This window comes from Arachis hypogaea, chromosome 3 (genome assembly GCF_003086295.3).
Source record: "Arachis hypogaea cultivar Tifrunner chromosome 3, arahy.Tifrunner.gnm2.J5K5, whole genome shotgun sequence".
In the NCBI taxonomy this organism is placed as follows: domain Eukaryota; kingdom Viridiplantae; phylum Streptophyta; class Magnoliopsida; order Fabales; family Fabaceae; genus Arachis; species Arachis hypogaea.
The window spans coordinates 136,116,521-136,185,306 of record NC_092038.1 but is presented as its reverse complement, the minus strand read 5'-3'; the positions used below and the strand labels follow the sequence as shown (position 1 = coordinate 136,185,306).

General features: G+C 36.1%; 10 protein-coding genes across 11 annotated transcripts; 5 read left to right on the top strand and 5 right to left on the bottom strand.

Moving 5' to 3' along the window:
* The first annotated feature begins 11,064 nt into the window (after positions 1–11,064).
* LOC112734190 (uncharacterized) lies at positions 11,065–12,821 on the top strand. Its single transcript, XM_025783415.3, has one exon. It carries the CDS (start codon positions 11,330–11,332, stop codon positions 12,167–12,169), a length of 840 nt encoding a protein of 279 aa, XP_025639200.1. The 5' UTR covers positions 11,065–11,329; the 3' UTR covers positions 12,170–12,821.
* Positions 12,822–15,175: 2,354 nt separating this feature from the next.
* Positions 15,176–20,437, bottom strand: LOC112734189 (microtubule-associated protein 70-2). The gene is made up of 11 exons (XM_025783414.3): positions 19,658–20,437; positions 19,466–19,551; positions 18,758–18,823; positions 18,493–18,663; positions 18,212–18,382; positions 17,913–18,068; positions 17,654–17,800; positions 17,444–17,515; positions 16,826–17,359; positions 16,508–16,701; positions 15,176–15,712 (listed from the first exon to the last, which is right to left on the bottom strand). Exons 1-11 carry the CDS (start codon positions 19,869–19,871, stop codon positions 15,673–15,675), a joined length of 1,851 nt encoding a protein of 616 aa, XP_025639199.1. The 5' UTR covers positions 19,872–20,437; the 3' UTR covers positions 15,176–15,672.
* A 2,342-nt stretch (positions 20,438–22,779) lies between these two features.
* LOC112734188 (uncharacterized) lies at positions 22,780–24,436 on the bottom strand. The gene is made up of 2 exons (XM_025783413.2): positions 23,431–24,436; positions 22,780–23,129 (listed from the first exon to the last, which is right to left on the bottom strand). Exons 1-2 carry the CDS (start codon positions 24,091–24,093, stop codon positions 22,971–22,973), a joined length of 822 nt encoding a protein of 273 aa, XP_025639198.1. The 5' UTR covers positions 24,094–24,436; the 3' UTR covers positions 22,780–22,970.
* Positions 24,437–28,025: 3,589 nt separating this feature from the next.
* LOC112734185 (nuclear pore complex protein NUP155) lies at positions 28,026–35,597 on the top strand. The gene is made up of 13 exons (XM_025783409.3): positions 28,026–28,466; positions 28,902–29,071; positions 29,186–29,312; positions 29,646–29,908; positions 30,110–31,760; positions 31,842–32,054; positions 32,205–32,452; positions 32,567–32,981; positions 33,181–33,371; positions 34,138–34,495; positions 34,662–34,880; positions 34,963–35,288; positions 35,397–35,597. The coding sequence occupies exons 1-13, from the start codon at positions 28,308–28,310 to the stop codon at positions 35,512–35,514; spliced, it is 4,458 nt and encodes a 1,485-aa protein (XP_025639194.1). The 5' UTR covers positions 28,026–28,307; the 3' UTR covers positions 35,515–35,597.
* Positions 35,598–36,476: 879 nt separating this feature from the next.
* On the top strand, positions 36,477–43,803 carry LOC112734186 (protein VAC14 homolog). The gene is made up of 20 exons (XM_025783411.3): positions 36,477–37,127; positions 37,246–37,359; positions 37,497–37,562; positions 37,913–38,002; positions 38,082–38,201; positions 38,410–38,438; positions 38,893–39,035; positions 39,138–39,232; positions 39,522–39,608; positions 39,764–39,871; positions 40,024–40,115; positions 40,337–40,418; positions 40,731–40,796; positions 41,142–41,257; positions 41,376–41,496; positions 41,890–42,051; positions 42,218–42,346; positions 42,584–42,652; positions 42,967–43,260; positions 43,352–43,803. Exons 1-20 carry the CDS (start codon positions 37,047–37,049, stop codon positions 43,454–43,456), a joined length of 2,169 nt encoding a protein of 722 aa, XP_025639196.1. The 5' UTR covers positions 36,477–37,046; the 3' UTR covers positions 43,457–43,803.
* A 565-nt stretch (positions 43,804–44,368) lies between these two features.
* Positions 44,369–47,467, bottom strand: LOC112734187 (ankyrin repeat-containing protein At2g01680). The gene is made up of 3 exons (XM_025783412.3): positions 46,683–47,467; positions 45,999–46,408; positions 44,369–45,504 (listed from the first exon to the last, which is right to left on the bottom strand). The coding sequence occupies exons 1-3, from the start codon at positions 47,014–47,016 to the stop codon at positions 44,632–44,634; spliced, it is 1,617 nt and encodes a 538-aa protein (XP_025639197.1). The 5' UTR covers positions 47,017–47,467; the 3' UTR covers positions 44,369–44,631.
* Positions 47,468–48,489: 1,022 nt separating this feature from the next.
* On the bottom strand, positions 48,490–52,076 carry LOC112734184 (uncharacterized). Its single transcript, XM_025783408.3, has 10 exons — positions 51,854–52,076; positions 51,568–51,621; positions 51,295–51,372; positions 51,071–51,095; positions 50,936–50,968; positions 50,711–50,832; positions 50,460–50,590; positions 49,620–49,843; positions 48,979–49,229; positions 48,490–48,871 (listed from the first exon to the last, which is right to left on the bottom strand). The coding sequence occupies exons 2-10, from the start codon at positions 51,568–51,570 to the stop codon at positions 48,782–48,784; spliced, it is 957 nt and encodes a 318-aa protein (XP_025639193.1). The 5' UTR covers positions 51,571–51,621; positions 51,854–52,076; the 3' UTR covers positions 48,490–48,781.
* A 72-nt stretch (positions 52,077–52,148) lies between these two features.
* On the top strand, positions 52,149–55,546 carry LOC112735580 (NADH dehydrogenase [ubiquinone] iron-sulfur protein 8, mitochondrial). 2 transcript variants are annotated; one of them, XM_072228203.1, is made up of 9 exons: positions 52,149–52,294; positions 52,594–52,674; positions 53,119–53,197; positions 53,655–53,708; positions 53,804–53,895; positions 53,973–54,086; positions 54,880–54,947; positions 55,028–55,139; positions 55,246–55,546. In XM_072228203.1, exons 2-9 carry the CDS (start codon positions 52,621–52,623, stop codon positions 55,312–55,314), a joined length of 642 nt encoding a protein of 213 aa, XP_072084304.1. In that variant the 5' UTR covers positions 52,149–52,294; positions 52,594–52,620; the 3' UTR covers positions 55,315–55,546. The 2 variants fall into 2 exon arrangements, with proteins under 2 accessions (XP_072084304.1, XP_029147113.1); XM_029291280.2 differs by having other exon boundaries at positions 52,159–52,294; positions 52,591–52,674.
* Positions 55,547–59,650: 4,104 nt separating this feature from the next.
* Positions 59,651–60,364, bottom strand: LOC140183643 (uncharacterized). Its single transcript, XM_072232107.1, has one exon. It carries the CDS (start codon positions 60,362–60,364, stop codon positions 59,651–59,653), a length of 714 nt encoding a protein of 237 aa, XP_072088208.1.
* Positions 60,365–65,693: 5,329 nt separating this feature from the next.
* LOC112734182 (probable calcium-binding protein CML25) lies at positions 65,694–66,656 on the top strand. Its single transcript, XM_025783406.3, has one exon. It carries the CDS (start codon positions 65,762–65,764, stop codon positions 66,482–66,484), a length of 723 nt encoding a protein of 240 aa, XP_025639191.1. The 5' UTR covers positions 65,694–65,761; the 3' UTR covers positions 66,485–66,656.
* Positions 66,657–68,786: the final 2,130 nt, after the last annotated feature.

Below are 68,786 nucleotides of genomic sequence, written 5' to 3'. Positions count from 1 at the left end.
AGATATCTTAGAGTTCCTTTGTTTATCTATGTTGTGTTTCATGATTCTGTGGGAATCCCCTTGTGAGTTGGGTTAGCACTTTACAGTTTGTAATCAGGTTGATTATAGTGAAATTCCATCATTGTTGTGATGGAGACTGGATGTAGGCTGCACTGCACTTAGCAGCTGAACCAGGATATATCTGGGTGTAATCTTTCTTCTCTTCTACTCCATTTCTGTTTTCTACTACACAGGAGCAAAAACTAAAAATGTCTCGTGTAAAGTGACGAGACAAAACAAAAAGTCTCGTGACTAGGGACGAGATAAAAGAAAAAGTCTCGTGTCTAGAGACGAGCCAAAACAGAAAAGTCTCCTCTGAATTCAGCAAGTGTTAGCAACAAAAAGGGGGCTAAGATTCAACCCCCCCTTCTCTTAGCCACTGAAACCATCAATTGGTATCAGAGCTTGGTCTCAAAGAGATCAAGCTTTGCAGCTTGGAGTTAAGATCCTCATGGCAGAAAACAGTGGCTCAAATGTGGTGTCCTATAATCTGACTGAAGGTCAATCAAGTAACAGACCACCTCTTTTCAATGGGAAAAATTATACCTATTGGAAGGAGATGATGAAGATATTTGTACAAGCAGTGGATTACAGACTTTGGAAAATCATCTTGGAAGGACCTCAATATCCAACTGTTACAAGTGCTGAAGGAGTAGTCTCTCTCAAACCTGAAGCAAGATGGACTGAGGAAGATAGAAAGAAGATAGAATTAAATGCCAAGGCAGTTAATCTGCTCAACTGTGCTATCAGCTTCGAGGAGTACCGACGGGTATCAAGATGCACAACGGCAAAGGAAATCTGGGACAAATTGCAAATCACCCATGAAGGAACCTCCATTGTAAAGAAGACTCGGACAGACATGTTGAATAGAGAGTATGAAATGTTTGCAATGAAGGAAGGAGAGCCCATTGATGAACTGTTCGAATGGTTCAATGCCATCATTGTTGGCTTAGATGCTCTGGGAATTATACATTCTGAATCTGTGCTAGTGAGAAGAGTGTTGAGATGTCTCACAAAAGAGTGGAAAACAAAAGCTTTAATTATTTCTGAGAGCAATAGCTTAGATTCCATGACAGTTGATGATTTGAGAGGAAATCTTCTTGCTTTTGAAAACACCTATTTGAAAAAAGATTCAAAAAGGAAAGGAATTACTTTTTCTTCTATGACTAACCCTCTAGATGAAGAGTCCAGTGATAACTCCTCTGAACATGAATTTGTGTTGTTTGCCAAAAAATTCAGGAAAATGATGAAGCTTAAAGGCAAAGGCAGCAGCTCAAGGAGAGTGAAGAAAGACCTTAGCAAAGTTACTTGTTACAACTGCAAGGAAATGGGGCATTTCAAATATGATTGTCCCAAGTTAAAAAAGGAGGAAAAGCCAAAAAGAGGAAAGAAGAAGGGACTGATGGCCTCATGGGAAGATTTGGAAAATGACTCGGATGATGATGATGAGGAATCCGAAACCAAGTCACAACCTTGTCTCATGGCAGATCACATAGATCAGGTAGTCTTTCATAATCCTAACACTGAAGATCTTCATCTTATGATAGACCACCTTTCTGAAAAAATAAGATGTTTTCTGCTGGAAAATCAAGAACTTGAACAACAAATCACCATTCTTAAGGCTGAAAACGGTTTTTTAAAAGAAAAAGTAAGAGAGGCCGAAACTGCTTGTGACCTTGTTGAAGAGAGTAAGCAGTTAAGAGCCCAAGTTAGAAGCTGTGAAAGTAACCATTCTGTTCTTGCATATGTAGATTATTTTAAGCAAAATGAAGAGTTGCTTAAAGAGGTTAAAAGACTTAAGGAAGACTTAGCCAAGTTCACCCAAAGTTCTGAAAATCTGAATCACATCTTGGCTAGTCAAAAACCTCTTTATGATAAGGCTGGGTTGGGGTTCCATAAATCTGAAAAATCTCACTTTGAAAATATTGCTTCATCTTCTAATGATACAAGATTTCAAGATCCCACCTACTTTAACAAAACAGCAACTCCAAGATTTTGTAGACTATGCAATCGGAATGGACACTTTCCCATTCAATGCTTTTTTGGTGAAAGAATGGTCGGTGATAAGGTTTATAAAATTGTTTTTGATTACAATGGCTTAGGACATAGAAGATGGTTTAACGTAAAAGGATCCAAAAAGATTTGGATACCTAAGGTTACTTAAGCTTGTTTTTGTAGGTGTGCCTAGCATCCAAAAGGAATGAAAATATGTGGTATATGGATAGCGGATGCTTTAGGCATATGACCGGAAAGACAACCTTCTTCATAAAGCTTGATGAATATGATGGAGGGCTTGTCACTTTCGGTGATGATGCAAAAGGAAAAATTTTGGCTGTTGAAAAAGTGGGTAAAAATTTCTCATCTTGTATAAATGATGTTCTCCTTGTACATGGCTTGAAACATAATTTACTTAGTGTTAGTCAACTATGTGATTTGGGGTTTGAAGTTATCTTTAAAAAGTTTGTTTGTTTAGTTGTTTGTGAGAAAACTGGGAATGTTCTTCTTGAAGCTAAAAGATGCAACAATGTGTATGGATTAACTCTTGAGGATTTAAAGGAACAAAATGTAACATGCTTTACATCTTTTGAATCTGAAAAATGGCTTTGGCATAGAAAGTTGGGACATGCTAGCATGTATCAAATTTCTAAGCTAGTCAAAAGAAATTTGGTTAGAGAAATTCCAAACATCAAGTTTGATAAGGATCTTACTTGTGACGCTTGTCAATTGGGCAAACAAGTAAAATCATCTTTTAAATCAAAAGATAGAATTTCAACCAAACGGCCATTGGAAATGTTACATATTGATCTTTTTGGTCCTACTAGAACTCAAAGTTTAGGAGGCAAACACTATGATCTTGTGGTGGTAGATGATTACTCTATATTTGGTTGGGTACTTTTCCTTGCTCATAAGAATGATGCCTTTCATGCTTTTTCCACCCTTTGTAAGAAAATTCAAAATGAAAAGGATTTGAAAATTGCCCATTTGAGAAGTGATCATGGAAGAGAATTTGAAAATCAAGATTTTGAAAAATTCTGTGATGACTTAGGGATTTCTCATAACTTTTCATGCCCTAGAACCCCCCCACAAAATGGGGTGGTTGAAAGAAGGAATAGAAGCCTTCAAGAGATGACTAGGTATGCTATGTGAGAATGAAATTCCTAAATTTATGTGGGCTGAAGTTGTGAACACAGCATGTTATATTTTGAATAGAACAATCATTAGAAAAGGGTTAAAGAAAACCCCTTATGAGCTATGGAAAAGAACTCCTCCAAATCTTAAGTACTTTCATGTTTTTGGATGCAAATGTTTTGTGCTTAATAATAAAGAAAATCTTGGAAAGTTTGATCCAAAATCCTATGAAGGAATGTTTGTTGGATATTCCACCACAAGCAAGGCCTATAGAGTTTATCTCAAAGAGCATAGAACCATAGAGGAATCCATACATGTTACTTTTTGTGATTCTAACTTAATTCCCAGTATTATGAAGGATATTGATTTAGATTGTGAAGAGGCTGGAACAAATAAAGAAAATCTCAAATCTGTGCAAAACGAAGAATCTGTCAGCCCAGTTTTATCTCGTCAGATTGGAGGAGACACTTCCATTTTGTCTCCTGAGCAGGCACGAGCAACTGAAACAGTGAGACTACCAGAAGTTCATCAAAGCTCCACACCTGTCCGAAAGCCTAGAGAATGGAAGTCTATGAGGGGATATCCTCATGACTTCATCATTGGTGATCCCTCTCATGGTGTAACAACAAGATCCTCCACCAAAAGGCAAATCGAACCTAGCAACTTTGCTTTCTTGTCACAAATGGAGCCCAACAATGTCAAACAAGCTCTTGAAGATCCATCATGGGTCAAGGCCATGCAAGAGGAGCTAGCTCAATTTGACAAGAATGAGGTTTGGACATTAGTACCTCATCCGGATGGTAAGAAGGTAACGAGTACTAAGTGGGTATTTAAAAATAAACTTGGTGAGGATGGACAAGTTGTTCGTAACAAGGCTAGATTAGTGGCCCAAGGTTATGATCAAGAAGAGGGTATAGATTTTGATGAGTCTTTTGCTCCGGTAGCTAGAATGGAAGCAATTAGATTGCTTCTTGCCTATGTCACCCATAAAGGTTTCAAAATGTTTCAAATGGATGTTAAGTGTGCTTTCCTTAACGGCTTTATTGATAGAGAGGTGTATGTGGCACAACCCCCCAGTTTTGAACAAAAAGAGTTTCCAAATCACGTTTTCAAACTAACTAAGGCTCTTTATGGTCTTAGACAAGCTCCAAGAGCTTGGTATGAAAGGTTTAGTGCCTTCTTATTGGAAAATCAATTTCAAAGGGGTACCACCGACACTACTTTATTTATTAAAGCATCTAATGATGACATACTCATTGTTCAAGTTTATGTTGATGACATTGTATTTGGATCGGCCAACATTTCCTTGTGTGAAGAGTTTGGAAAACTTATGACTAGTGAGTTTGAAATGAGTTTAATGGGAGAACTTACTTTCTTTCTTGGCCTCCAAATTCAACAAACTCCTAGTGGCACTTTTATTTACCAAGGAAAGTATGCAAAAGAGCTTATCAAAAGGTTTGGCCTAGAAAATTCCAAATCAATGGGGACTCCAATGCATCCCAACACAAAACTTGAAAAGGATGATGATGGTCAAGATGTGGATGAAACAAGGTATAGGGGAATGATAGGTTCACTCATGTATCTTACCTCCTCTAGACCAGATATTGTCCAAAGTGTGGGTGTATGTTCAAGGTTCCAATGTCACCCAAAAGAATCCCATCTCACGGCTGTTAAGCGCATCATTAGATATATTAAGAGAACTTGTGATTATGGACTATGGTATCCTAAATCTGATGACTTTTATGCAGTAGGGTTTTGTGATGCAGATTATGCGGGAGATAGAGTGGATAGAAGAAGCACGTCCGGCATGTGTTGCTTCCTTAGAAGCTCACTCAACATGTGGTCAAGTAAGAAACAAGCCACAGTGGCTTTATCCACCGCTGAAGCAGAATACATTTCCGCATCTGCATGTTACACTCAATTAATTTGGTTAAAAACACAATTAGAAGATTACAAATTAAAAATCCATAGTATACCCTTATTTTGTGATAATATGAGTGCTATAAACATTTCAAAAAATCCTGTTTTGCACTCAAGAACAAAGCACATTGAGATAAAATACCACTTTATTAGGGAACATGTGCAAAAGGGTACTATTGATATTCAATTTGTAAAATTTGAAGACCAAATTGCTGATATTTTTACAAAATCCCTCTGTGAAGACAGATTCTGTAGCTTAAGAAAAAGTTTGGGAATGTTTGATTTAAGTTTCATTGAAAATTTGTGAATTTTTTTAACACTGTCCAGTTTTGTCTCGTAGGTTTGGACGAGATAAAAATGCAAGCTTGTTGGAGGCGCTATGATCAAGGGGGAGGCAACGCTGAAGTTCAAATTTTATGGGCCCCACCAAAACCTCTTGACCCCACCTTAACAGTTATGGCAGTTATCTCTCTACAAATAAGAATCTCCTTCTTGTGTCATCAAATCTTTTTGGAAGTGGTTATTGTCAAATCAAAATTCTTCTCTCCATCTAATCCCTTGATTTAAGGCAACAACTTTTCAGTTTTAGATTTCAAAAGTTAAAAGGGAAATCATTCTTTTTGGGTAATAACCACCCATGATGGTCATTAACCGCCCACTAATGGTCATTACTCTCTTCATATTCTCTCTCCAAACCTCATTTAATTCGTCTCTCACCTTGCTTCTCTCTCCCACTCAATTCGGTTATCTCCCTAACCTTTCATATTTCATTCTTCCATCACCATGAAAAAGAAAATCGCGCCAAGAAAAAGTGAAAGGCTTCTATTCTCTCAAAAACAGTCTACTCCACAATCACACACACACATTCACATCTATTCTACATCATCTTCATCACCCTCACCCCCATCAAAACGCACAGACACAATGAGAAGAAAGGTCATTGCCACAAAAACTTCCTCAAGGAAGAAGAAAAGTGTTTCTGTGACAGAAGAAGAGGAGTCTCATACTTCTCCCATTCCTTCCCCTCCACAATCACCACCAAAGAGATCAACTCCCCATGCGTCCGGGAAGAGTACTCAGAAGACGAAGGGTTTTGCTCTTCACGACACCACCGAACCTTCAAACTTGGAATCCCTGGAATTCAGAAACAAGTATGGCAAGACTCACTCCCACTTTGATCCTAGCAGATTCAACTCTTGCACTTCTTTTGAGTTTCACAATGAAGTTATGGAAAAACGTGATCTATGTACAACCTACCTTGTGAATCTCGACACTCTCACCAACAAGGGCATCAACATCTCCTCTCTGTTTGAACTCCTCAACTGGAAGCCCCTTCTTCTCATTCAGAAACCAGTCTATCCTGGCCTTGTCAGAGAGTTCTACGCCAATATGCGACTCATTGATGGTACTCTTCATTCCTATGTTAAAAGGGTTCAAATAGCCCTTGATTCTGAAACCATTGGAGCGGCCCTGGGCTTCAAGGATGAAGGACCACGAGCGTATATGGTAGACAAATGGGATACACAAGTAGGCGTTTCATACAAAGCAGTTCTTTAGCACATTTGCGAGAACCTTTCTGGCTTGCATGGAACGATTCCAACCCACAAAACTCTAGGACCAGTCAACTCTCTGCTTCACCGAATCATCACCCATATTTTGACTCCCCAAAGCGGCTCACACAACTGAGTAATATTTTCTGACTGTCTCATATTATTTGCCTTGGTTACCTCTACTCCTATATCTTTTGGCTATATTATGATTAGGCATATGTGGGATTCTGTTAGAAGCACCAAAAAGGCTAATCTGCCTTATGGTATGTTTTTAACAAGAATTTTTGAATACTTTTAAAGTTGATCTATTGAATGAGGCAGTGGAAAACAAAGTATCCTCCATTAGAGGATGAGGAGCAACTAAGGGAACCAAAGGAGGCAAATCTGTGGCTTCAGACAGTGACAATGAGACTCGGCCAGAGTCTTCCAAAACAGTCAAATCCATCAAAGAAATTTTGGGTGAATTCTCAAACATGGCAGACATGATGATTCAATCTCACAAAGAAGCTCGCAAGCAAGCCTCTGAGAGCGAGAAAGCTTGGAAAAATTGCAAAGAAAGGGTCGGCCTGATGTTAGCAACCCTTAAGGAGGATCTGGGCGATAACAGTGAAGAAGGCGCTGAGGATTCTGCTTTTCATCTATCAGATGACTGATGACTGTTATTTTATGTTATTTGATATTGGCTCCATTAGGCTCAATCTGTTTTTTGTAGGAGCATGACTTGATACTCACTGCTCTAGGATAATCTCTAGGATACTGTGATATACTTCTGCTACTTTATCTTGAATATTTTGTTGTGTTGATCATATTTTTGTGCAGGTGCCCCCGTGATGACAAAAGGGGGAGGAAATTAAGTTTCCAAAATTGAAATTGGAACAAACTGGAACAGGGGATAAGAACAGGGGATGAAATTTTCAAATTAAAAATTCATGATCACCCTTGTTCAAAGAATGCATGTGTTATTGCATTTGTTTTACCATGGTCACTGTTGCTTGAACTGCATATGGCATCTGCTTGCATATGGCATGGTTTATGATGATGTTTGATTTTGATGCCTGGCTGTTGATTCATCATTGATAAACTTGTTGGATTGAAAACTTATTTTTGGCAGTTCCTTTAAATTATATAAAGTATAAAAACTGCCTTGTTTTGATCATGTGTACTTCAAATATTCTTCCATCATTTTGTTTGCTCTGATATACTAACAGGAAAATGTTTGAAAATATTTGAATACTGTTTTGATCATATGTGCTTCAAATATTTTTTCTTACCATATTAATGCTCTGATAGCTTGCTTAGAAAAATATTTGAATAAACTTTATTGTTGATTGGTAAGTGTAAATGTTTGAGCAGAAAATCAGTTTATGATATCAAATGAGATTTGATTATCAATTAAAACTACTCATAAATCAAGCATTTAGCATCATAAAATATGCTAAATAACATTGTTACTTGAAGCTTGATTCAAATGTTACAGATTAGTGCTTCTCTTGGTAAAATAAGCATACATCAAGGGGGAGCAATGTGACATTTAGAAAGGGGGAAAAATTCAAATTCAAAGGGAGTATTCCTTACTCAATCTCTAAATTTCTTTCCATTTCAATTTTAATAATGTTTGTCATCAAGGGGGAGATTGATGAGTTTGGAAAACTCTTATTTAATTTTGATGATGAACAAACATTATTAAAATATTTAATTACAAAATTATTAATTTGATCTTAATTCATATTTGCTTAATTAATAATTTTGTTGTGCAGATTTTATGTTGGGCCAAAAAATGAGTTTATGGTTTAAGCCCAATAATCAGCATTGCTACATATTTTATTATATGGCTGAGTTGTTATATTAAAGAGCCAAGCTCAATGTTGTTACAACCAAGTCCATGGTTAATTTTGATGAAAGTTTCCTGCTTGATCCAAAACAAAATTCATCAGGAAAGCAAATGTTAACTAGTTGGGCCAGTTTTAATCTTAATGCTACAAAGCCCAAATCTTATTGTTGATGAATGTTTCCAAACTTGGTCCGAAACCAAGATAAAATGAAAGCAAAATGCTTCCAACGGATCCAAGCTTTTCACCATGTGATGGATTTCAAAATCTATTGCATTGTAAATTAATGCATGGGAACTATGAGAGAGAAAAGTTTCAGCTGAATTGATTGATGGCTATAATGATACACGCCACTCTAAGCTAGGGAAGTAAAAGCAACTTTTACCAACAAAGTGGTTTATCACATTGAATTGCTTTTCTTCTAAGTTGTTTATTCTCTCTCATCTCTTTCTTCTTTCTTCGGTCCTTGTCCAGGAAGCTATGGACGCTATGCTCATCAACCAAGAAAAGAAAGAAGTTGCATGCATCAAGACCATCAAGCTAATGATGGCAAGAAAACATACTAAAATAAAAATGAGCTGTGGCTGAGATTTTCACCAAATGTGGTTAGATTTGGTGAAGTAATCTTGAGCTCTTCATGCTCAAAAAGGGAAGGTGAAGATTCGGCCAGCAAGGGAGATTCTTGAAGCATGGCTTGTCTTTGATTCTGTTTAACCACCACAGGAAGTAGCTAGAGTGGCGAAGTGATGGTTGAGGCAGAGATTGAAGCAGATGAAGTCATTATCATCATGAAGTATCAAGGGCCAGAAATCCATCTTGGAGAGCAAGCCAAGGATGGAGAGCTCGGATTGATGAAGGGTGATGATCAAGAAAAGACTAGAGGTAATTGCATGTTGTGTTTTGCATGGTTATCTCTTCTCTCTCTATGTGGCCGAACCGGTTCTGTTTTGTTGAAGGAGGAAGAAGTTGGTTCGGTTGTTGGCTTCAATAAGTGGAGGCTTCCCTCTTCTATAATAAGGGTGAACAACCACTGTTTGAAGCAAGGAGAAAATTTGAGAGTGCAAAGCACAGAGTTCTCAGAGCTACCTGAGCTAACAATTTTCTCTTCTCCTTCAATGTATTCAATTTTGTATTTTTCTGTTTAATTTTGTCATGTCTTGAGTCTCATGAAAAAAAGGCAAACAGTGAGGTTTGTATGAAAAAGCCATAGAGCGAAAAAAGGCAGAGAGTGCAAAATTAAAAGAAAAAGCCATAGATATCTTAGAGTTCCTTTGTTCATCTATGTTGTGTTTCATGATTCTGTGGGAATCCCCTTGTGAGTTGGGTTAGCACTTTACAGTTTGTAATCAGGTTGATTATAGTGAAATTCCATCATTGTTGTGATGGAGACTGGATGTAGGCTGCACTGCACTTAGCAGCTGAACCAGGATATATCTGGGTGTAATCTTTCTTCTCTCCTACTCCATTTATGTTTTCTACTACACAGGAGCAAAAACTAAAAATGTCTCGTGTAAAGTGACGAGACAAAACAAAAAGTCTCGTGACTAGGGACAAGATAAAAGAAAAAGTCTCGTGTCCAGAGACGAGACAAAACAGAAAAGTCACCTCTGAATTCAGCAAGTGTTAGCAACAAAAGGGGGGATAAGATTCAACCCTCCCTTCTCTTAGCCACTGAAACCATCAATTTGTTATCTGTTCATGATTTGTTATCTGGATTCATGATGAGGTTATCAGAAAAATTCTGTGTTCATGATTTGTTATCTGGATTCATGATTTGTTATCTGTTCGTGTTTTGATTTTCTGAGGTTATTTGTTCATGATGAGTTTCTTTGCTGCTTCATGATTTTGGTTTTTGATTTTCTGAGGTTATTTGTCCATGATAAGTTTCTTTGCTGCTTCATGATTTTGGTGTTTGTTTTTCTGAGGTTATTTGTTCATGATGAATTTTTTTACTGCTTCATGATTTTGGTTGCTGAATTATTTATTAGTCCTTAAATGCTTGCTTCTGAGTGAAGAGCGGAATTGTTGGAACCCTGTCTTTCTTTATTGTATGCTTCTGTTCAGTTTTCATGTCACATTTAACTTTCTAGGGTTGAAGGTGAAAAGCCTTATGGTAGACTAACAGTCTTCTTGTGAAGCATGAGTCAAAAACAGTGTCAATGTGCTTCTATATATCTGAATCAGTGTATTTTAAAGTTCTGCATATGGTAAACTGGTTGTTATGTATCAACAAACTATGCTTGTCTGTACTAATATACCTTTGTTTTGAATAGTATCATTCAATCTATTTATACTTTACCGCCACAATTTAAGTGTTGCTAGATGATATGTACACAAGCCATGCCAATTAATTCTTTTGGGTTTCTTAGTATCACTATATTTCTCTTCTTTAATGATCTATGAAGTTGTTTAGTTATAAACTTTGATATTTGAAGTTATTTGTGAACCTCTAATATTAAGTTATGGATAATTTATTATGTGAAATTTTAAATTTTATTTAATATTTAATTAAATTGATTGAACTCCAGTTAAAACCCGATCGAACCAATGATCTATTGAACCAGTGACCTCACCGATTTATTGACCGATCCAGTTCTCACAACCTTCAAAGTTGGAAACCTTTGCACACTCTGCAACTCCAAACTGTACAGCGCACACTCTACAACTTTAATGCTCACAAGAAGAAAAATCTTCAACTTGTTCTCAACCCAATTCGCTTCTCACGAATTCAATGCAGTTTCGAAGTTATCACGAGTTCCTTCGCACCCTTATTTTGAAATCCACAAAACCCTAAACCCCTTTAGGGTTTTTCTTTTGTGCGCATGGAATTCGACGCAAGCATAGAAATTTCCCGAATACGAGATGCCATCGGTGACATGGGGTGTGATTCAAGGTCGCAAGGAGAAGCTGGTATCGCGGGTCATCGTATTCGACTTCCTCAGGGGTTTGGGAATCGTCCCTGACGAGTTGCAGGACCTTAAGCTACCTTCGACAGTTGAAGTCATAAGGGAGCGCGTGGAGTTCCTCCAGAAACTAGGGATAACAATTGATGACATCAATGATTACCCTTTGATGTTGGGATGCAGTGTGAGGAAGAACATGATTCCTATTTTGGGGTACTTGGAAAAAATTGGGATTTCAAGATCCAAACTTGGGGGATTCATTAAGAGCTACCCGCAGGTATTGCATGCTAGTGTGATTGTTGAACTTGTCCCTGTTGTGAAGTTCCTTAGGGGACTTGATGTGGAGAGGGAGGATATTGGGTATGTGTTGCAGAAGTACCCTAAACTTCTAGGGTTCAAGCTTGAGGGTACTATGAGTACATCAGTGGCTTATCTTGTTAATATTGGGGTTAATCCTAGGGATATTGGTCCCATGGTGACTCAGTATCCTTATTTTTTGGGGATGAGAGTTGGGACTGTGATCAAGCCTTTTATTGATTACTTAGTCTCTTTGGGACTGCCAAAGAAGATTTTGGCTAAGATGTTGGAGAAGAGGGCCTATTTGCTTGGATATGATCTTGAAGAGACTATCAAGCCAAATGTGGATTGTTTGATTAGCTTTGGGATAGGGAGGGAGTGTTTGCCTTCGGTTATTGCACAGTATCCTCAGATTCTTGGATTGCCCCTCAAGACCAAGTTGTCTTCGCAGCAGTACTTCTTCAGTTTAAAGCTTAAGATTGATCCTGAAGATTTTGCGTGAGTCGTGGAGAAGATGCCGCAGGTGGTTAGCCTTCACCAAAACGTGATCATGAAGCTGGTCGAGTTCCTCCTCGGAAGGGCTATAGCACCGCATGATGTGGCTAGCATGGTGGTCAGGTGTCCGCAGTTAGTAGCACTGAGAGTGGAGCTCATGAAGAACAGTTTTTACTTCTTTAAGAGTGAGATGGGAAGACCACTGAAAGAGCTTGTAGAGTTCCCTGAATACTTTACTTACAGTCTGGAGTCTAGGGTCAAACCAAGATACCAAAGGCTAAAGAGCAAGGGGATAAGGTGTTCATTGAATTGGATGCTGAATTGTAGTGACCAGAGATTTGAAGAGAGGTTGCAGGGTAATTATATTGAGACTGAAAGTATAGGTCCGACATTTTTAATGGGTGGGAAATTGAACCTGCCAGGGAATGCAATTCTTTCAGATGAGGAAGAGGAGAGTGATGATGAAGTACTATACCGAAGAACTGTTTCTTTATAGAACAATTTTTCGTTCTTTTTTTTCCCCGGTTATATACTGATGAAACCATTAAAAGACATAGTTGTCATCTATTTTGCTCTCAACTTCTATGCAAATTATGTCTTGTTTTGAATTTTCAAAATGTAAGATTTCTTCATTATTTAGTAACAGTACCATAAAGACATAATTTTGTAGGTCTCCCAAGTTGTGCAATTGTGCTTGAGAAACTTCGTTAGGTGCAGGTGCCATAGGTAAATCAATCAGATTTTTTAGGATCAATCTTGACAGGTATAGTCATATTACAAACAGAACAGTAATAAACAATGCGATTTATTCAAGAATTAAAAAAAAAAAATCAGCTTAGTAGACATTCGAATAATCGGGAGTTGCATTTATATAATTTCATGTTAAGAACCACTATAATAAAACAAGTTGCAAATAGAACTAGTAATCATTCAGCTTGCAAGTGTTGGCTAAAAGTATATTCAATGGATTGTTACACAAAAAAAATGCAAATATTGGTAAAAACAATAAATTTTACTAGTCATTTAGCTTTTTTCTTCTAAAAATTGGCATATGAATATGATGTAAAATTGAAAGTATGTTTGATCTCGTACCCAAAAAATAATAGCAAAAAAGGATCATCTTTAAATATTCTTTGCTAAGTAGGAGTGTTGCACTTTTTATCAATTCATTAAATCTCAACTCTTTAATTATTATATTTTATATGAAAAGCATGCACATGAGAATAAATCAATAAATAGAGTAAAAGTTTAAAAATTCAAAACAGTAAAAATATAATAAAAAATATTATTTATATATTAAAATTAATCACTAATATATTTGTGTATAAATATATGTATAATTTAATTTATTTTTATATATATTTATATTTTAATATATATTCTAATAATTCCATATTAATAATTAACTTTGATAATTGATTTTGGTATAAACAGTAGTGAAAAGATAATAAGCCACCAAGTTCAGAAGGGCAAAGCTAATGCTAGCTTTGGCTCCTTGGTCGTAGAGCGAAGTGATGGTGATGGATAGATGAGACATGAGAGTGATGTAAGAGGTGGCACAAGTAATCAAGGTAGCGACTAGCGAGTGAATGATCATGTTACATATACGTGGCAATGAGAGGTAATCAACGTAAGAAGAGAGGACGATGATATTGAGTTGAGCTGGCCAGGCATACACACATCCCTTATTAGACCTATCACCTATCCATATTCGTCTTAAGAAAACAAACGGAAGGAGATACTTTCTTTTAGGGAGTTTCGAGGCGTGAGATGGTTTGGATAGTTCCGTGTTCTTTATTTCTATTATCATGGTTAAGTACGATTTTAATAAAAGTTAAAAATTTATTTTATTTTCGTTCTTTTTTTCGCTGTAAAATAATTTTAAAAATTTAACTTAGTTTTAAAATTGTTTTTTGGATGAAAATATTCCTTCTCTCTTCTTCCTCAATCTTTTTCTTTAACATTAACCAGAAGCGGAGGCAGAAGCACAAATGCAGAAACAAAAGCATTGAAACAGGCAAAAATAAAAATCAGAAGCAGAATAACAACAATCAAACAACAACAATTAGCAGAACAACAATAACAATAACAATGGATAATAAAATAAGAGTAACAACAAAAACAAAACCAAAAGCAAAACCAGAAGCAGAAGCAATCAAAGCATCAACAACAACAATGGAATAAAAGGAATAAACAGAAGCAACTAGAAGCATCAACAACAACAACAATGGAATCCTTTAAATCCGAAAAATTAAAGAAAAAATGAATAAAAAATTAAAACAGAGAGAAATGGTTGCGGCGGTGGTGGGAGAAGAGGACTGCGGTGACGGCGATGCGGTGTTGGCGGGCTACAAATCACTACGAAGAGGGCGCTGTGGTGGTCGGCGGCGCTGTGGAGGACTTCGTTCCTCTCTTCTCTCTCCCTCTGCTCTCTCCTCTCTTGCCATTAGTGTATGTGCTTGCCATTAGTGTATGTGCTGAGGAAGAAAGGAGCAGTGGCGGCAGCGTGGAGCAACTGCGGCGGTGTGGAGTAACGACCTTTTCCCTCCCCCCTCTTCCCCGGAAACAACGCCCCCATTCTCTTTCTCCCCCTCGTCCCTTTCTTTCTTTTTATTTTATTTTATTTTATAATTTTTTTAGTTAGAGATAATTTGATAATAAAAAAAAATTTAATAAAAATGACAATTTTAAAACAAATTGAAATCTTCGATACCATTTTGTAACGAAAAAAGGTCGGAGACTAAATAAATTTTCGACCTCTACATTAAAAACCAAAATCGTACTTATCCCTTTATTTTACGAAACTACTCTTCATATATTACTAACAGCTTTCCCATACCAAAGGTTTCAAATTGAAACATTAGTTATGATCATGAGACAGATCCAAACTTGATCAAAAGATTTAAATTAAATCACATCGTTGGACAAGATTGGAGCTGGAGGTACAACGGACTCGAACAGTACCCTCGAGCTATCAAGAACGGAGAAACAAGTGTAGAGGCAACAATGCGCCTTTCAATCAAACAAGAAAATATTATGAAGTTGAAACTATGAATGTATGACACAACCATAAGCTTAGATCTTGATGAGTACAAAGGATATTAACAAACTCGAACCAACACAATCACACTATCTGCGTATCACAAATATCAACTGCAGAAAGGATCTAGCTATACAACAACCACACAACCACTCAAAGAAAAGCTGAAGGTTAGCTCCATGTTAATTGTCTTCCTTTGCCTGCCTTCTTAGCCGATCTCACTCTCTCTATGCAATACAACATTCTAGGTCAGATGCATACCCATTCCTTAAATTCTTTTCTAACTCTCAATCCATGGCCGATATAGGGAACAATGGTCGTTGGCATGCCAGTTACAATCTTATAATCAAATTGAGGGGGAAAAGGCAAAGTAAAAGATTTTTTTAAAAAAGAAAAAATCAACAGAGAAGGCCAGAAGAATGATAATATGAGAAAGTTCACTCCTCAGTGCCACTGCAATAGACCTATTGCTATTGCGTGCTGCGTGTTAATCCACCCCGTGTCACGCTCCTGTGCAAATGCAAGCACTCCATCAGTCATCCAAGTCAATATAATGGGCAAAGCAGCGAGACATAGGAAAGCAATCAAAGCATAATATGCTTGAAAATTTAGTCTTAGAAATAATTTAAAATAGAAAATAATTCAGAGATTCCAACCACTTGACAATGTAGTCACTAGTCAGGAAATCAGGGTTCTCTATTCAAGTAAATAACATGCAAGTTACAGAAAAATGGACAAAGCAGATAGAAATTAGAAAATAAATGCTATGTTGTGTGGAGACGTGGAGTGCTGGGCTTTTTGCAAATCACTGCAAGTCTAATATTTGTAAGTCATGATAGTCTGGTGAAGAATGAACGAGGCACACAACTGAATAAATCAATGAAATAATGTTGTTTGAAGGAAAACCCATTCCTAGTGCGGACAACATAATCGAATATGATTGTAAAATTGACAAGGCCCCAGCAATATAATTTACAGTTAACAGATGTTAAATTTAGCATATAATTTGCGAGCACTAAAGTAAGTTCTTCCTTTTATTCATTTCTTAGAAAGGATGGGAAGTTCTCAGTACATATAAGTATATAACTAGGTTGCATCGTACGCCTTTGCTGAGTTCAAATTTAATTTCCCAAACAAGAGGCCAGCACGAAAACAAAATTGTCTATCAGATGGTAATTGGCAAAGTAGTGAAGATAATTCAGTGTTAAGAAAGACTATAACCATCAGCACTCTGTTGAATAAAGAACACAAAATTTACATGCAGTGAAGAATTAGACCTGCACAAAAACGAACGTAACTTAATACCTTCCAGAAATGAGTTGCTGCTGAGCATTGTTTACAGGACCCTTTATGCTGCTGAACCGCTTTGCTCTGCTCTCTTGTTCTTTCTCCACACGCATTGCAGCTACCTCCTTCTCCATGGCAGCTACTTCTCTTCTCATCTTCTTTGCCTCAACTTCCATGGCTTTAGTCAGTGTATCTACCTTCTTCGCTAGCATCTAAGATAACAGGGAAAAAATTAGAAAAAAATCTGACATATAAGGAGTATCAGCAACAATTAGCTATTGTAAATTAGAAATGTAAGATTAATATCCATAAGCAACATATAAAATACATGCTAACCTCAATGGCATCGTCTTTATCTTTTAGGCTTTGATCTTTCTCATGACCAGCTTTCCTTAAGGCTAAGACTTCTTTCTGCAACAAATCATACAGAATTCCTGGAACACTATCCTCTGTGTCTACCGCTGGGAACTCATTTGGCTTATCATCTGAACTTCCTTTCCAGTTATCATTTTCCTCTTTCTCCTTGGTTCCTTCAGAAGACTGGTTGAATGAATAACTTGGAGGTTTTCCATTTAGAAGAATTTTACTCCTTTCAAGTGACCTTGTGCCACCATCAAAAGATTTAGATGTGCCTTTAGCATGTTTCAAGACTGTGCTGGAGGACACAGAGGACCTCATTTGAAAGGATGATGTTCTCTTTGATAAAAGCCCATTAGAAGTCAGTTTTGAGATGTTATCAGCTCCACCTAGGGATTGGCGTCGAGAAGGCCCATTACTAGCACTTCTAGCCTCTGGGGTTCCGCGATTAATACTGTTAGGTGTTTCTCTCAAACTCTCTTGTAGCACTTTAAGCCGTAATTGAAATTTTTCCTGAAAATGGTAAAAGGTTTACCTTGAGTAACGGCAGAACAAATCTCCTAATTTACTACATGGGCAGTAAAACCAGATTATTACTTTTAACTGGGCTTCAAACTTTGCCGTGCGCTCAGCTATAGCGAGCTTATCTCGCAGTTGCTGCATCTCTCCCTATAAGAATGTATTTCAGGAAAAGACAGGAAACTGTATTAAACTGAAGCCAAATGCAGGAACATTTACACTGAAAGAAAAGGGAAAGAGAAGCTCAAATCCAAAAGAATCACAAGGATAAAATGTATTGGTATTTACCTGCAAGAATCTTCTTTCTTCAAGCCACTGTTTGACAGGCATGACTTTGTCGTTAGCATCTTTCCATTCATTTGCCACCACCACAGCTACTCTGTTTGCAGTTACCTTGGCACGAGCTAACTCTCGGTCGAGAGTTTTTCTTTCCTCCTAAACAGTATAAAACAAACAATGTAGCTATGAATACGATCCTAATATTATAACCGAGTGAAAACACAACTAGAATAGACAACTTGCTGAACTTAATAAAACAGTAAATTACATTCATTTCTTGAACTTTCCGCTGATAATCTCTCACAGCATTTGCAGCTGCACCACCAGCAAGGACAGCCTCTTCAAGCTCCCTTACAGTCTGGGTAAGCTTTTCAACCTCTGCCACCTTCTGTCTATGCATTTTGTCCAGAATTTTATTCTCTTCCTGCAAGTGGTGATGATGAAACATACATCACAATCTAAATTATTATTGCCTTATTGGTAATGATGATGAAACATACATTACAAGTTAAATTATTATTGGTAATGATAAACTTAAAGAGAGAAACATCATGAAACATTGTGTACCTGGCAAATCTCAATCTGCTTAATTAGCTCTTGATTTTTATTTTGGAGATCATCCACCATGGAAGCTTTAGCCAAGGCAACCTGGACAGTCCTCTCAGCTTCCAGAAGTGCTGCTTCTTTAGATTTGGTAAGACGATCTAAAGCTTTATTATCATCTTGGAGTTTAGCAATCTGCGAGAAATAATTGAAGAAAATAATGACATAAATCATCCATGATCAGCCAACTTAGGTTCCCCTTGACAACCTTTGATTAACATTTGATGCATAAAACAAGGTTATACCTCTTGGCGTGCAAGCTTGAGTTCAGCCTCCAGAGGAGCAAGAATAGCTTCTATAGGAGGCATGTCATCATCCTTCTGTGCTGCATGAACCCTTCGGAGAGTGGCCTCAGCGGCAAACTGAGCTGCCATTGATGCCTTCTTCTCATCATTGATTTTCTTTATTTCAAGATTCTGAAAGAAATACTCAGTTCAGTTCAGTAAACATTTCATGTAACCAGAGAAGAAGACTCATCTCATTAAAACTGATAGAGGCACGAAGCAATACTTTGCTTTCTAGTAGAGATTCTGTTAACTTCAGCTTCCCCTCGACCTTCGATAATTCTTCAGTAAGCTATAGCGAAAGCAAAAACAAAAATTCGAAGTCACATTCCAAGTTGACATCAAATAAAGCATGTATTAATAAGAAAAATGCAAAAGTATTAGAAATAATGAACATGCTGAAGTGCGGCAAAAGGACAGGTTCTACCCATTCAAGTAACCGTGTAAGAACAAAGCAAATAAAGATTTGAGTAAATATATACATGAAATTATTACTAGAACATTAAGGTGAAAGAAGAGAACCGACAAAGGAGCCCCACCAGATCATTTAGCCAAAATATAATTAACAGGATAAGCTTATGATCTGAAGCAAATGCCATGATGACTTTACAATTCAATAAATCATTATTACAAACATGTAAAGCATTTAATTTAAAAAAGAAAAAATATCCAACCACACCATGTAGAACAGTACGAAGTGAAGTGAACAGAACAGAACAGAGTTTTGTTTTATTTTCTCTCCGATGCGTAATAAAATAAATCAGAAGCACTTTCAAGTGTAAAAGGTGGAACCCGTAGACAATATAGTAATTAAGTTTCCATTATTTTAGCATTAACACTATGAGAAATTTGGAAAGTTAAAACCAATTAAATACGCCGAAGAAATGAATAACAAATAAACGAAAATAATTAATAAAGGGAAAAAAGAAGGAACCTCTTCAACGGCCTTCTCTCTGAGCCGTTCAGAAAGCCTCAAGGCTTTGATCTCGGCTTGAGCTTCTGATAACTCTCTGTCCTTATCTGCAAACACAAACACAGACACGCAGAGAAAGAGAAAGACGTCACAATCAACGACACGAAGCAGAATCAGCTCAAAAATTAGCCAGATCGAGCGGCATTTCGGCACCTCTAACTTCATTCTCGAGCCGATTGAGCTCCACCTTCACCGGATCCGAACCGTGCAGCAGGTTCATGAACTCGTCCGCATCCAGGCTCGGCCTCATCGAAGCTCTCCTCCTCGACGAGCTCTTCCCTTCCTTGAACGACGCCGACACCGTCAATGGCGCCGGCGTCACCGCCGCACCCGCCTCCGCTCCAGAATCGCCGGAAAAATCCGCCATCTCCGATCTAACCGAAACCAAAACCACACACTCTCTTACTTTCGCTTTCTCTCTCTCACAACTTCACATCCAAATGCTCGTACTCAGCTAGATCCAAAGACACGCAGATGCAGAGATATATAGAGGGAGAAAGAGATAGAATGCTGAAGCACTGAGATTGAGGAGAAGGAGAAGAAATGAGAACGGTGGTTTTAGAGAGAGAAACTGGGAGAGAGATGGTTTCATAATTTTTATGCTTGTTTCTCTCTCTAGATTGAGATTTTAAATCTGGGCTTTATTTTAATTTTTTTCTTTTTCTCTTTTTGTTATTATGTTTATGTTTAGTTTAGAGCTAAGAGAAAGCGAAAGTGTGTGACTGATTGATTAAATAAATATATAAATCTGAGTGATCAGAGCATGGTGGTGCTGTTAAGCAGACCAATACTGAGTGACAGAGAAACACAGTCAGTAACTATTAACTAAACTAAACTAAACTAAGCACACACACTCTCTCTCTCTCTCTCTCATCATCATGCTCATAATAAATCGCAATATCATTGGGGTTGTGTTTTGGTTTAAGTTAAACCGGTTGCGTAGTGCGCACACCATGTTAATTCAATGGATATGGGTGTGTTTCGTGCGCCACTGGGCGCAGGATAGCAATTGGGACCCTTCTTCAAGGAACTTAGCTGGTAAAACGTGTTTCCACAAACTACGAGCATTAACATTTATATTTTTATTATTAATTATTAATTACTATAAAATAATGCTTTGTTTTTGAGGTATGGAATTATCAATTATGGTTTTGTGGATGAACTTGTTTGAGTTTAATAATTTGGCAAAAGTTTTATTGTGTGATTGCTAACAGGGAGTTTCATCATGGCTGGCGAAATTCATTTCACTTCCTGACATTTATGTTTTGTGATATAGGATTGCTCCGGGTGAAAGGGGAAGAGACTAATTCAGTAATTCGTTAAATGAAATTTGAACTAACTATAAAAATAACATTTTTTTTAAGTAGGTAATTAAAATACTGTATAGATGAAAAATACCAAATTAAACTTTCAATTGTCAAATCTTCAACAACAAAAGAAAAGAAGAAAAAGTTAAAGAAGGGGTAACAACTATAATCGTTAGCAAATGTATCGGAGTATGGATAATTCAATTATCTGATTAAACCTAATTAAATTATATTTGTATTTGACGGGTGATCGAGTCTAATCGTATAAAACCCAAACCATATCCATAATTAATTGGTTCGGATATCAGATTTAGAGGGTGCGAAACTCTAACTAAATACAATTACCCGATTATCTTATATATTACATTAAAAATTATAGTATTTCCATTAACTTTAAAAACACCTAACCCTAATTTCAGTTGCAAACACCTACAATTACAATTTTTCTTTCCTCTCCTTCACCTATCTTTTTCTTAATTTTTATTTGTGATACTCAATTACTCAAAGTCTCAAACAAATCCAACTAGAATTTAATCAGTTCGAGTCCAATCACAAAAAAGGCCCTTACCCCCTGAACCAATTAAATTTAATCAGTTAATTTTTTATTTTTCATAAACTCAAACCATCTCGATCCGTTGACACCTTTCATAGCTGCGAGTCTGTGACTTGAAAAGAATTCCTTTTACGTCTTTGAGATACCACAGAGAATAGTAAGTTCAAATTTTTCACAAAAATATAATTTAAATCAAATTTAAAATATGTTACATTAACTTATTTTTTTAATATGAAATATTTGTTATGAGTTATATTTATAATATTCCTTTTAATAAAGTAAAAACATATTTAGTTTATAATATATATTCTTCAGAATATATGAAGTGCTTTTACCTTCACTTTTGTTCATTGCGACATGAAGAGCTTCAATTTTACACTGATTTGTTGATTGTATCTACCATTAGATTGAATTGAAATTACACCAGTTTACTTTTGGTGAATGGGCACTTCTACTACCCTTGTGTTCATTCGAAAATGTTTTCCTTATAACTGAGCCCAAATGTTTAATAAAAGAACGGTATATATGTGACTTTGAAAATTGGTCCACATTATCCCACAGTAAGACCATAGTCCAAAAATTTCCAGATCGTCATGAATTTCAATCAAGACCAAGTTAATTAGAGTTGTGGTATAAAGCTAGCCCTTTGTTTCTAATAAGCTTCGTGAGCTCTTAGAATTTATCACATGGAGGGGCCTTACTCCATGCCCGAATTTGATGCCAAACAAGTATGCAGGGGCCACTGCTTTGGCTTTTTTTGACAATGTAGTTTGCCTCCACAACGACCTATAAAGTGGGCGTGACATGTACAATTTGTCAATTTCAATTATCATTTAGATTGCTTGATCCTGATGTATATCATTGTGCTCCCTAGTGGGGGCATAAACAAGTTTTCTTTACCATAACATTTAATTATCTCTTCCTCAACTATGATTTTTCCTTCAATTTACAAACATCTTCACATCAAGCAACAAGTAGTCTATATTTGATTATTTCCTATAGGAAAAATCCTTTATTTTGGATTATACTACTTCTGCTTACTGTGGTACACCGTTTCCAGTTAAGTTCTAGAATGTAGGAAACTTATATAGTGCCACTAAATCACTTGGTGTACAGGGGAGATTTAGGGCACAACATCAAGCAATATAGAAACGCTTAGTGAAAAGGGTTATTCAAAGGAGTCAAAATATGATTTCAATTAATTTCACAGAATATGCTAATATTTGAGGCAGAGAAATACTAATTTGACAACCACTAATCCTACAACAACAAAATAACTATGGATAAAAGGTAAAAGTTGTTATTATAGTTAAATTTTAAGAGTTAAATTCGGACCTTTTTTCATAGTTGTTGGTTGTTAATTAACTTGTGATGATTAAATTAGCATTCCACAATTTAAAAGATGGCGGCAGTCATTAGAAAATTCAATGGGAAATTTGGTATTCAAAATTTTGATTAGATATCCAATAAAATAAAGTGAAGCAAGCATGTAAAAATGAAAGGCATTCCTCAACACTAGCCAAGTACCAACCTAAGCAATAAGAACCGATTCAAGTAGTAATTCCGATCATGAACAGACACAATAATCAGAAGGCAAGGAGCTAGATTAAGCCTCGACCGTTTCATCCTCCAAGATATGGGCCTTGGTCGTTGGCTTGGCAAGGAAATCAGTGTACTCTTGGAATGGAGATTTGGAGAAGCGAGTCTCCCTCCAGAAATCAGGTGTAAGGAAACCGTAGGTTTTCAGCAAACACTCGAATGTGGCCTGCAAATAACACACATAGCATCATGAAAAATAGGTGACAAATTACATGTAATTCATCTATTGAATTATGCATTCAATTGCTTCCCTCAATAAGTCTACTCTAACTGTCACCTCAAACTGAATTAGATACTTTGCTTAAACAACATTTATACTACCATAACACTCAGGGATATCTTCTCACATGAATCTATAATCATACATTCATACAGAATATAAGAAACAATTGCATATTATATGTATTAATGTAAAGGTTATAATAATCAACAATTAAACAAGGGAAAAGGCAAAGAAAGTATGATACCTTCACGAAATTTCCAAGGGTCTTGGTGGATCCTCTAGAAGAAGTGAATACATCATCAATCCCTGCAAATTGCAAGACCTTCTTGGGAACCCTAGCAGCAACAATTCCGGAACCACGAGGAGCAGGCACCATACGGACGGTGACGGAACCACATTTTCCGGTGACCTTGCAGGGAACGGTGTGTGGCTTTCCGATCTTGTTACCCCAATAACCTCTCCTAACAGGAATCACCGAAAGCTTCGCCAATATGATGGCACCGCGAATGGCAGTTGCGACCTCCTTGCTGCACTTGACACCGAGTCCGACGTGGCCGTTGTTGTCACCGACGACAACGAAGGCCTTGAAACGGGTTCTCTGACCGGCACGTGTCTGTTTCTGAACGGGCATGATCTTCATGACTTCATCCTTCAAAGAAGGACCAACCAACTGGTCAACGATTTGGTGCTCCTTGATTGGGAGAGAGTGAAGGTAGATTTGTTCGAGACTACTGATCTTTTTCTCTTTCACGAGGCGACCCAGCTTCGTCACTGGAACCCACTTCTCCTCTTCCTCGCGGCGTCCACCGCCCCTGCGACGCCCACCGCGGCCCCTGTCGCCCCGACCACCGCGACCTCCGAAGCCACGCCCGAATCCGCCACGATCTCCGCCACCGCGCTCAGCCATTGGTGAGATGAGAGGGAAGAAGGATCAATGTAGGGTTTGTGTGAGTGTGTACTGTGTGTTGCAGAAGCAGCAAGACGAGAGTGTAGGGTTTGCATTTTTCAGCGCTTTAAATATATAGACAAAGTTTAGGGCTCCCAAATAGCTCAAACGGGTCGGGCCCTATTTTAATATTCAATTTTGCTTTTCGGAAGACCCAAAAGCATAAATTTTGACTAAAACTAAAACGTTACTAACACACTGGAAGGCTCAATTGAGGTTATATCAAACGAATCCTAAAAAACTAAACCAAAAACTAACCCTATAAAAAACCCAAACAAGCATCTTTTTTTGTCGGGGTGGAACTCTGAATACTAGGTGGGCAAAAAAAAGTTTAATCGCTCTCTTTTTATTTTCCATCATTGTGTATTTGTGTTGTGTCAACCAAAATAAAAGAAAGTTTAGTCACCCTCTCTATCATAGGCTATTTTCGAATTAAATAAGTTTACTTGTGGAGTTTAACACTTTGTTTGGATTGAGTGAATATGAAAGAAAAGAAAATGTAAAGAAAGAAAATAGATGAAAATGTGAGTTTTTTGTTGTTTGGATGAGGAAGGAAAATAGAGTGGAAAGAAAAAAATTGATGTGGGACCCATAAAAATGTTTTCTTCTCAAACATGAGATGAAAATGGAAGGAAAATGTGTAATAAGTGTAAAATTACTAATTTATCCTTTGATTAACTAAAAAAATAAAAGATATAAGAGTATTAATGTAATTTATTCTATTATAATTTTCTCTCCTCTCATTTTTCTTTCCATCCAAACAAAAGAAAATTTTTTCTCTATTTTTTTTCCATCAATTTTCTTTTTATCCAAACAACACATAAAACAATCCATCTTTCTTTCTATTTTCATTCCTCTCATTTTCTTTCCTCTAAAAAAGAAAATGGAAGGAAAGAAAATAAGAGGAAAGAAAATAGAAAGAAAAATAGAGTGATTTGTATGGTGTTTGGATGAAGAAAAAATAGATGGAAAGAAAATGGAAAGAAAATTTTTTTTTGTTTGGATGGAAAGAAAAGTGAAAAGAAAGAAAATCATAATAGTATAAAATTACATTAATACCCTTATTTATATTATATATAAGTTATAATTTATTAATAATAAGGGGTAAATATGTAATTTTATTTATGTTTGCAACATTTCTCTTCATTTTCATCTCATCCTTGAGATGAAAATATTTTAGTGGGTCCCACATAATTTTTTTTTTCCACTCTGTTTTCTCCTCTCATCCAAACAACAAAAAACCTACTTTTCCACTCTATTTGTATGTGCTTTTGTAACAACATTTGAATAAATAAATATAAAGTGTACAAAAAAAATTCTAGTAAAATTTAATCTTTAGATTTTTTGGTAGAAATTTAGGTACAGTTAATTTTACGTATGGTTAGATAAAAATTTAGTCAAATCATTTAACAGTTTTTATTTATAAATTTTACGTGAAATTGACTACACCTAAATTTTCACCAAATTTTTCTTTTTATTTTTCAAGAAAATGTGGTCATTCACAATAAAAAAATGTTTTAAAAAATTTATTTGACAATAAATTACTAAATTTTAATGACAAAAATATCTTATTTTTCTAATAATGATTGCAAAAATTTTCATCTAAATTTGATCTCTAAAGTCGTTTTTTAAAATATATATTTAATATATAATTTTTTTTGTCGTATTTTTAAATCTTTCAGGGACTTATTTGTTATTAGCATCTTTTGGAGTTTGTTTTGTTAGCAATACGAACTTTCAGGTACCATTTCGATAATTTACACTAAACAAAATTAAATATGACCCGGTTCAGGTGATATGAGCCGACCGAGTCATCGATTTTCACAAAATTCGTCCAGGTCGAATCGGCTTTTATTGGGTCCAATACTTAAGCAGTTCGACAAGTGACTCGATCCGGCTGGGTGACCGAGTGACCAAATTTCTGGTTGAACCAAACGGTTTGAGTCGGATTTGATAACTACTAGCAACGGCCTATCTTGAATGTTTGAAGGAAAGAGTTTATAAAAAGATTGTACATGGGGTCGTCGCCCAGGTCGGACCAAATATAATAAATATATTCGAACCCAATCTGAATATTTTGTTCAAACTAAATTAACCCTAAATAAATTGGATTATATTTTTATAAAAAAAAGGATTAAATTTGGTCGGCTCGGTACATGATTTATATATATATTTTATGTAACAAATTAATAAAATTTTACTTTTAAAGATTGAATTTAATAAATTAAAAAAATAAAGTAATTAGCGTATCAATCAATTTTGTCTTTTACAATGTAGGTCCTAATAAAAAAGTTCAATAACACAAAAAAATAGACCTAATCCTATTTTGATTTTTCACTATTACTCACTGTAAAAAGAAAAAAAACCAACCGCACACCCTATATTTCCCTCCTACTCCTACTCCCACTTACGCCGTTCATCTTGCCGTCTTCTCGCATAGCAACAACCTCGCTATTCTCGTGCTGATGCCCACAACCCCACGAAAAGAACTAACCGGCCATTTGCGTCGTCGTGTCGTCCGACCCCGTCATTGAAACGGTATCGTAACTCGTTTGTCTCCCAAGGAGCCATTAGAGACGACGTTCACAACGCCACAAGGATCTCCAGATGGCGCCACGCCCAATCACGCTGTTGACTAGCCCTCACCCGGCCTCTGCCCACGCAATTCGTTCTCCATGAAAGGTAGATAAAGAATCTCCTTGCTATAGATTGCAACGAATACCCTAAGAAGATAACTGTGGGATGTTTCTTTTATTAACTTTGGGATGTTTTTTTTTGTTAAACATGAGATGTTTCTACTGTTCGACTTCATATGTTTCTTTTGTTAAAATTTTGGATGGTTCTTTTCTTAAACTTAGAATGTTTCTTTTATTCGATGCAAGTCGGCAGCGCGCGACGCATAGAGGAGTAGCGTCGAAAGGCATAATGGCAGCGCCAGCAGACAGTTGAAAACGATATACTAACTACGTAATGATTTGAGACTTTGCGTTGACGAAACGATTACGCGATGACAGTCATTGGAGGATTACGTTTTGCTAATTCCTATATTTTTTATTTATATTTATTGACAAAATTATTCATAAAAAAAAAAACTAACTAAATTTTTATTGGCATTTAAAGAAATTAATCGAAAATTTTAAATTATCCAGCTTTTTATGACCACCATTATTTCCTTTTCTCTAATTTCAAATTTTGTTAATTTTCCATTGTCACCACTTTAACTTCCTTTTTTATTTCTATTTGACTACCATGTCTCCTTTATTCTCAGAACTTCCCTTATTCTCTATAAGCTGAGATATTAAAGATAAGAAAAAGATGCTCTGTAGAGTGTGAAGTAGACTAAATTTAGAACTACACTACAATATCAACCGATCTTACAAAAAAAAAAAGGGTGAAAAATAATAGAAAACAACCGTTGTTGCACTTGTCGCCTTCACATCCTCAATTTCCTTCACAGCAAGAACCAATAAAATTTGCAACAAAACAAAAAACTAGAACAATTATCAAATCCCACTAGAATGAGTTTGAAGGCGAAGCCGTGACCAGAATTTAGTAAAGGAGGTTCTAACGGTAAAAGAGGCATGAGGGTGGTGGTAGTGGTGAAGTAAGAGAGAAGAAAAAAATGGTTAATATGATAGAAAAAGAGGATTATGAATGTTTCAGATTTAGAGAAAAAAGAGACAATGATGGAAATCTCAAATTGAAGATAAGAAATTGTGACAATTTAAAAACAACTCCATAATCCAGCATTATACCATGATACTTAGTTACTTACCATTTAAAAATAAATTATGACTTGTGCTATAAGCCTATAACATGAATAAAATAATAAAAAAGAAGATTTGTTGTTTCCTTTTGAATCAAATAAATTCTAAAAGAAATGAAAAATTGACAAGGAAAGAATGGGGTAATTAAAAAAGAACAGGAAAACAATCGCGGTCACTCGGTCACACAGTGACAGACAGCAGTGTTTGCCCGCCACTATCAAATTTACGAAACCCTCCTCAAAACCCTACATTTCTCTCATTTCACTTCCCTCCCTCTCCCACTCTTTCTTCCCCCAATTTTCAAATTTCATTTTCTCCGTTTGTTTTTGGGGAAGGAGAGTTAAATATTCAGTTTCTCCAATCCCCTTAGTAGTTCTGAAATTTCAGTTGAAGCTCGGCGCCGCGGAGATGTCGTGGGAAGACGAGATTGTGATGCGTGATGTGACGAACGCGGGTCTCGTTGTCAGTGATCGCATTGGTCGCGAGGTTTCGTCTCAGCTTGACCTCGAAGAAGCTCTTGAAGCTTCAAGATATGCTAGCCACCCTTACTCCACTCTCCCCAGAGAGGTATCTCTATCTTCCTATCTTTTACCTCTCATACTCTCAGGGTTTCGAATTGGTTCAATTAGATTCACCTCCATACGCTATGTGTTTCTGTAATTTAGCCAATTTTGCCTCCAAGCTAGAATTGAGTGTCTTGGTAGGGGGTTCCTTACATTTTGCTTACTCAGAACACAGAAGGCCCAGAGTGAATGTTCAATAGGGTAAAAGATACAAGATCAAATTTTGCTTGTAAAGCAAAAAAAGTTGCTTCTTTTTGTGAAGTGTTTTTATCTGTTATAGTGTTATTGTGTGTGGGTATAATACTACAATGTAGCATAAATCATAACGGCAACATGCATTATAGGTATATAGCATGCCTGTTAGCATACTGTCTAGGGTTGGAGTTTAGTTCTAGCATGTATCTTATGCCATATTTTTTTTCTTTGGATTTCATCTCAGTGGCCCCCTTTAGTTGAGGTTGCCAATACATGGGAGTTGCCTCCTGTTCTCATTGAAAGATACAATGCAGCTGGTGGGGAAGGAACTGCCTTTTGTGGAATATTTCCTGAAATACGTAGGGCATGGGCATCTGTGGACAATTCCTTGTTTCTTTGGCGTTTTGATAAGTGGTAAGCACCATGATGATGTTCTGGAATTAATTTAGTTTAACGGCATCTTCTATTTACTAGAACTTATATTTATACGTGCTGCATTACCTCTAATCTAATGTTGGTCTTCCTTAGGGATGGTCAATGTCCTGAATATAGTGGGGAAGAGCAAGCTATTTGTGCAGTTGGTCTTGCAAAATCAAAACCAGGTGTTTTTGTTGAAGCCATCCAATATCTTTTAGTTTTAGCAACGCCTGTTGAGGTAATAACCAAATTATGCTTAACTTTTTTCCAGTACTTGTTTACGAAAAGTATAAAATTCATCCTTCTGAATTACTTTTTTATTGTTATATGATGAATTGCTTATTTTGTATCCGTGCAAGATCCGATGAGTTTATTTGCCATTGATACTAATAGTTTTGTGATGCTTATCACTTTGATATGTGCTGCTTAGCTTTGTATGAAAATATGTTATAAGATCCCTTTATTCTTCAAAAGAAGCTCTGTATGATTTGTTTCTTATGAACCTTGTGTGGCTTGTTCTTTCAAGAATTTGTCCAAGCAATATTGTTTCTTACCAATCGCTTTCTGTCAGTTGATTTTGGTAGGAGTGTGCTGCTCTGGAGGAGCCGATGGATCAGACCCATTTGCAGAAGTAACATTACAGCCATTGCCAGAGTATACTGTACCGTCTGATGGGGTTACAATGACTTGTGTGACATGTACTGATAAGGGCCGTATTTTCCTTGCTGGTCGTGATAGCCATATATACGAGCTTATTTATTCTACAGGTTCAGGATGGCAAAAGCGCTGCAGAAAAATCTGCCTCACTGCTGGCTTAGGAAGTTTAATTTCAAGGTACTTGGAGCTTTGGATCTTCTAGTGGCATACAAGTTACTAAATCTAACTATGCTATTTGATTCCTTCGATCAATTTTTTAATCTTTAAAGTCCAAATTGTGCATGTATTTTCTTTAAATGACTTGTAACTTGCCTCATTTTAAGTGGTATATGTTTCTTTGCTAATTCCCTAATGACGTGACTTAGCTGTTTTATGCAGCTGGGTTATACCAAATGTGTTCAACTTTGGAGCCATCGACCCCATTGTTGAAATGGTTTTTGATAATGAGAGGCAAATATTGTATGCACGAACTGAAGAGATGAAGCTTCAGGTTTATGTTCTAGGGCAAAATGGGGATGGTCCATTAAAGAAAGTTGCTGAAGAAAGGAATCTTGTTAATCAGAGGGATGGTCATTATGGAGGTAGACAATCAACAGGATCAAGAGTCTCAAATCGTTCACCCAAGCCATCTATTGTTTGTATTGCACCGTTATCCACACTTGAATCCAAGTTGCTGCATCTTGTTGCTGTTTTATCAGATGGCAGAAGGATGTACCTGTCTACTTCTCCTTCTAGTGCAAATTTGACTGGGTTCAGCACCAGTCATCACAGGCCTAGCTGTTTAAAGGTTGTTGCTACAAGGCCTGCTCCTCCTTGGGGTGTTAGTGGTAATCTCACATTTGGAGCCATAGCTCTTGCGTCTAGGCCTCAAAATGAGGATCTCTCATTGAAAGTTGAGGCAGCATATTGTTCTGCAGGAACTCTTATCCTTTCTGATGCATCACCTTCAGCTATGCCTTCTCTCCTTGTATTGAACCGGGATTCAAGCACCCAGTTATCACCATCAGGTAATCTTGGGACAAATTCAAGGAGTTCCCGTGCATTACGAGAATCTGTATCTTCTTTACCAGTTGAAGGGCGAATGCTTTCTGTGGCAGATGTCTTACCTTTGCCTGATACTGCATCTACTGTGCAGTCTTTATATTCAGAAATTGAGTTCAGTGGTTATGAGAGCCCAATGGAATCATGTGACAGGGTATCTGGGAAACTCTGGGCAAGGGGAGACCTTTCGACTCAACATATATTGCCAAGAAGGAGGATTGTTATCTTCAGCACAATGGGCATGATGGAAATTGTGTTAAACAGGCCACTGGACATTTTAAGAAGGTTATTAGAGTCCAGCTCTCCAAGATCAGTTTTAGAAGATTTCTTCAATCGTTTTGGTGCTGGTGAGGCAGCTGCTATGTGTCTAATGCTAGCTGCAAGAATAGTGCACTCGGAAAACCTTATTAGCAATGTTATTGCCGAGAAGGCTGCTGAAGCTTTTGAGGATCCAAGAGTTGTTGGAATGCCACAACTTGAAGGTAGTAGTGCATTATCAAACACAAGAACTGCTGCTGGTGGATTTAGCATGGGCCAGGTTGTTCAGGAGGCTGAGCCAGTATTTTCAGCCGCACATGAAGGACTCTGTTTGTGTTCATCTAGATTACTTTTTCCTCTTTGGGAACTTCCTGTGATGCTTGTGAAAGGTAATTTAGCCCCTTCAGGTGCTTTATCTGAAAATGGGGTAGTTGTCTGCAGACTCTCTGTTGGTGCTATGCAAGTCCTTGAACACAAAATCCGATCTTTAGAAAAATTCTTAAGATCTAGAAGGAACCAGAGGAGAGGACTTTATGGATGTGTTGCAGGTTTGGGCGATCTAAGTGGTTCAATTCTATATGGTACTGGTTCAGCATTAGGTGCAGGTGATCGAAGTATGGTGAGAAACTTATTTGGTGCGTACTCCAGAAATGTGGAGTCTAATGGTGGTGGAACAAGTAACAAAAGACAAAGGCTGCCATATAGTCCTGCAGAATTAGCTGCCATGGAGGTGGGTTATGTCAAGTGTTTTCTTGATGTTTTATATGTTCTCATTTATTGGTTTAATTTCTCATTTAGGCTTTTGTTACAGGTGAGGGCAATGGAATGTATTAGGCAGTTGCTTCTTAGATCTGGTGAAGCGCTGTTTTTGCTTCAACTTATTTCCCAGCATCATGTCACTCGATTGATTCAAGGATTTGATGCTAACCTTCAACAAGCATTAGTTCAGTTAACATTTCATCAGTTAGTTTGTTCTGAGGAGGGTGACCGGCTTGCTACGAGACTTATTTCTGCTCTAATGGAGGTAAAGCCTGTTTTAGGCTAGATGTGAAGGAAATTTCTGTGGGAATTTATATGTTAATGATTTAATATAGCTTTCTATGTTTTCTTGAACAAACTTTTGTTTCTCCCTTGTATAGTTCTGAGTTTTATTTCATATCATACATCGTTCCAGTATTATACTGGTCCTGATGGTAGGGGAACTGTAGATGACATTAGCAGGAGATTAAGAGAGGGTTGTCCAAGCTACTATAAGGAGTCTGATTACAAGTTTTTCTTAGCTGTGGAAGCTCTGGAGAGAGCTGCTGTGACTATAGATGATGAGGAAAAGGAGAATCTTGCAAGAGAAGCATTTAATTGCTTAAGCAAAGTTCCAGAGTCTGCAGACTTACGAACTGTTTGCAAGCGTTTTGAGGATTTGAGGTATTTTTTCTTTTCTTGTCGTCCATTTTTTATGTCAAGCATCATCATTTGTTTTAGTGGTCTGTGATTGGAATGCTTCAATCTGAAAGTATAAAATGTACTTGACAACTGCAGATATTATGAAGCTGTAGTGCGCTTACCTCTTCAAAAGGCACAAGCTATCGATCCTGCAGGTGATGCTTATAATGATGAAATTGATGCAAGTGTCAGAGAACAGACACTTGCTCAGCGCGAACAGTGTTATGAGATAGTTATTAGTGCTTTACGGTCTCTGAAAGGTGACAACTCTCATAAGGAATTTGGCTCTCCTATCAGATCTGCTGCTTTGCAATCTACCCTTGATCCAGCTTCTCGAAAAAAATATATTAGTCAAATTGTTCAACTTGGTGTCCAGTCTCCTGACAGAATTTTCCATGAGTATCTATACCAAGCTATGATTGATTTAGGTCTTGAAAATGAGTTGTTAGAGTATGGAGGTCCTGATCTGTTGCCCTTTTTGCAAAGTGCGGGTCGTAAACCCATCCAAGAGGTTCAATTGTTTCTTTCTCTTTCTAATTTGTCTGTGGCTTGGTCTTCAATTGGTCAAAATGGGCACAAACATAGCGTTAAAATTTTGTTTGTGTATGTGCTGAATGCAAAACTACATACAAGCCATATTTTCATACTATTTACTGTAAAGTTTTCATTTTTCTAATTATCTGCCCTCTTATGTTTTCTCGGTCTTCAAGGTTCGTGCTGTGACTGCAACAACTTCTCCAACTGGGCAATCTGGAGCACCTATGTCATCCAATCAAGTCAAGTACTATGAACTTTTGGCACGGTATTATGTCTTGAAGCGGCAACATATGCTTGCAGCTCATGCATTGCTAAGACTAGCTGAACGACGTTCTGTTGATGGGGTTCCTACTCTTGAACAGAGGTTAATTAGTTTCTTAGTTCCTTGTAACTTATTATCTCCTCTTTCTTAGTATTCTTTTGAAGATTCTGGCCTTATAAGTAGTTTTCTTACTTCATTGCTGCAAACCTGGATCAATTTACTGAGCTGGACTTTCATCAACACTAGGAAAAGATGCAAGATCTGGCACGTGATTTAGGCCCAGTTTGGGTAACTAACTTAATTAAGCTCCTTTTGATAAAATAACTTAAACAATAAATGACTCTGTTAAAAGTAACTTATAAATAAGTTATTTTGTGTTTGGATTTTTAACTCTAAAAGTGCTTATTTTAAAGAAATGTGATGAAAAGTAGAAGTATTATGAGAGAAGTTGTTTTTTTTAACTTCTCTATAAGCTCCAAAATAGCTTCTTAGAAAGTTGCAATTTGGTTTTGAAAATTGCACCCGACATTAATACTACTACTTTTCATAAGTCAAAAGTTAAAAAAAGCTACTTTTAGAGTTTCCCAAACGGGCCCTTAATCCTATAAAGCATGGAAATTGGTTACTGATTCTATTAATTCTCAAATAAGTTCTGCTTGTTATGTGTCTTGGGTTAGATAGATTAACTGGGTCTATGGTTGTAGCTGTTCTGTGGCAAGGCTCTACATTTCACATGTATTCAGGGTGATCTGTTTCTGGTTTCAAGCCCTCCCCAATGGTCTTTAGAATCTATTAGGATTACTAGAATTATTTTGGTCTATATTCTTGGATATCTTCTTATCATCTTAATATTATTTGTAAAATTCAGGTGTCAATACCTAAGTAATGCAGTTCTACAAGCAAAAAGTGCAGCTAATAGTGATGGTTTAGTAGGTTCTGCTCGGAGTTCCATTGATAGTGGATTCTTAGATTTGCTTGAAGGGAAGCTTGCTGTTCTTCGGTTTCAGATAAAGATCAAAGAGGAATTGGAGGCAATGGCTTCCAGGAATGAGATTTTACCTAGCACATCTGATTCCATTCAAGATGGTGCAGTCCATGTGGGCAGTTCAACTGCCGATGCAAATTTTGCAAGCGTAGCACGAGAGAAGGCCATGGAGCTATCATCAGATGTAAAGAGCATAACACAATTATATAATGAATATGCTGTTCCCTTTGAACTCTGGGAGGTACTGTTTATATTGTTTTATGTCAGATTTACATAAGTTCAGATTTTCTCTTCAGATTGTTCACATGGGTTCTTGTTGAAAAGGTTGCAATAATAATTTGCCAACTACTGAAACTTCTATATCAAATTTCTTATTAATTGTCCTTCACTTAATACCTTTGTTTCAGATATGCCTGGAGATGCTGTACTTTGCCAATTATTCTGGTGATGCTGACAGCATAATTGTCAGAGAGACATGGGCTAGACTTATTGATCAAGCTCTTTCAAGAGGTGGCATTGCTGAAGCTTGCTCGGTATTGAAGAGGGTTGGCCCCCGGATTTATCCTGGTGATGGAGCTGTTATACCACTCAACACTATTTGTCTTCACCTAGAGAAGTCTGCACTGGTATGTTCCAAAACTTGTTCCATTTGAACAACATATGGATTAAACTATTATTTTCAAACTATGAATTCATAATTTTTTGTAGGAGAGGTTAAACTCGGGGGCTGAATCTGTTGGTGATGAAGATGTTGCTAGAGCCCTTCTTTCTGCTTGCAAGGGTGCAGCTGAGCCTGTATTGAATACATATGACCAATTGTTATCAAATGGAGCTGTGTTGCCCTCCCCAAATCTTAGATTACGCATGCTGAGATCAGTCCTTGTGGTTCTTCGCGAGTGGGCAATGTCTGTATATTCACAGAGAATGGGTGCAAGTGCCTCCGGTTCTTCCCTCATACTAGGTTCAGGATTCCCACTTGAAAGAACAATTGTTAGCCAAGGAATTCGTGATAAGATCACAAGTGCGGCAAACAGGTCTACTTCTCTATACTTTTTGTCCATTTAAAATTTCTAAAAGGAATATGCTTTTTCTGTGCTGGATACAACATTATATTAGAAATTAAATGTTCCCAACCTTTACAGGTACATGACTGAAGTGCGAAGGTTAGCCCTTCCCCAGAATCAAACAGAACATGTCTACCGAGGCTTTAGAGAACTCGAAGAGTCGCTTATAAGTCCCCAATCATTTGATCGATATTGATCTTTGTTCCATTAGAATAGTGTTGTATCAATTTCTTCTTATAAAATAATTATCTTGCAATAAGAGGTGTCTAATTTTTTCCATATTGGATGTGTGATCATGTGATCTCATTTTTTGTTCTTCTTTTCCTTCCCTTCCCTTCCCTTTTAGCCTTTAGTTTGTGTATCAACTAAGATGATAAAAATCTCCACATTCCGGGTCTCCATTCACCTGAGCCTATTCTTGCAAACTTTGCTGCCTCAGGTTGAATGGTTTGAATTGTCTACTTGCGGGCAATCTAGTTTCATAATCCAAAAGATTATGTTATATACTAAAAAATGTATGATGGTGCTGCTTCGTAGAATTTTTTAGCATTTTGCGAGTTTAGGAAGCTGTTGTTTATATTACATCTTCACATTTCATAAATTCAAAATGGGATTATCGGAACCAAGTGCACCATATGGGATCGGTTTTATTCTTCTAAGCTATAAGCTAAAATATGTCTCTTCTGTGATGGTAAATTGGTAATAATACTGTTTTTTATCTTTTAAAACAGTGGAGTGTATATAAACTAATATCACATTGGTGAGAGAAAAAAAAGTTTGATTGTGGATTATAAGCAATAAGTATTAATTTAGAGCATGAAGATATAGATTTTGAAATATTAATTTTTAACTTAAAACACTTGTAATTAAGAAAGTCTCGAGAATAATTTTTGTTAAGCGGTGATATTGAGGAAACCATCTCAGATAAAATCATTAAAAGAAACCTTTCTTGACTAGATCACAAAAAGTAGCCTTACCAAATCCGAAAACATGAAGATAAATAAAACAAAGTCGTAATATAATATTAATATACAAACGATAAAGTAATACTTGGAAAAGTATTGAAGAGAAGAAAATGTTGAATTTATTACTGTTAATTCCTAAAATACCACTGAGCATGATATACATAAATAATAAATAATTAAATATAATATGATTGGGCACGAACAGAGGACATTTATGTAACTTCACGAAGTGTGGTTTTGTTAGAAGTTTCAACTTCAGCTTCGAGCTGGCCTGGTATTGGTAGAAAGTAGAAACAATGCAGACACTCACTCACAAACTTGTTTTAATTTTATTATTAAAAGGATCTTAAATCCCAAAGTTATTATTCCTGTAGCGACAAGAATTTTCAATTTTCCATTTCTTTTCATCTCTAATCTCTAATTAAAATAAAGGGGAAAAATTAGGGTTCAATTATTTTATTTTATTTTCATTTTCAGTTTTAGTTTCAATTTCACAAAAAAGTTACTAGATCTGATTCATTCATCTTAATTCCAATTTCCCCAGCACAATCGCACTCCACTTCCACGTCAATCGTTATCCCCCAAAAAAATCTTGACTTTCTGATTCCGTATCTGATCCCAAAAAAGCGAAAAAGAACCAGAAAACAAAAAGCACTACCGAAATGTTTCGTTTCGAGCAGGAGAAGATCCGAAAACGAATTTGATTCTGAAAAGGTTTTGTGCTTTTGAGTATCCAAGTGCTTCCCAGCTTGCGGGTGTTGCCATGGCAGAGGTGATTCCGGCAGCCGTGCTCCGCAACCTTGCTGACAAACTGTACGAGAAGCGCAAGAACGCTGCACTTGATGTTTGTCCTCAACCCTTTCTTGTTTATCCTGTTGCAATTCGGTTAATTTGGGGTTTTAGGGTTTTGAGTAGTTTTTATGGGGAGTTGATTTTGTGGGGGTATCTATCTGTGCCTATAGGTTGAGGGCATAGTGAAGCAGCTTGCTGCTGCTGGGGAGCATGAAAAAATAACGGCTGTGATCAATTTGTTGACAACGGAATTCACTTATTCTCCACAAGCCAATCACCGGAAGGTAACTTTCTTTTCTTCTATTTATTTTTATTTTTTTCATTCGTTAAAAGATTTTTTTATATATCTTTTAAATAAGCTTATAGGTTCTTCATCTTATATGATATATTTTCTTAAATTGAAAATAAATTATGGGTGAAGGGAGGATTAATAGGATTGGCTGCTGCAACTGTTGGGTTGACTTCCGATGCAGCTCAGCATCTTGAGGTGAGGGATTACTCACTTGTTTAAGAATTTTGTCCTTTTTATTGGAGTGAGTTAGTCTGTTTGTTTGTTTGTTTGTTTGTTTATCATGGGTTACAATTTGAATTCATTCTAGTAGTACATAAGAAGTTTATCCGCGTTCAATGTGTCTAATGGGAAATACATGTTGTGTGCTTGGAATTGGTGCAATTTTCTGCCCTAATCATTGGCACCAAATTTTTTGGCAACATTTTGAGGAACATTAGAAATGGTGAAATAAAATTCACTCTAAGGAACATAAATGAAATATCTGGAATTTTGGCATGATAATTGTATCTAAGCATAAGCCCTTTTTTTCTTTTTGTGATTGACAGCAAATTGTGCCCCCTGTTTTGAATTCCTTCTCTGACCAAGATAGCAGAGTTCGTTATTATGCTTGCGAAGCACTATATAACATAGCTAAGGTGACTGTGTTGACCCATGTTCAGTTTCAGTATGATCATCTGCTTTGTTCTAATGTATAAATTTTTAGTTGTATCTCAGGTTGTGAGAGGGGATTTTATTGTATTCTTCAACCAGATCTTTGATGCCTTATGCAAGCTTTCTGCAGACTCGGATGCCAATGTACAAAGTGCTGCTCATCTCTTAGATCGACTGGTGAAGGTATTCATCACTCCTGCACGCCAGTAAAGCACTAAAGCCTTTTCTGCTGTTTTTTTTTATCTATGCGCATAGCAAGATTTCCCAAAGAATATGACGAAATAATAATTGACATTGCTTTTTTATCCGAAAATAGGAAATAGAAAACAAATAACTTGAATTGCTGTTCCATTTTGATTAACTAAAATCAAACACTGCTTCATTCGTGCAGGATATTGTGACCGAGAGCGATCAGTTCAGGTGCACCATCCTTTCACATCTATATTATATTTTTCTCTGTTCATGTTAGTATGTTACTTTACATTTTCAGTAGACTGTGTGGGTACATAAGAGTGCGTTTGGTTTGGGTTTTTATTTTCTGTTTTTATTTTCAGTGTTTTCTGTTTTATGGATTTTGTGAAGGAAAAAGTGAAAATAATAAAATCATTTTTTCCGTTTTCACTTTTTCCTTCACAAAATCCAGAAAACAGAAAACACTGAAAATGAAAATGCAAACCAAATGCACCCTAAGATTTTGGATGTAACTTTTCAATAGAACTTTAATAGGTAAGGGTTGTAAGCAATGTGAGGTGCCAGGCTATCTAATACTAACCAAAAAAGAGGCAAATTTCACTTTTCACCTTTTCGTCTGTATCTAATTTTTCTTGACCTGAGTTCCCTCCTCTTCTTTCTTTTTCCTATTTTGTTGGTTCAGTATTGAAGAATTCATACCACTGTTGAGGGAGCGCATGAATGTATTGAATCCATATGTGCGCCAGTTTTTGGTAGGATGGATTACTGTATTGGACAGCGTCCCAGATATTGATATGCTGGGTTTTCTTCCTGATTTTCTTGATGGTAAGCATGTCCTTTAAAAGAGTGATTCCCATTCTTCTCAACATTTGAAGACAAATGAAATGGAGATCAACCATCTAATCATATCATATACAAAATTTCCAGGCTTGTTTAATATGTTGAGTGATTCAAGTCATGAAATACGTCAACAAGCTGATTCCGCTCTTTCAGAGTTTCTTCAAGAGATTAAGAACTCCCCAGTAAGGCTCTTGCTAATGTAATTTCCACTTGTATTTTGAGTTGCAAGTCTTGTGGCACTCTGGACAATGTTTCCTATCTTCTGTACTGCATTTATTCATTATTTTTCTCTTCTTGTTGGATTTCTTTATCTTCCCCATAATCAATATTTTATGCTTAGTATGTCTTCGAATTTTGTGTTTGATCAAATGTGCTATGCATCGTTTTTGCTTTTGCAACTACTGTTTTGACACAAAAGCAAAGTGTTTTGTTCATTAGTCATTTTCTGACTCAGCAGTGCTACTCTTGAAGTCTGTAGATTATGGTCGAATGGCTGAAATCCTGGTACAAAGGGCAGGTTCTCCAGATGAATTTACCAGGCTAACAGCTATCACATGGGTGAGTAATACCACAGTGCTTTGACTAATTAATTATTTAGCTTTATTGTACTTTATGCATATTGTTGGCATTTTCCCAAATATTATTTCCTTTTATAACAAAAGCCAAATTACAATTACTGTTGTGTGATTCATTTTGCTTTCTTATTTGAACAGATAAATGAGTTTGTCAAACTTGGTGGAGACCAGCTTGTTCCGTATTATGCTGACATTCTTGGAGCCATTTTGCCTTGCATATCAGATAAAGAAGAGAAAATTCGAGTGGTAGGTTATTTGAGCTTCCCTTTTTTTGTACCCATCCTCTTATCGTGCATTTTTCTGGGCCACCCCGCGGTTTTTTGTGTTCTTACTAAAATTACATTCCTTTCCCCCATGCAAAACAAAGCATTTGAAACAATCTATGGCTTATGTATAAGGTTGCTCGTGAAACCAATGAAGAGCTACGTGCCATCAAGGCTGATCCAGCTGAAGCATTTGATGTGGGAGCGATACTCTCCATTGCTAGGAGGTATAATTTTTCTCTGATCTGGGAAATAGGCTAGGTTTGAATTTTTTTTGGTACTTGCAATTGAAATATTACGAATTTCTGTGATGGTTTGACGTGAGAAGCTATTAGGGGAACTTATTACATGAATTTTATTTTATTTTTTATTTTTTTTAAAGAATTAGCCAACTGGATTTTGCACTTGTAATTCTATAGATTGATTTTGGGATGGTTTGATTGATCAGCCAATTGTCAAGTGAATGGGAAGCTACTCGCATTGAAGCTTTGCACTGGATATCAACCCTTTTGAACAGACATCGCACTGAGGTGACTAGATTGTTCAAACTCGGTTTTCATTTTGATGTTCTTGTTAGGTCCCTCTACACTGTTGGAGTTGATCTGGCCCAGTTAACAAGGAAATAAATACGATACTTGGCTAGCTGATAATATTCAATTTAATTTAGTTCGCAAAGTTTCATTTGACATTCTCTTTCTGTGGGTAAAAATCTTTCATGTAATCAAACTAATGTCCCTTCTGTATTTATTCAAAATGCTTTGTAAAGGATAGTACAAGATCTCCTTTATGTCGATGGAAGATTTTGGTTTCTATTCACATATGTGGATCTATGTCTGAAACAGGTTTTACAGTATCTGGGTGACATATTTGGTACCCTACTGACAGCACTTTCAGACCCATCCGATGAGGTAGCCTTGTTATACTGGTATCCTCTTTTAATTATTTGTTTCATCAAATCATTCTTTCACAAAATCTATATGCCAATCTTGCTGTAATTGTACATTTGTTCAAAGGGTAAGTCCTTCTATCAATTCATACAAGCCATTATCTTAAATTAGTTTAAAAAAAATACATGGCCATTGTCAGAAAATTTAGATAGATTTCTTTTATGTCTGCATTACCCTTGACTCGATTCTAAATAAAAATGAGTTTTTGTTTTCCCCTTTTCTTATTTGCAATGTTTTCACTTTCTGGAATAGGCAATTTACTGGAATTATCAGTGATTTCATCTCCCTTTTTTTTAAATTAAACAGGTTGTACTATTAGTTCTCGATGTTCATGCAGCTATTGCAAAAGATCCTCAGCACTTCCGGCAGATTGTTGTTTTCCTGGTGGACAAATTTCGGATAGACAATTCTCTTTTGGAGAAGTATGCTTTTTACTTGTTCCAAAATTTTATCTTTATTTATGCAGTTTCACTAAAATATTGTATTTGCTTATATTTTCATCTTTAGTTATTAAATTCTAATTTTTTTAAATGCTTTAAGACGAGGTGCTTTGATAATTCGCCGACTTTGTGTTCTCTTGAATGCTGAGAGAGTCTATCGTGAACTTTCTACAATACTAGAAGGGGAACCTGATTTGGATTTTGCATCAATTATGGTTCAGGTTGGTTGACTTTTCTGCGAGCTTGAATAGCAAGATGCAACACACGTGTAAATTCTGATATATATAAATTCACAGGTCTATGACCCACACCACCCTGTAGGCTCTAACCAAATATTTAAACGAAACGGCTTCATGAATTTTGTAGTTAATCTAGTGTATTTGCTTCGCTTTTATGGGAATGATGAAAATCATTCTTTTGTGAATTGTTATTGCATAACTTGGTTCTGTTTTTTCTCTTTTGAGCAGACCTATAGAAAGTATACTGATTGACATTGATATGCATTTTAATATTTTGTGTACAATACTTAATAGGCCTTTAGCCAATCCAGTGTAGTAGAGTGGTATTGATATGGATTTTAATATCCCCCCCTCCTTTTGTAACAAAATTTTCAGGCTCTGAATTTGATTTTACTTACATCATTGGAACTATCTGAGATCCGAGATCTTTTGAAGCAATCACTGGTAAATCCTGCTGGGAAGGATCTATATATTTCTTTGTATGCATCGTGGTGCCATTCTCCAATGGCAATTATAAGTCTTTGCTTATTATCTCAGGTAGGTATCTGTAACTTGGTTTTGATTGTTAGTTTTTAAGTCTTGTGCATGTACACAGAGACACACTAGCACAAATGCCCTCTTTAAATTTTGTATATTTGTGATTGACAGCTTAGCTTTGTTTAGATCATGTTCCCCATATAATATAAATTATCTATCATGACAGACTTACCAACATGCTAGCACTGTGATTCAATCTCTCGTTGAAGAAGACATTAATGTCAAATTTTTAGTCCAGCTGGATAAATTGATTCAGTTGCTGGAAACTCCAATATTTGCTTATCTAAGATTGCAGGTGCTTTACTGAAACTGCTTGTTTGATCTGCTCATATTTTACAATACTGTAATATAATATTCTTGTTGTTAGGGGGATAAAATATATAATGTGCAGAACTTTCTCTGTTATGTTAAATTAAGCATTGAGCATTATTTTCATCATTTGGAGTGATGGCAGTTAGATAGTTTTGGTAATGAATGTCAATATTTTAAAAAATGCTTCTCTTATCCACTGAAGCATCATGCAATTTTGCAGCTTCTTGAACCTGGAAGACATATATGGTTGTTTAAAGCATTGTATGGTCTTCTAATGTTGCTTCCTCAGGTATAAACAACTTAAACTATTTCTTTCTATCGCATCCTTGTTTTGTGGTGAGACAATGTCTAAGATATCATGCTTGAATGTTTTTTACTCCTTATTATTAAGCATGTTGCTGTTTACCTGTTTCATGGTGTACATCACTACTTCATGAACAATTCTATTTACGATATAATTCAAATTTCTGTCCACTCAAGTCTCAGTATTTCCTTCTTGTGCTAAAGGAATGTATGTACATTATCTACATTAACAACAGCTTGGAAACCTTGGCGGCATATGTAGTTGCTAATATTGACACTTCATTTTCCGTCATTATGCAGCAAAGTGCCGCCTTTAAGATACTGAAAACTCGTTTAAAAGCCGTGCCGTCGTATTCTTTCAATGGCGAGCAACTAAAGAGAACACCCTCAGGGAATCCTTACCAGTTTCTTCATCAAATGCCTGGTGGCTCTCAAATCACCGAGGATGGCGACATAACCATGGATGGTGGAAACTCACATAACGGGATAAATTTTGCTGCAAGACTACAACAGTTTCAGCAAGTGCAGCACCTGCATCGTCTACATTCAAAAGCACAGGTGCAGTCACGCAAGAATTCGACCTCATTATCAAAGGTCTGCAACCTCTCTCAAGTCTTGTAGTTAGATGCAAACCATATTTATGTGATCCTTTTGATTTTGTATTTGGTGATGTAAATGGCTGCAGAATATGGTTGAAGCACAGAAACAAGAAGAACCAAGGAGACCGCAGTTGAGTGAAATTAATGTTCCAACTTCAAGATCATCATCAAAGAGAAGCCCCCAAGTGTAGAGGTGGTTCTTGCACATTCATATCTTGAGTCCTTGTTATGCCAATGATCTCTCTCAGTATATTTATAAACTTTGAACGGGATCGGCTTATTGATTTGTAAAAAATTGTAAATCACATAGTAGCGCGTTTTGTTTCATTATTATACTCTTGTCATAGAAATTTCTTGGGTTTTTGGAATCAAGATGAAGCTTCGGGCTTTGGCTGAGGTATTCTTTAGTTTTTGTTGAAAACCATGAGGGCTAGAGGCCATATTTTATTCAGGAAAAGGTCTCTTTTTGTTGACCTCTTTATCATTTGCTGCGATATATAATAATTAAATAATATTTGATAAGGAATTAGATACTCAATGACAATGTGATGCATGTGTGTGTGGGTGTGGGGTACGCGTTTTGTTTGGTTTGATCTCATAATATCAGAGAATCATATGTTGCTACCTCAGGTTGCAACATTGTAGAACACTTACACATGCATTTCACGAATATTGTTCCATGTATTAAGAACTCATTATGATGTAAGCTTAAGTATTGGCAAGTTTTTTTTCCTATTAAATGTTCATTTCTTGAGGATTTCTACCAGGAAAAAACTAATTTAAAATAACCTCCAATATGAAAGAAACATATGGTTTCAGAAAACTTTTCACACACCATTTTTATATTTTGTTTCTCGAAGTCTAATTTTTTGCTTAAACCAAATCGATCTTGTATGGAAAGAAGCTTTCTAAACCGAAATATTTCATTTTCAAGTTTCAACTTATAATTTTCCTTGTGGCATAGAAAGTTCACTTTTCTGTGAAAAACAGGGTTTTGAAAGTTGAAACAAACACATTAAAAAGCATGTTTCAACAGCAGTTTCTTATATTGATACAAACAATCATTAAAGTTTGCCAATAGTACTAGAGGAGATTTAGATGGATTTCGTGTTATGATGAAATTTCTTATTCCAAATTTAAAACTTTAGTGCACTTCCTTTCCATCACTTATAATATAATATACACAAATCTACATCCGAGAGCTGATTATTGATCTTAACAATCAAGATATGAGCAAATTAAACAGATTTGCACAGCCTACTACAACCTGAAACTTCATCTGAAAACAGGTGAATACTCCATTCTACTGCTCTAACATTTTCACCTCAGTTTCAGTAAAAAGTTGCATCCGATGCTATGTATGTTCTCACAGAGCATAGATCCTTTCAATGTCGGAATTATATTCGTCCAAGTCTGATATATTTGCAGAGTACGACCATGAAAAAGATTTGCTTCCGCTAGCTCTCTTGATTCGCCTCTGTGAATCGCTGCGGAAAACACCAAAATGTTGTCGAAAAACAAAGTAGCACAAGCTTGCTAGTGTTCCAACTAGAATTGGTACTCCCAAAATGGTGATGGTCAAGGCCATCCATGTGTGTTCTCCAACAACCTCAAAAGCTATTGCAAGAAAAGCACCACATGTGCAAGCACATGCAGCCCACATTAGCTTGTTAACCACTGATACAACCTGCCTTTGAGCCCTTGTGTCCCATGCTACTAAAGTGATTTGAACTACGACGACTGCAAGTGAGATGAAGAGAGATGTAGAATTCAGAAGGCAGAAAACTTTGAAGCCGAGACGATTGGCAATATTGGCCTTCCCTGCATCTGATCCTCCTGTTATATACTGACCAGGCAAATTGAATATGGCCAGGAATGCTATTGAGGCAAAAAGGACAGCTACGACTGTGACAGAATTAATGGTGTTCTGAACTGCTTCCCTGTGAAGTTTCTTCAGTTCCTTGGCAATTCCAGAAACTCGTCTACGAGTAGTTTCATTTTGTATAAGTTGTGACTGCACCTCATGTTTTATGTCACTGACAGTTCTTTTGAGTTCCATGGCTTCATCTATTTTTCCGACATTCCTGGCATGCTTGGCACCATACTCTGCAAGGGCTTCCTTAATTACCAAAGACGGATCTCCATACGGCAGCTTATCTGCCAAATCCAAAGCTGTTTCCTGCTGCTTATTGATGGCGTTAACTTCCATGGCGGTATAGCATAGCAAAAGGGTCACAATCTGAGAACAGGAGAAACATGTTAGTAAATGGAGAAAAAATGAATAAGAGGAAAGGTCCTTCGGAAGAATGGGTGTCAATCGTGTAAATTTAAACAACTGAGTCATTAGGTATATTGTATCAAAAAATACAAATCAAATCACATAGCAAAGTTTTGAATAAGTATGTAGCTCCTTATGTTACCATGTGTTAGGCCATTCCTTAATATCTTTACAAGGGGATGTCCAAAACTCAAATAAAAGAGAGCGGTTGAGTTAAAAGCAGTGCTCTCACTCAACAAAGAAAGAGTGCAAAGGGGACCTACCATCAAACACATAGTCATGGGTGTATAACCAACTATATAGGAAGATCAATAATTTTTTTGGTATTAGCAACTTAATAGTTGGAATTCACAAATATCCTCGCCACAAAGTATATAAGATAAGAATATAATGAAAACAACAAGCAAACATGGTACGAAAATCAACAATTGTGGTCGACGGGAAGTAAGATCAACCTGCTCACGGCCTTTCCTCGTAGCCATGTGAAGAGCTGTATTGCCTTTCTTGTCCCGTTCGTTCAGTATAGTTGGATCAGCTTGTAATATCTCCTCCACCACTGCACTACACTGTCCTTTGACAGCCATGTGAAGTGCAGTTTGACCTTTTTTATCTTTGATGGAGACTATTGCTGGATCCCGGGCAATAAGAACTTTCACAATTCGAACCATACCATACCTAGCAGCATTGTGCAGGGAAGTTTTCCCATTTTTCCTAACTATCATCATGGAACTGGCGTCGACTTCCAAGATAGCATTGACCACATCCAGATGATCTTGAACAGCAGCCGAATATAGCGGGCTGGTGTTTGATGAGTCAGATAACTTACAAAGCTCTGGCCAAGTACTCAAAAACTCCCTCACAATATCTGTTAACATGTTAATATAACATAATTGAAATCCTTATTATGAATAACAATTAGAGCATGTTAATCACCCTTTCTTCCTAATTTCGATTTTCGAAGGACCTAATAAGACAATAGCAAGATTTTTAAAGATAAAGATTGTAACATTTGCTTCAATTACTGAATGAAAGAATCAAGAATCAACAATAAGAAACAGAAAAAGTTATTCCAAGGTGAATATATTATATACCCAATTGAAGAACATACAAAAAAATTGAAAGAAAGAAAGAGGAATTACCAAGATGACCACGCTTGGCTGCAACATGAAAGGCGTTCATGTCAGACTTGGACCTGATCTTCACTATCTCGAAGTCACAGAGTTTGAGCAAGAAGCTGAACACGTCCTTCAGATTATTATCGGCGGCGATGTAAAGAGCGGTTTCTCCAGCATCGTTCTGAAGGGACATCACGTCAGAAATCGATGAAGATGATGCATCTGAAGCACAAGAACAAGACTCTTCCTTTCTCAGCTGCTCCACCAGCTTCTTCAGCTCATCAAGGTCTCCAGATCGAACGGTCGAGAACAACGATTGGTGTGTTATGAACCGCAGAGCCTTCGAAGACTCCATCATCAACAACCACTCCTATTCTCTACTGCAAAAAAAATCCAATCTTGTCGTTCTTCTTCTCCTTGGACTATCTTGCAGTTCAAGTCAATTCTCCCTGTCTTCCATCTCAATTGTTTTCCCGTGTGACCCAGATGAGAAGCAAATGGAAATGGGGGAAAAGTGTGAAACTTTACCGTGTTCTTGCTTTATCGGTGCACCAATTGATAGAGAGAAGAAGAGAGAGAAGGTAGTGGATGTGTGCACCAAGTGGCGGTTCTCAATTATTTGTATGTATCTGTTAAAATTAATTAAAGATGTTAATAATTTTGATGACGGAGTGGGGACACTGGAGTCTTAGTTACAGAGAAAATCCATGTGGGTATGATGCCATTGACTTTTTCAATAGATTCTTGCTTTACGACAATTCGGTTCTTCAATTACTGAATTACATGTCTACAACACTCTGCATTTGCATATGCGTGTTTGTGTTACATAAACTAATTAAGTAATGGGGCACTAATATCTAATCTAATCATGATAATTCGGTTTAAGATATCATCATTCATGTGTTACAGAAACCATGTTAATAAGCATGATCCCTCTCTCGATATGACTAATTTATCGCACAATGAAACTACTATTGTCTTTCATATTTGTCATTTAGCTGCTTGGTTTAGTAAATTGAAATCCAATTTTATTATTCCACATTGTAACGAGGTAGTATAGTAACAAAATATGCTAGAGCTGGTTACTTTATTTGATTCAAGACCTTTCCTCGCGATTTGAGAAGTTAGTTGTTTTAAATATTTCCTTTTATAGTTAGTACGATATATTTCCTTTATAAAGGGAAAAGTTTGAATTACCCCAATATCTATAAGGGAAAGGAGAGCGATAAAAAAAATTTCCGACTTTTATTTATTTATTTTTTATCTGAAGTTTCTAATTTATAGAGGAAAAGATACCAAAGAGTTCAAATTTTAATAAAGTGATATGATATACTCATTAATGCCACTATTGTCAAAATAGTTTTCTGGGATCGATGTAGCATTACAATTTAAAAAGAGGAAGATAGATTCCTTACAAGTGCTAGATTCCAACTTCCAACAAATCCACCTCACTCTTGTAATGCAGCTACTTTGTTTATAGACTTCGTTCGGCTTTGATCTCGTCATATAAACAGTACTAATTTTTGGCCTTTAATTTGGTTACTTTCCTCGTACCAATCAAGATCGGTGCCAGCACAAAAACTGTAAGCTAATTCTGCTGAACAGCTAGAAGTAGAAGGCTTAAATTGTTTTCAACAACTAAAGTCGAAAGCATACTGTTGCATCCTGCATGACATTTCTCTTCCAATCCTAAAAACTAATTATAAATCACTTGTACTATAATATTGTGCCCAAACGATCCTATTATTTATCATTCTAATTAGTTATCATATCTTCAATTTCTCTAAATATAATAAATAAATTGACGAATAAAAAATGGAAGTCAGTTCACTAATTGGAAAGAAGCCAATTAAATTACTCGCACCCCTCTTTAATATCATAAAGCAAAATAATTCGAGCACGGTTACCTCCCACACAACATGATTGAAAACTTTCTTCAGTTGTCAAGAACTTTCATCCACAAACCATCAAGGAAACTGTAGTAATTTCTAGCGTCTACTGGGTCTTATAATCTGCTTATATTACACTGAAAAATACATAGTTCTGCAGTAGACCGGGATCCTTGCACCGATGAACGAAATAAATTACATTATAAAGTTATGAAAGCAATGATATTATATAAATTAACCCCGTAAAGAATACTTCTTTCCAGTGAAAGGCTGAAATTTATTTTCTTCTTTCTCTTTAGGTGGCTCTTCTTTTGACTGTTTTGCCTGCAAAGACAAATTGTAGAACTTAGCAGTCCGTCAAAGAACACAAGGCACAATGAGTTCGAAGATAGCATATAATTTGAAATATAAGCAATAAGTTGCAGAATTACTTTTCCCGTATCTTTAGTACGGTTTGCATTTGACCCAAACACAAGCTTGCCCTGAGCTTGACGAGCATTACTTTGTGAGCTAGACGCTGCAGACGACTGTGAATTAGCATTTGGAACATCAGGTTTCTTGTCCTTAGAACCCGAAGAAGAAACTGGAGGAGGCTGATAGTTCAATGGCTTTCCATCCAAGCGTCTCCCAGCCCCAGAAAATGGGTTAAACTTGGGCTCAGTCTCAGCAGGGGTCTCTTCAACTGTAGAAATAAATAAATAAATACAAGTTGAAGTCTTCAAAACAGAAGAAGCACTAATACTGTGATCTTGACTATTGAGGAGCATCAATGTATGTAAACAACACGAGCTTCAACTTCAACAAGTATTTGTTACCAAAAAATTTCCAAGTCTTGGTAAGATACTTAAACAATAATATTTTCCACATTACCCTCTGTCAAAGTTACAAAATTCTGTAATACTTTTTTCTAAAGTATTGTGGACCGCCACAGTGATAGAGGAAATCAATCTGGAGAGAGAGAGTAGACAAAAATGCTCTGGCATAACAACACCCCCTCCACCCCCCACAACAAAACAAACAAAACAAAAACCCACATACGCACACAGCACACAAATAAGTTCATGCTACGTACCAGCAGCTGCTGCCTTGCCTGAAGAAGCTGGTAGAGAGGGCTTTTCAGGTTCCTTATAATCTAGAGGAGGAGCAAAGTCCACCTCACAGTCAGTCTCAATGATGCTTATAGCATTGGCAGGCTTTGTTTCTATAATATCTATGTAATACTTCTTGTTGTTGTAAGCAACCATAATGCTATCTCCGGTGGTCAAGCAGGAAAAATTCCTCAATGTTGTTTCTAATCTGCATTAAAAAGTACAGATATCTACATGAAGATCTAATGCCAGCCAATATGGAAATGAAATACAGAGCTAATGGCGATGTGAAGACACAAACAAAACAATACAAAACCATAGGGAACAAGCAATAATTACTTCCTAGGTCCACTTGTCTACAGGAATTTAATAAACAGTAATATCAAGCTGTACGCCATTTTATATATAGTACTATTAGTTCCCACACACTTTTTACATTTCAGTACATAACACAAATGAAGAACATAGATATCAATCACCAAACATGCAAATGTTCTTGAAATCAGGAAATGAGAAGTCACTGATATATCAATATGACCACCAAATAAGATTCACTTTATCTCTTTATAAACAACCACCAAACATGGATTAACATGCCATCTTTTTTTTTTGTTTGTGTTGGGGGGGGGGGAAGGTCTAGCTCAATTTTCAAATCCGAAGTTTTGCACCAAACATAAAAAAATTCCTACCAAAAGCTTCTGATGGCTACTTGGTAATGAAACTATCAAAATACCAAAATTCCACCCTTGCAATAGACACTCACATTGATCAAGTAATAGTATAGCCATATTAATCTTACATCCAAAAACATAATAACCACTCACATAGCTTTAGGATTAGAAATATCCAAGAAATCCTTTGTGTGAGGCTGTAACTTAACATATGTCCCCTTCGGTAGGGTCACATTTTTCACTCTTACAATGCTCCCCTCTTGTAGAAGCATGTTCTCCATCATCTGTAAATCAACTAACTTAGAAGAAGCATCATCTACTAGAAGAACTAAAATTCAAGGTAGAACCAACCAAGTGAACAAGCTAACAAGCATATTCACTAACAATTACTTTTGAATGCCTACCCAATATGGCATGTATATCATGCCTTCTTCTGCTATGAACTCCAAAACTCCACAGTGAGAAACCCGCTCAGCAGCATCATTCCGAAGTTCAAACAACATTGGATAATCAATATGCAGTGATGCTGCAAATTAAAATTGATATTAGTACAATAGACTCATCAATCATGTGGGGGGGAAAAACACTACGCAACATATACAAAGACTGAAAGAGGTAACATAACTTACCTAGACGATCAAGTGCTGATGGAGGCATTATAACTGAAGCACAAAAGAAAAGAAAAGAATTTGATTTTTATCTCAGAAAGGGAACAAACAACACATGATATTCCAATCAGATCAAGCATGGACACAGAAACTTACTTTTATCACCACTTTCGAGTTGGGGCTGCAAGTTTAATAGGAGAAAAAGAGAAAGAACCAAAAAAAGTAAGATTACTTTAAGAAATATTTGTTTTAAGATACCTACAAACTCTATGCATTAGCTGTTACAGGTTAAGCCAATTTGATTGGTGATCCTTAGAATTGAAATCTCATATTTAATTGCCAAGAAAAACTTAGCAAGGGATGCATAAAGTTAATGCTACCTTCTCAATAAACGAAGCAGGGTAACATCGGTAAGTCTGCTCAAATGATGTCCCATGATATCCATATCCATCAAAAAACTGTGACAAGTGTAGAGCCCAGTAGATAGATAAATTAAAATTAAACCACAAGATAATATCATCATCATCATCACTACATCCATATTCTACATCTTTGCACGCAATCAGAACAGCAAAAAAGGAGCTGAGATAAATCATCAATGAGCTAAACAATATAAATTATCCTTTGTGGCAATATTACATTAGAAAGCATACCATTTTTTGCTATTGCTGTGATTATTAGACAAGAGGATCAACCCTGACTGCACCCTGTAACAAGAGTAAACCACGATTAGCTGGAATCAAAATTAGACGAAACCCTAGGAGAAAGGGAAGCGTGCGAAGCATTCCGATTCCCTAGGTGGCAGAAACACTATCATAGTACAGTCCAGTTGCATGGACGGGGAAGATTGGATTTAGGGAATTGAACCAAACAAATTGGAATTAGCGAGGAAATAGAGAAACGAAAAGGGAAGGGAACAGAAGGGAAGGAATGAATCACCTGAAGTTAGCTTGATCTGAAAACAGAAGAAGAAGTGAGAAAGAAGCAAAGAAGAAAGGGGATTAAGGAATATTTTTGAGTTCTCGGCAGTAGGTGGTAGATGATGATCAGCGAAACCCAACCCAAACGGCTGTGCTTAGGTGCGTGACGTGCACGCTATCTCACTGCTCTGCTTCTGTTTCTGCCCATTCTTTGGGCCCTTTTTAGGCCCAAACGTAATGGGTACACATATGGGCAGGAACCGAGGCCCAAATATATGTGACCAAAACATATTATGTCGGTTCACGGCGGCCCAAAAATAATATGGCCTTAATCGGCTGTTTGGCATCTTTGATTAATTGATTCCCGAATTTGCATCTCCCATTTCTGAACCACGAAATCGCAACACAGCACTAACCTGAAAGAGTTGCAGAGAAGAAGGAATCCACGTTACCGCTGCTGGTACCACACTCTCCCTTATTTCCATTTTACTTTCCTTTTCCCTTTGCACAATGTGATTCAATTAGGGTTTAATACATAGCTACGATAACGATTTCGATTTGAAAATAATCACTATCCATCTCAAATCTCTTATCTTAGGGTTCTTGGTAATAAATTCGAGCAAGTCTTCGCTATCTCTGTATTTTGATTTCATCAATTTCCTTTGATTAAACCAAACTTGTGTATTTAGTAATTTGAAATAAACAGTGTAAGAACTGTTCCAGATTTTTTTTTTTAATTCTCCGGTTTTGGGACAGTAGCTTGTCGTTGCACCTGGCTTGGTAGAAATGGCAGCATTCTTGGCTCGGAAGTCACTTCTTGCTCTTCGTACCCGCCAGCTGGTAAGATTCATTTGATTTTCCATTCATGAATCATAAATTCACCACTCCCAGCTCCTAGTTCCCTGTATTGTTTTTTAGAATTAAAATAAGTAAGAACACAAAACTCGGAATTAGATGTTGGGGAAGTTAAGAGACCCAAATGATTATTTGTATACAGTGAATATCTTCCCCTAGCATCCTAATTTCGTTTCTTTGATTTCAGCAGGTAACCGTTTTTTTTTTTTTCCCTTTTATGATTTGATTGCCTATTAACGCATTAAGATTTATGGTCTAATTTTCTTCTTCTTTACTAGTCTTTTTTTTTTTTGGGGGGGGGGGGGTGATGATTCTGATCATTTGCAAGATATGTAATCTTAGGGTGAATGTTTGAATAAATTCTGTTGTAGGGAGATTGTTGTTTAGCTAACTATTGGCATTTATCCCTCGTTGTTCTGCCTTGTTTAGGCTGTAGCTGGTCAAGGGCTGCATAACTCACAAAACTATGCCCTGCGATTCAATGCACACTCCTTCTCTACCAAAAAAGGTCTTGTCTTTTTCCTCGCTAATTCGCCCAAATATTTCCTTCATTTATATGGAAGGTTAGCTTGCGGAATTGTTGAACAATCTTAAATGAATTTTGGTTGTTTTATATGCCAAATCGGTTTTATGACAATCATGATCGAGTATTTAGTTCTTTGGATGGGTCAATATGGGTTGCTTGGAAGTTGAAGGTGTTAATGAGTGGGACTCACATGTGCCTCTTCCCGCCCCCCGGGGGCACCAAAAAAAAAAAAAAAATTGAAAGCATTAATCCAATTAAGCAGGTCAAGGAAGCAGTTTCTAAAAAAATGGTTAGAATGAATAAAGATGATCCATCTTTGTTGATGTAATACCTTCTATAGTACTATCATTTTATGTGTCTATTTAGAAATCTACTTGAATCCTAACTGCTTTCAATTTGTATTTGTATATATCTTAATTTTCTTCTGCACAAACTGCAGAAGATGAAGAAAGAGAGCAACTAGCTAAGGAACTTTCAAAGGATTGGAGTTCTGGTATTTATTTGCGAGTCTAACATTCTCTGTTTTCTTTTTTCTTTCTCTTGCCCATTAAATGTAAATTGACTTTTTTATTAATCCTATGCCTGCAGTTTTTGAGCGTAGCATCAATACCCTGTTTCTGACTGAAATGGTTCGGGGTCTAATGTTAACGCTGAAATACTTCTTTGACACAAAAGTCACAGTAAGTGTTGTCTAACAAATGGTAAAAAGTCAAAACCATTAAAGATTCTAGCTTAAAGCATGATTTCTATAATGCAGATCAATTATCCATTTGAGAAAGGCCCTTTGAGCCCTCGTTTCCGTGGTGAACATGCACTGCGACGATATCCAACAGGAGAGGAACGCTGCATTGCTTGCAAACTTTGTGAAGCTGTAAGGATTTTATTATTTATCTGATCTGATAATTTTGCTTTAACAGTGGTGTTCGAGTGTGTGGTTACTGCTGTATGGCATATGCATGATAGCGTCTAACCTGTTCTAATACTAACCTTTTCAAGTTTGTTTATTTTTTATGTTGGTTGTAGGTTAGTGACATATAGTGTGCATGTTAGTCTATTGTTAATGATCATGTCCTGGAAATCATTCTAATTGATCTGCAACTTTGAAAAGTCTATTTTGTATTAATTAAATTTGGGTTCCATACGGAGGTATCCTCAGAGAACTATCAAACCCTTTAATCTTTGGAGTCTGATGATAGGGAAATTTTTCTTTATGATAATAGTATTGCATTAAATATTCCTGTTATTACTGCTGAATCTCCTACATCAGAGGCTAGGGTCATTGTGAGAAATTAAGAAACATGAAGGATGTTCAAGAGGAATGTCTGGATGAGGTCTCTAAACATAGGATGTGAGCTCAAATGAGTGAATCATGTAATGTCCCTACATAGTGAATTTGAAAGCAGATAAATATCACATGATAGGCAAGTGATGCCGATTTGGTAGAAACTCATTTCTTCTAGAAATTCTGAAAGTGCTGGATACTCAAGATAACTGATTTATTAATGAACGTCAATTTTCAAACTCTGAATATGCCATATCTCTGAATAGAGCCTCCAACTGTATCACTGTCATTTTGTCCTCTCTCTCTCTCTCTCTCTCTCTCTCCAAAATATTTTATTGGGTCTGTCTAACAGTGTTTAAGTAACGTATCTTTTATCTATCAGATATGTCCTGCACAAGCAATCACAATTGAGGCTGAGGAACGAGAAGATGGCAGTCGCAGGACAACTCGGTGAATTACCTCCTTTGCCTATGACCTTTTCTACTTCCTTCACTCGGCTTTCTTGCTGTCTTACTTCTTAAATCTTTCAGGTATGATATTGACATGACCAAGTGCATCTATTGTGGATTTTGTCAAGAGGCGTGCCCTGTTGATGCCATTGTTGAAGGGCCAAACTTTGAATTTGCTACAGAGACTCATGAGGTTCATTTCTTTCTCATCCATGATCAATCATGCAAATGCGCTTCGTTGGTGGATGCCTGTTACTGTTCCTTTCCTTTCTTATTTGTTGCCTGTTTAACCATTGCAGGAGCTACTTTATGACAAAGAGAAGACTGAGGATACGGAGAACCTGAGATCTGAAAGCCTTTATCGCTGATTGTTCTCGGGTAGTTGAGTTTTGATAAATAATATGATCAGTGTATGGTCGTAAAGATTTGTATGTATTAATGGATTTGTTGCATGAGTTTTTTGTTTTATGTATCGTTGCGTTGGTAGTAAGGATGCATGGTGATGATATTTATCATCTTGAGATGTTGAACAAATGAAATAATTGAAGAACTAGATGTCATTAAAGCTTCCAACAAAAAAAATAGATGATACATCTTTAATTCGGTCTTATTGGTAGAACAAGGCCAATGGCGTCGCATTATAAACTAAACAAAACAATGCTAAAGGCTAATGAAACAGCCAAACGCATAAACAAACACACCGAGGTAGAGATATCTTGCAAAGCGAGTTCAAACTTCAAAGTGCTATCTACACAGGCTTCTTTGTTCTGTCCGCACGGCCTTTTTTTTTTTTTTTTGTGTTTGAATTGACGTTTGTTAAATTAAAGGGAAGTTTGAATGAAAGTAATTTTTATAAAATTGATTTTGAACAGATTCTGTTAACATGATTTTGTTTGTTAATTTTATACCAAAATTAATTTTAATAAAATAAATATTATTTAAATAATATTAGCTAAAATTATTTTTAAATAGGTAATTATTAAAAAAATATCATTAAATTATGTTATTTTTTTTAAATATGTTTAATTTTTTTATACTTTTTTTTTTGTATGTTTTTTGTACAGTATTTGTTTTAGTATCTTTCGTGTTTTTTTTACTATGTTATAATTTTTTACTATTATTATTATTATTTATGGTTAATTTTTTATTTGATGGAATTAATAAATCATATTATAAAAAAATAATAAATATTATACACAAGAATCACAATTATAAAAGTGTATAATGTCAAACAAAAAAATTAACAAAAAAATTAAAATAATAAATAATAAAAAAAGAGCTTATATAAAGAGAAATAATAAAAATTTCATAAATAAAACAATGATATGTATAAAGGGTAAAGTTGGGAGAAGAAAAATAATGGTTTAGATTCGATGGTTAAATGCTAGTTAGTGAACGCAGAAACTAAGAGAATTATTGCTTGTAAACGTGGTTTTGAGTACAAAATTATTTTATGTCATATGTCACAACACTATTCCTCCATGTGCCATCTGTTATGTCATCAACTCATCATTGTAGATGCACCAAATTGGTTACTTATACTTTGGCCGAGTTTAGATGACGCAAACTGGCGTTCAACGCCAGCTCTCTGCCCAATTCTGGCGTCCAGCGCCAGAAACAAGCTGCAAAGTGGAGTTCAACGCCCAAACTGGCACAAAAGCTGGCGTTCAACTCCAAAAATGACCTCTCCACGTGTAGACTTCAAGCTCAGCCCAAGCACACACCAAGTGGTCCCCGGAAGTGGATTTATGCATCAATTACTTACTTCTGTAAACCCTAGTAGCTAGTTTATTATAAATAGGACTTTTTACTATTGTACTAGACATCTTTTGAACCATCTTTGAATCCGGGATTGTATCTTAGGATCATCTTTGGACGCCTGGTTCTTAGATCAGAGGGGCTGGCCATTCGGCCATGCCTGGACCTTTCACTTATGTATTTTTAACGGTAGAGTTTCTACACTCCATAGATTAAGGTGTGGAGCTCTGCTGTTCCTCAAAGATTAATGCAAAGTACGACTGTTTTTCTATTCAACTCATCTTATTTCGCTTCTAAGATATTCATTCGCACTTCAACCTGAATGTGATGAACGTGACAATCATCACCATTCCCTATGAACGCGTGCCTGACAACCACCTCCGTTCTACCTTCGATTGAATGATTATCTCTTGGATCTCTTAATCAGAATCCTCGTGGTATAAGCTAGATTGATGGCGGCATTCATGAGAGTCCGGAAGGTCTAAACCTTGTCTGTGGTATTCCGAGTAGGACTCTGGGATTGAATGACTGTGACGAGCTTCAAACTCGCGAGTGCTAGGCGTAGTGACAGACGCAAAAGGATAGTAAATCCTATTCCAGTATGATCGAGAACCTCCAGATGATTAGCCATGCAGTGACAGCGCATCGGACCATTCTCACAGAGAGGAATAGGACGCAACCATCGACAAGGGTGATGCCTCCAGACGATTAGCCGTGCTGTGACAGAGCATTTGGACCATTTTCCCGAGAGGATTAAAAGTAGCCATTGACACCGGTGACATCCTTACAAAAAGCCAGCCATAGAAAGGAACGAGACTGATTGGATGAAGACAATAGGAAAGCAGCGGTTCAGAGGAACGAAAGCATCTCTATGCGCTTATCTGAAATTCTTACCAATGATTTACATAAGTATTTCTATCCTTATTCTATTATCTATTTTTGAAAACTCCATAACTATTTTATATCCGCCTGACTGAGATTTACAAGGTGACCATAGCTTGCTTCATACCAACAATCTCCGTGGGATCGACCCTTACTCACGTAAGGTTTATTACTTGGACGACCCAGTGTACTTGCTGGTTAGTTGTATCGAAGTTGTGACAAATTATGAATTGAGATTAGAGCACCAAGTTTTTGGAGCCATTACCAGAGATCACAATTTCGTGCACCAAGCTTCCTTGTCAAAACCTGTTCTAGTACTCCAGACCTTTAAACTGTTTTGGTTAGGAAGCCACGGATCACCCCAAATTCTCACATCTTTGCCTGAACCGATCTGCCAAAGTCCACCCAGGTCTAAAACCCATTTTTCCCCCCAAATACTCCTCCAAGTGTAACTAGGGTTGAAACCTATGTCTGCGCATGTGAACTTCTTTCTTGCAAAATACTTTGCCTTCAACATTCTAACTGTAAGGGATTTCGGATTTTTAATTAGGCGCCATCCCTGTTTTTCCAAAAGGGCTTGGTTGAAAGCTTCAAAATTCTGGAACCCCAATCTGCCATCATTCTTTGCTTCACACATCTTATCCCACGCCACCCAATGAATTTTCCTCTCTCCCTCTTTACTTCCTAGTAGAAATTGCTGATGATTCTTTCCAAATGGTTGTATAGGCTCTTTGGTAACTAAAAATAACCGATTATGTAGAAAGGAATTGATTGCGCCACTGACTTAATTAAGACTTCTTTTTCCCACCTTAGATAGTGATTTCTCTTTCCATATTTTTAGCTTCTTCTAAGTCCTCTCTTGGACGAACTCAAAAATCTTCTTTTTAGACCTCCCAACAACTGTTGGGATTCCCAAGTATTTTGAGTGATTTTCCACTGCCTTAATATTCAACCAATCTTGGATAAGAATTTGTCTGGTAGGAGACACATTTCGGCTAAAGAAAATCTCCGACTTATCCAGGTTAATTCTCTGTCCTGAAGCTAGTTGGTTGGCTTTAAGAATCTCCATCATTGTCAAGATGCTTTGATATGATGTTCTGAGAAAGACTATGCTGTCGTCAGCAAATAACAAATGAGAAATTTATGGGGCTGATCTGGCTATCTTGATGCCTTGTATGACGTTTCTTTCTTGTGCTCTCCTCAGAAGATTGAAGAACACTTCCACACACAAATGAATAGATAAGGGGACAGTGGATCCCCTTGTCTGATTCCTCTTTCAGGTTTAAACTCTTTTGATGGGCTCCCATTGAGTAGAATAGAAAAAGTTACCGAGCTTATACAGCTCCATATGAGGTCTAGCCATCGTTGTGGAAACACCATAGCTCTCATCACTTCAATTAAAAAGGCCCACTCCACCCTATCGTATGCTTTCTCCATATCTAATTTCAGTCCCATGTAACCTTTGCTTCCATCCTTTTTTTCTTCATGAAATGGAATATCTCAAAAGATGCTAACCCATTATCAGTTATAAGTCTTCCAGGGACGAAGGCACTTTGATATTCTCCCACAATTTTGGGTAAAATAATCTTCAATCTATTCGCAATCGTCTTAGTAACAATCTTGAATAGCACATTACAAAGTGATATTGGTCTGAAATTTTTTGTGTGAGTTGGGTTTCTAGTCTTTGGGATAAGACATATATGAGTTTTATTTACCTCTGCAGGATCTGTTCCATTATTCAACACATCAAGAGCCCAGATGGTCACATCTTTCCTAATTATGCTCCACATTCTCTGATAAAACAGTGTTGGCGTTCCATTCGGGCCTGGCGCCTTGGTTGGGTGCATTTGGCTAAGAGCCTTCTTTACTTCTTCTTTTGAGAAGTACTCTTAGATAATGCTTAGCCTTTCATTTGAAATTCTGTCCCTAACTACTTCAGTGACTTCCTTCACATTTTCAATACCTTCCCCTGCAAAAAGAGACTCAAAAAATTCTGTTATAACCACTTCTATTTTCCCTTCTTCCTCATGAACAACTCCAGTTGCATCTGTAATTTTTGGGATCCTATTTCTCCTCATCCTTTGTGTGACTTTTTGGTGAAAAGAATTTCATATTGCGATCACCGGCTTTCAACCATGAGGCTCTCGACCTTTGCACCCACCAAATCTCTTCTTGTTTTAGCAGCTCATCTAGTTCTCCTTGCAACATCTTTGCTTTAGCCACTGCTTGTTCTGTTTGAGGACCTTGCTGCATATCATCTAGTCTCTTCTGTTTTTCTACAATCACCTTTGGAATCTGCCCAAACTGATTCTTCCCCCATTCTTCCAACGATTTACTACAAATTTCTAGCTTCTTCTTCACTCCACTGCTGCCCGGGATCCAAGTTCTTTTGACAATTTCTTCACGCTCTTCCTTTTCTAGCCACACCTCTTCAAATCTGAACTTCTTTACCCTCTTTTTCTTGAATGTTGAATCTCTCACCATATCTATGAGAATTGGACAACGGTCGGACCTATATCTTTGCAAATGTTGCACCACCGCTCTAGGAAAAGCCTCCTTCCAATTGATATTTGCAGTGGCTCTGTCTAACCTTTCTTGTACATTTTGATTCCCTCCTTGATTGTTTGTCCACATAAATGTGTGGCCAACAAACCCAAGGTCCAGTAGTTCATTTGTTTGAGGTGCTTCCTTGAAATCTCTTGTTTGTGAAAATGTCACCGGCAATCCTCTTTGCTTCTCTTTTTTTTCGAGTACTTGGTTGAAGTCCCCAAATACCATCCATGGCATATTGTTTGCTTGTCCTAGAGATCTTAGGAGTTCCCATGATTTGTGCTTGTTAGTTGTTTCTGAGCATCCGTAGAATCATGTGGCTCTCCATTGCCTGCTGTCCCCTTCTTCTTTAACTACCATATCAATGTGGTTTAGCGACATTGATTTTATCTCAATTATTAGCTCCTTCCCCCATATGACCGCTAGTCCTCTCGATCTGTTCCTCCCTTCCCCTCTGCAATCCACTCCTATAACATTCTCCAAACATCCTCTTCTCCTCAGAGTATTAATTTCATTAGTTTTCTTCCTTGTTTTCATTAGAAAAACAAGATTGGGATCTTTTTGTTTCAAGAGCTTATTAAGAGATCTAACTGCCCATGGGTTCCCAAGCCCACGACAGTTCCAACTAACAAGCTTCATTGGTCTCGGCAGGGTTGCTTAGCAACCATTGCCGTTGGTGGGTTCGATTGGTGCTTCTTTGATTTCTTCTCTTCCTCTTCAATCTCCATAGGTACTTCTTTTGCCAGCTTCCTCTTTGCATCTGTACTCATTTTTTCTTCTTTGTTTGAGTTGTTGTTTTCTGATTCTCTGGCTCTTCTTTTCCATCTTTTCCTCTCCTCTTTTCCTGTACCTCTGTCATATTATCCTCTTCAATTCTTATCTCTTCATTTCTGGCTTTTTCCTTGGGCTTCTCTCCTTCTTTTGTTTCTTCTTTGTTTTGTTGTCTCGGTGTTTGGCTTGTTTGTGTGTCTTTATCTTTCTCCAATCCTTTCCCTTTCTTTTCATTCTCTTTTTCATCATCTTTCTTGGTTGTTTGCACTTGAGTGAAGGCTTTGTTGTTGCTTGTGTTTTGCTTGGATTGTCTGTTGTCTGTTACTGTTAGATTAGCCAATTTGTTTAGCAACCTTTGTTGACTCTCTTTTTGTTGGTTTCTCCCATATTCTTCAAATCTTATTCCTTCCCCAGCCTCCCTTTTATTTTCTCGATTGTCACTGACCCTTATCCCCATGGTATCAGCTCTTATCCAAGTTCTAAGACCTTTGGATTTTGTTTGCTTCCATCTTATTTTTCTTTTGCCTCTTCACATGTTCCTTCATCATGTCCCAATTTGCCACAGAAATAACACAGAGTGGGGAGTTTTTCATACTTAAAGTCCACCAAGCTATCCCATCTTCCTTGCTTCCTATGTTTGTTCCTCTCTGGATTGGTTGGTTTACATCTATCCTCACTTTTGCTTTGATAAATAGTCCATGTCCATTACCTCCATCATATAGGTTGCACTCTAGGACTTTCCCTGCTACTGCTGCTAGCTTCCAACCCAGTTTTATTGTTTTACAATGTTTCGATATATTCCAGATCTGGACATTTACCTCTAGTTTAGTGAACTCCATTTCCTCTATGTTTATGTTCCTCTCCCATTTTTCCATTATCAGCCATGAGTTCCTAAATATCCATGGGCTTCTTTTTAGTACTCTCTTCATGTCTTCTTCTTTCTTGAAGAAAAACTGGTAGATTTTACTTTGAATTTCTTTCATCTGAAAGTCCTCAGGTTTCCTCTATAGGTTGTACATTGCATTTTGAACCCAGTTAGGGTTGATAGTCTTCTCAGTTAATAGCTTTCCCACAATACTGTATTTGCATTTTTGGACTCCTTCAGCAACATCCTCTTCATCGTATATTACAAATGATTCTTCCTCTTCTTCATATGTATTTTTTTGTTTTGGGTTTCCTGTTCTATTTACTGATGTAGATGCTTCCATTGCAGGCTTTAATTAGCACTTGGCGCAAACACACGATTAGATACAATCCGATCTAGTTCACGACAGTGTATACGAACTTTCTATCACTACCCTCCACGTTTCTGTTAGGTATTGTACCCTAGCAGAGTAATAGAGAGAGGAAGAGATCGACTTTTCCTTTCTTAAAGACCACTTTAAAATTTAACCGTTGTTAGTTTTCTTCTTCCAATGACAAATTTTTTGTCTAAAAGAAAAATTAGTTAAGAAGTATTTTAAAAATATATATATATAATTTTTTTCCTGGAAAATGCAAGTTGTACAATACTAATCAGCCTTTAATCAGCCTTTAATCAGAATTAAATAATATTTAATTATTTTTTATTAAAACATGTTCCTATTTTGTAGATACATATCTATAAATAAATTTAATTTAAATTTTAAAATCCACCCACTTCATTGGTAGTTATGTGACTTTGCTTTATTTTCGAAACTTCAAATAACAACTAAAGTTTTTTATTCCTTATTCTACGCATAGTGCGTTATTGAATCCCAAACCAAAAAGGTACGCACAGCTGAATTCTTCCTCTCTTATTCGTTGGTGAAGACGTATCACCATATTCCAGAGCTGAAGCACTCCCTCTCCCTCGTTCTGCATTATTAAAAGGTAAGTAGGTAAATCTACTTTCTACACGTGTTTATATAATTTATTAAGAAGTATCATGTTCAATATTTCTAATTATATTTTACTTTAAATATAAAAATTTTATTATTATTTAATTAGAACAATGTTGATCTTATTTAATTTATTAATAGAGTTGTTACAGATAAAATACTTTGTACATAAGTAGTTTGAGCAAAAATAAAAAATATAGAGTTTAAAAGAGAGGATGTAGATGGTATAGTCATAAAAATTTTGTTGTTATTTTCATTTTTAACACATTTGATAGTATGATATTTTATTTAAAATATTTTTAAAACACATCTAAAACTATGCTATATTTAAATATATAAATTTAAATGTTAATAATATAATTAATCTTTTGATTTTTTATTTGATCAAATGCATACAATATTTATTATTTAAATTATTAGTTGGATTTTTTTCGATACTTATTTGAACATTAACGTTTTCAAAATTATTATAATCAACAATTAATTTAAAATTGTGTTGTTTTTTTTCGATTATAACGCATCTGATAGTATGATATTTTATACAAAATATTTTTAAAATACATCCAAAATCTTGCCAACTTTAATAATACAATATAAACGTTAATAATACAATTAATGTATTTATTTTCGATTCGATAAAATGCATATAATATTTATTATTTTAACTATTAGTTAGATTTTTTTCTATACTTATTTGAATAATAACGTTTTCAAAATTATTATAATCAACAATTAATTTAAGTTGTTTATTATTTATAAAAAATATCTAACATATATTATCATGGTATTTTTTGGAATTTTTATTACTTGTTTGAGCATTAATAATTATTTATCTTAATTTTTTTATTGATGTTATTGGTGGGTATTTTAGATAATGGTTGGAAATAGTTTATTTCGTAAATTTATTACACATTTAAAATAATACAATCAAACTTATAATATTGCTAGAACACATCCAAAAATCTATCAAATAGCACAAGATTTTTTTTTGGTCTTACTGATCCAAACTGTTTAACCAAATGGACACTTGGTTATTAATTTGCATATATTTTAATTAATTACAATTTTGTATTTTTCTAATATTATAATGACCATTATTTTATTTATAATATTAGACATCAACATGGCATTTGCTATAGACTTGAAGACGCAGCCGTCATCAGAAGAAATTCACTCATTTGATACCCATATTGATATAGACAGTATAAATATTTGTAATAGCTCAAGCAATTCTGCTAAGAAACTGAGTGCACGACTGAGGTAGTTGACATTTTTTTATTTGGAATTTTTTATAATGTATTAATTTATTCTTATGATATTTATGGCCGACTTTTTTTCTTGCATGCTAATTATAGGTTATATTTTAATATATATATTCCTGTGAACACATCCAAATATCCGAAATAATACAATCGAACTTATAATATTCCTGTGAACACATCCAAATATCCCAAATTTATTACACATTTAAAATAATACAATCGAACTTATAATATTGCTAGAACACATCCAAAAATCTATCAAATAGCACAAGATTTTTTTTCTTATGATATTTATGATATTTATGGCCGACTTTTTTTCTTGCATGCTAATTATAGGTTATATTTTAATATATATATTCCTGTGAACACATCCAAATATCCGAAATAATACAACCGAACTTATAATATATTCCTGTGAACACATCCAAATATCCCAAATTTATTACACATTTAAAATAATACAATCGAACTTATAATATTGCTAGAACACATCCAAAAATCTATCAAATAGCACAAGATTTTTTTTTGGTCTTACTGATCCAAACTGTTTAACCAAATGGACACTTGGTTATTAATTTGCATATATTTTAATTAATTACAATTTTGTGTTTTTCTAATATTATAATGACCATTATTTTATTTATAATATTAGACATCAACATGGCATTTGCTATAGACTTGAACACGCAGTCGTCATCAGAAGAAATTCACTCATTTGATTGATATGGACGATATAAATATTTGTAATAGCTCAAGCAATTCTGCTACAAAAACTGAGTGCACGACTGAGGTAGTTGACATTTTTTTATTTGAAATTTTTTATAATGTATTAATTTATTCTTATGATATTTATGGCCGACTTTTTTTCTTGCATGCTAATTATAGGTTATATTTTAATTATAGGTTATATTCTAATAAAATCAGCCATTTTATTCGGAATTTAATTTTCAAATTAATAAAAAAATCAAAACTTTATACAGAATAACACAAAAATTAGTGGTGTCAGAATAATCCAAACCTCAGTTAAGTCGCCGGCAACGACGATGGGCTTGAAAGGAGAGGAATGCAGCGTTGTGGATGTGCGCCGTGGTGGAGGAAGCGGTGACGCAGACGAACGGCAGCAGGGAGTGACTTCTCTAGGTTTAAGAGTGTGCGCCGCTGAGTTGCAGTTGTGCGTCTCTGGTTTTTGGATGTGGGGCGTCGACGATGAAGGCCAATGAGGACGGTGGTGCAGGCGCACTGCGGCAGGGGGTGAAGTCTCTGTGTCTTTATGACGTGTATTTAAATAATAATGTATTATTATATTAAATATATTAAATTTGAAACAGAAATTTAAAATTTAAATTTTAAATTTTAGTTTGATTTAATTTGTATTTTAAATATAGATTTAATTTTTAAAGATACTAAATCTATTTACAACTTTTTAGATGTATTTGTTTTAGTTTTTTTGAATTATTGTAAGAAATAGCTGAATATTATACCATTATTAAAGGATACCTAGTTGAACTGATGATTAATATATTCAACGTATTTATTAGAATCTTAAAAACTTTATGTTTTTATTCAATTTTTTTAGCTAACGATATCTTTAAAAATATTTGTGAATACTTGTTAGCAAGATCTTTAAAAAAAAAGATAAATTTAGAGAGAAAAATATAGTATAATAGAAAAGAAACAGAACATGTTAACTATATTTGTAAATTGTAACGGCTCCCGTTCCCAAATATAGCAAAATGACAGGCATTATGTCAAAAGAGATTGAAACCCCCACCCACTCACAAACACCATTAACATTTTTCCCAATCTCCTCATTTCTCTCCTTCCCAAACCCAACCGCAACAAAATCCCCTTTCATTCAAATTTTAATTAAAAATAAAAAACATAGAATCATGGGCCTAAGATCCCTGTTTAATCGCAACAAGGACCTGATCCCGTCATCCACGCCGTCACGATCCACCTCCATGTCGGTGCGGTCACGAACCCGCATGGCCGCCGAGCTCGAACAAGTCTTCCACAAATTCGACGTTAACGGCGACGGCAAGATCGACGCATCGGAGCTTGGAGCCATAATGGGAAGCCTGGGGCAAAAGGCGACGGAGCAAGAACTCATCAACATGCTCCGCGAGGTTGACGGCGACGGCGACGGTTACATCAGCCTCCAGGAGTTCATCGAGCTGAACACAAAGGGCGTGGATTCCGATGAGGTCCTTGAGAACCTGAAGGAGGCCTTCTCAGTGTTTGACATTGACGGCAACGGTTCCATCACGGCGGAGGAGCTTAACACCGTGATGAGGAGCCTCGGCGAGGAGTGCACGCTGGCAGAGTGCCGGAGGATGATCAGCGGCGTCGACAGCGACGGTGACGGCATGATCGATTTCGAAGAATTTAGGGTTATGATGATGATGGGTTCTCGCCACGACACCACCAACAGAGTTTTGCCTGATCCTGATTATTGAACGAATAACACTTCCTTTGTTGCCTCGCTGCTAATCTCGTCTAATTTCTTTCTCATTTTGCTTCTTTCTTTATTTTTGTATGGGAAAGATGCAAAAATAATGATGTTTATTAATGGGAAGAAGAGAACTACACATGTACATTTTAATCTTAAACACTTCTTCTGGATCCAAACCATCTCTTTTAAATATGTATTCTTTATGGATTTAGATATTATCACACATTTTAAAAGTATAATAATTAAAAAAAGTTTAAAATCTTTCTATATTAATGTTACTGGCCAAAATTTGGATCGAAGTCATTTTGATCAAAGATAGGGATGTGTCAATGTCATTTGGTATCGATCTTGACAAAAAAAAAATCTATAGTCGTCATTGAGATTCACGCAATTACTCATAGTAATTTCTAAGATTTCGATTTTTTCAATATAGTTCTCTAAATAGAGTTCCGAGCACCCAAATTGGTCCTGGCCATATTTCAGGTGGTGACTCATCACCGGAGCGCTGACATGGCCGCAGATTGCCACGCAGGAGGGGTCCAAAACGTCGTCGTTTTGGGTTTGGCGCCCTTAAAAGTAAAAAACGACGCCATTTAGATGTTATTTAGTATGAAAACAGTTTTCTCCCCCAACATAAACACTTCACTTCACTCGTCTTTTCTTATTAATTCATCATGTAAAACTTAACGGTATATCGTACTTTTATATACCGTTAACTGTAATAAGGTATTTATTTATGAAAGATCATTAAAGAGACAATAACTTTTAAAACAAAATTTCACTTATTTTATTAAGGTTTGTGGTAAATAGAAAATAATTGATACATATTATGTAAAAAATTAAATAATAACAAATGTTTCACTGTCCAAAACAACATCATCTTCGTACTCATATGACAGTAACAGAACACGTTATTATAAATAATCGAACTCATGGGTACTCCAATATCTGAAGAAATCAAACAAGTTATTCGAAGTATAAACTCCCATCGAGGCAATAGTGATCCTAGTTGGTGCTGGTGACCAGCACCATCGAAACAATATAGTGTTAGAGAGGGCTACAAGTGGTTGCTGAGGAAGACTTTTTTTTGTGGAATAACCTGTTGAGTCAAGATTTGATTTGCTACTTTATGATAACAAATAAAATTAATTATTTTCTACTATAATTAATCATTATGATGAGGAAGGTAGGAACCAATCAAGGATAATTAAACAAGAAAGCTAAATTGTGCAATATAAACATATTAAGGAGAATATCATTAAAGATGATATCAAGCCATATTTAAAAAAATTCTGCACAATCAAGAGAGCAAGTAATGCTCTCCAAAATCATATCACAATCACAAAGAGCTGCTGCATAAAGAAGAAAATATTTTCTCTTCAATGTCATTGGAATCATTTCATAAATGGTGTAACGGCTAATTGATGAAAAAGAAAAATTATTTCAACATTAAAGAGAAGATATTAAACTCTATGAAAGAATATTTATTTTAAAAAAGAAGCAACTATTTTTGTGCATATTGTATATCACACAAAACAACCTTTTATTTCTTTATTTTTGAGTGTGTTGTTATTTTTCTTTTTTCTAAATTCAAGTTTACTTTGAGAGATACAAAAAGTAAAGAGAGTAGTGCATACAAAAGTCATTTAACTTTTGTTTGAGTACTTTGATTTCGAAAATGTGATGGGTTAGAATGCACTTGGTTCCTCTTAACTAGATTAAGTTATCACCTAGGTGATTTATTAAACTTGGGATAGTTTAGGTGAGTTACAAGAGTGTGAATCTCTTAAAATTGGTATTTGTAATCAATTTTGATCCAGGGACGGACATAAGGGAGGGCGAGTGGCGGCGTCGGCCCCCCCAACTTTTTTTAATAGTAATAAATTATTATGTATAATTTAATTTTTTTTAAAAAATATTTAGTATTTAGTCTAATATAAATAAAAGTTCAGTCTAATTTAAATATTACTAATTTTTAATATCTAAAAAATAAGTAACAATATTAAAAAATCTGAAAAAGATATTATTACTAATATTTTTTAATTAAATAAAAATTTTTAAATCTCATAAAGTAAATTTTTTTTTTGTGGTCTTTTTTTTATTCGTTTGGTATTAATTCTCTCTGTTTCAACTGCTACAATTAAGAGATCTTTTTCAACTATTAATATTGTGAAAAATAACTTAGAAACAAAATAAAAGATGAATTTCTTACTAATTGTCTTTTAATTATATTGAAAAGAAAATTGTTGAAAATTTTGACACAAATTCTATTATCGGTGAATTTTATGATACGAAGAATCGACCAC

Bases quoted from the DNA above. Each gene is read 5' to 3' on its own strand.
- LOC112734190 (XM_025783415.3), top strand. From the start codon at position 11,330: ATGCCATCGGTGACATGGGGTGTGATTCAAGGTCGCAAGGAGAAGCTG.
- LOC112734189 (XM_025783414.3), bottom strand. From the start codon at position 19,871: ATGGCGGATTTTTCCGGCGATTCTGGAGCGGAGGCGGGTGCGGCGGTG. The intron at 18,383-18,492 runs GTATAACCTTGT...TATTTCTCGCAG, and splicing joins TCAAGCTTGCACGCCAAGAG to ATTGCTAAACTCCAAGATGA. The intron at 17,801-17,912 runs GTAATTTACTGT...TATACTGTTTAG, and splicing joins GGAAAGTTCAAGAAATGAAT to GAGGAAAGAAAAACTCTCGA.
- LOC112734188 (XM_025783413.2), bottom strand. From the start codon at position 24,093: ATGGCTGAGCGCGGTGGCGGAGATCGTGGCGGATTCGGGCGTGGCTTC. The intron at 23,130-23,430 runs GTATCATACTTT...TGTTATTTGCAG, and splicing joins CCCTTGGAAATTTCGTGAAG to GCCACATTCGAGTGTTTGCT.
- LOC112734185 (XM_025783409.3), top strand. From the start codon at position 28,308: ATGTCGTGGGAAGACGAGATTGTGATGCGTGATGTGACGAACGCGGGT. The intron at 34,496-34,661 runs GTACTGTTTATA...CCTTTGTTTCAG, and splicing joins TTCCCTTTGAACTCTGGGAG to ATATGCCTGGAGATGCTGTA. The intron at 35,289-35,396 runs GTCTACTTCTCT...CAACCTTTACAG, and splicing joins ATCACAAGTGCGGCAAACAG to GTACATGACTGAAGTGCGAA.
- LOC112734186 (XM_025783411.3), top strand. From the start codon at position 37,047: ATGGCAGAGGTGATTCCGGCAGCCGTGCTCCGCAACCTTGCTGACAAA. The intron at 40,419-40,730 runs GTGACTAGATTG...TGTCTGAAACAG, and splicing joins TGAACAGACATCGCACTGAG to GTTTTACAGTATCTGGGTGA. The intron at 42,653-42,966 runs GTATAAACAACT...GTCATTATGCAG, and splicing joins TTCTAATGTTGCTTCCTCAG to CAAAGTGCCGCCTTTAAGAT.
- LOC112734187 (XM_025783412.3), bottom strand. From the start codon at position 47,016: ATGATGGAGTCTTCGAAGGCTCTGCGGTTCATAACACACCAATCGTTG. The intron at 46,409-46,682 runs GTAATTCCTCTT...ACATGTTAACAG, and splicing joins AGCCAAGCGTGGTCATCTTG to ATATTGTGAGGGAGTTTTTG. The intron at 45,505-45,998 runs GTTGATCTTACT...TCCTGTTCTCAG, and splicing joins CGAGGAAAGGCCGTGAGCAG to ATTGTGACCCTTTTGCTATG.
- LOC112734184 (XM_025783408.3), bottom strand. The intron at 51,096-51,294 runs GTAGCATTAACT...TTAAACTTGCAG, and splicing joins CTGCTTCGTTTATTGAGAAG to CCCCAACTCGAAAGTGGTGA. The intron at 50,969-51,070 runs GTAAGTTTCTGT...TTTGTGCTTCAG, and splicing joins ACTCGAAAGTGGTGATAAAA to TTATAATGCCTCCATCAGCA.
- LOC112735580 (XM_072228203.1), top strand. From the start codon at position 52,621: ATGGCAGCATTCTTGGCTCGGAAGTCACTTCTTGCTCTTCGTACCCGC. The intron at 53,198-53,654 runs GTCTTGTCTTTT...CACAAACTGCAG, and splicing joins CTCCTTCTCTACCAAAAAAG to AAGATGAAGAAAGAGAGCAA. The intron at 53,896-53,972 runs GTAAGTGTTGTC...TCTATAATGCAG, and splicing joins TCTTTGACACAAAAGTCACA to ATCAATTATCCATTTGAGAA.
- LOC140183643 (XM_072232107.1), bottom strand. From the start codon at position 60,364: ATGGTATTTGGGGACTTCAACCAAGTACTCGAAAAAAAAGAGAAGCAA.
- LOC112734182 (XM_025783406.3), top strand. From the start codon at position 65,762: ATGACAGGCATTATGTCAAAAGAGATTGAAACCCCCACCCACTCACAA.